This window comes from Lepidothrix coronata, unplaced genomic scaffold (assembly GCF_001604755.1).
Source record: "Lepidothrix coronata isolate B3197 unplaced genomic scaffold, Lepidothrix_coronata-1.0 Scaffold126, whole genome shotgun sequence".
NCBI classification, from domain to species: domain Eukaryota; kingdom Metazoa; phylum Chordata; class Aves; order Passeriformes; family Pipridae; genus Lepidothrix; species Lepidothrix coronata.
In genome coordinates, this window is record NW_016690306.1 from 1849471 (window position 1) to 1921559 (window position 72089).

General features: G+C 41.9%; 1 protein-coding gene across 1 annotated transcript; it reads right to left on the reverse strand.

The window, feature by feature from the left end:
- Positions 1–28829: 28829 nt before the first annotated feature.
- Positions 28830–47540, reverse strand: HAS2 (hyaluronan synthase 2). Its single transcript, XM_017826403.1, has 4 exons — positions 46960–47540; positions 37201–37827; positions 32589–32690; positions 28830–30402 (listed from the first exon to the last, which is right to left on the reverse strand). The coding sequence occupies exons 2-4, from the start codon at positions 37825–37827 to the stop codon at positions 29470–29472; spliced, it is 1662 nt and encodes a 553-aa protein (XP_017681892.1). The 5' UTR covers positions 46960–47540; the 3' UTR covers positions 28830–29469.
- Between the last annotated feature and the right edge of the window lie 24549 nt (positions 47541–72089).

Below are 72089 nucleotides of genomic sequence, written 5' to 3' on the forward strand. Positions count from 1 at the left end.
ATATTTGGAGAAATAGTCTTTTTTTTTTTTTTTTTGGCATTTGCACAGCAGGACATGCAGGAAATTTCAGGGGCACATTAACAGAATCAGTGTAAATGTTGGTCAGTATTTTCAACAAATACTGGTCTTTTTTCCTTGTTGGCTTTTGTATTGTTTTGTTTTGTTTATTGGCTCTTTTCGATACCCCAGGGGTCTACTGGAAAGGACAGAACTATAAAAGTCAGTCCCACAAAGTGCCAGGAGCCCTAGGCTGGCTTGGCAGTTGTGGAAATTGATGACACTCCACAGCACCCATGGGCAAGGTCTCTGCTGCCAGGCAGGATGAGTCCTGTTAACAGGTGTGTGAGTCTGTAAGCTACTGAGGCAGAGATTCAACTGTCATAGGTCCCATAAAGTAGTAGCTTTTGGCAGATCCTATTATTAATGATACTACGTTTGCCAACAACGTAAAACAATAACGCCTGTGAGTTAACCAAATTCAAATCATATGAAGATTTTCCTGCATTCTGTCCAAAAAGCTCTTGTAAGAGGCTGATTCATCCAATACCATTCCTATCCCAAGAGCAAGGGAAGATCACTTTCCCACTCTTTCACTGTGGGAAACAGAACCCAAATCAGCACAGATTTAGTCCACTTGGTGGCTGCAGACAGACACTACCTTTTTTCTAATAGAGTTTGTTTAAGTTATGCTTGTGGCTGCTTTCTAAAGAAGTGACTGTTCTTTTGCTGTAAGGTTGCTCATATGATAGAAATCCAGCTAATCAGGCAGATTTGAAAAACAGCAAAGATCTATTTTCCTAGCTGCCTCAGAGCCATGTGTCTGGCTTGCAGGTCCCAGTGGATTAATGCGTGAAATTCAAGCCCTGGCACTGTGGTCTTTATTTAGGGAGTTGCAAATACATGCAGAGCAAGCATTATGAGCTTCCCTCCAACCACTGCAAAATCTCAAAGCATTCACAAATTAATCCATTAACTCTTACAGCTGCCTCAGAGCTTTTCCATCCCTTATGTCATTGTCATGGTTTGAGAGCTTCAAAAATCTAATTCTCTAGTCAAAGCCCCCTCCCACATCTCAACTCAATGCGAGAAGGTTTTTTCCAGACAACTACACGAGACTTAAAATGGGGGAAAGGGAATATATTACAATGACTGTACACATAAATATTATAATACATTATACACACGATCTCCACTATCTCTACCATGACATAAGTATTTACAATGGATCAAATCTCTTCTCCCCTCCAAATAAAAGTCCAGGAAGGAAGAAGGAAAGATCCTTTCTAGTCTCAGAGCAGCAGTTTCTCTAGGGCAGCAGTCATCTATCCTCTTCTCATGCAGCAGCTGATAGCTGGATTTCTGCCAGCACACACGAGGGGGAAATCCAAGCCCCCTTGGCCACTCATCTTTCAAGCGAGGGTCTTCTTCCGTAGGCTGTGTTCACCAGGACAAGGGTCACTTCACTACGTCATATCACGAAGCTTAGGGGTCTTCGTGACAGTCCTTATCTTTAGGGGATTCAAGCCCCTTTGCAGAGCTCCTGTGCTCTGCCTCAAGCTGCCAGCTTGGTAGCAACGGCAAGCGGGGAGCCAAGGTCACCCCCTCTGCATTCTTCTCCGTCCTGGTCTAGCTTTCCAGGACGCTTTGAGCTTTTCAGCTCTTCTCTCTCTCTCTCTGGTGCTGCATGTTGCATTTTAGGACTTCCATCCAGCAGGAGTCCACCACCCCAACTTAAGAGGGGTCTCAAAAGCGGTTTGGGGGGTCTGGTTCAGTTCTTACCCCCAAAACTCTGTGTAGAGTTTAGTCCTGCTCTCTCTCTCTCTTCATTAGACATCTCTGTGTCTCTCCTACTTGGCTGTAATACCTCTGCCGCTTCTTATCTTTTCTGGCTCCCTGCCACCGTTTCTGGATGCTGCTTCTGCTGCTGCTCTGTCTCTGCTCACTCACGGTGGAAAACATCCCCCAGCTCATAGCTACAGACACATAGTCCAGCTTAACACTGTTCCAAGTCTCCGTAGCCCCCCTGCCAGGGGCTGGGGGGGGAGCCCAGAGGCCCCAAGGGGCTCCAAGCCCCTTTCCTCGTGGCATTCACAACATGGCTACCACTTCCACCACCAAACTACAACTAAGCTTCTCTTCCGTTTGCTTGTGGTATGTTTATATTTCGCAGAAGTGCTCATTGGATAAAACTTCTAAACTTCCAGGGTCACCACCCTCTGGGGTTTTACCATTTTATAATTGCAGGGGGGAAAACTGTTTCCCCCACTACAGTCATGAACATCTGATTAATATTCAGGAACTCTCAGGACTCGTTTTGTGGGTTTCTTCCTCTTTAGGAGGAAAGTTTGGTGTCATGAACAACGGTTTGCTGTCTTCTGGTTTACTTCCAATGAGAAGGCAGAAGTAAAGCTCTGCCTGTTCTTTTGGTCAGGCTACCCCCTGCAGCTGCTTCTCATGGCTCTGTGATCCCTGCAAACCCATACTCATACACTGCTGCTTTCTTGTAGGGAGGCAGAGTTAATAAACTGTGCATACGTTGATCCAGCTTTGGCACATTGGCCCACTTGCCTTGGGTAGTGACTTTAGTTGTTTCCAAGTTTTAACTCTACAGAAATTGCTTAATTACCTCTTTCATGAAAACCAAAAAAGCGCTCAGGCCACCTGAAATCTGATATTATTAATATTACAATTGCTTATGTTGTGTGAAGCTGTAGGAAGAAGGTGGTGTTACTCTACAGAAGGTTCTTGTTGCTGATCAATGATAAAGGGCCACACATGGGTTAAGCAAATTCAGGAGAGGGAAGGTCAAAGCCAAAAGCATTATTTCAGATCAGTGTTGCGATCAGTCTCCATTTCGACCAAATGGACTCCCTCATCTGAAACTGAAGTAAGGAACAAGAAGGCCCCCGCTCTTCTTGGGGTAACTTGTGCCAGTACTAAATCCCACGGTTGTGTCCTGCTGTCCATGAACTGGACCAAAGCAGGAGGAATTGCAGGACTTGCCTTCCAGGGTTCAACTCTCTGGAGGTGATGACCAGGTCCAGGACTCTCATACCGAGGTGACAAAATTCAGTTTGTCTACAGCACTCCAAAGACTGTGGGACATGATTTAAAGCTATTTTTATTCTTTCTTGACAGATCTACAGATGAAGGCAAGGGTGCAAACACGCTCCTTGGTAAGGGTATTTAAATCCTCCCACAAATCTTTTTGTTCCAGTTTGTGCACCACTGCAGATGATTCTGGTGAGTCCCCTCTTCCCATATCACTGCCCATTCCAGTGATAGCATACCACTGCCACATCACTGTGCTTTCTGCTGGTTTTCTTGTCCCATGAGCAATTTCCCTGAGCTATTCTGCAAAGCAGATACCTTCTCTTCATGAATACTTCTAAAATCTTTCAGTGAAGTCACTCTTTCTCTGTCCGGATTGGGAATGGGCTCTACTTTTCTATGGAGGAAAATAGGGGAAAACTCGGAATAAGAGATGGCCATCACTTAGTTATCACATTAGCAGTATAAAAATAACATTTGAAAACTAGCCAACAACTCTGTAAGCTCAGGATCCTTGAGAACAACCAACCAGGCAACAGCACGCCATGCCTTCCCAGTTAAGGCCCATGTGCCTTTGAGGGCCCATGAACAGTGAACAGTTTATTTGCATGCTGTATCTTGTTCCTCCATCTTGCCAATGTGGGTACTCCTGTAGTCCCTTCCCCTTCTCCTTCCCCTTCCTTTTTCTCTTCCCTTCCCCTTTCCTTCCCCTTCTTCTTCCCAAACCTTCCCTGTTCTCTTCCCTCTTCCGTTCCCTTTCCCTCTTCCCTTCCCTCACCCTTTTCCTCTTTCTTTTTCTCTTCCCTTTCCTTTCCCACAATGTACACAAGCTCTCAAAGTGGCAACATAATTAAAAAAAAAATACACTGAAATGACTAATGGGGCTTAGATTGATGCAGTAATGGACGTCACACCCAGACTGACCTCCATATGCTTCTTTTCCCTCTATTTTCCTCTCTGGAGAGTATTATTTAAGTTTTTATCAAATGCGTAGTTAAGATCTCCTAGTTTCAAGGAAAAGTTTAATTTGTAGCCTGATCTGCTATGATATTACTCAGTTTCTGAATATTGCACATTTTTCCACAGATTACCTATGACTTCCGTGTATAAATTATACTTTACAGATGTAAATTCAGATTATACATTTTTTAAGTATTAAATTTAAAAATAGTTTTTCAGGCTGGGTATTGTAGGACTAAAGACTGTAGTACTTGATATAAGTTTTATAAATTAGCTAACAGGATTTACAAACTTGTTTACGAAGATGTGGGTTTTACAAAATAGCTAACTAAATCCACACATATAGATGTATTTATATAATATGGAAGAATGATTTATAAACTTCCTCCTTCAAAGAATTCCAACTTGTATTAAGGTCCTTTGATATTTTGGACTCACTTTTTTCCTCATAAAGATCATTAGCACAAACACACTTCCTTCTGAAGTAAAAATATGTTATTTGTGAGAAAAATCACTGCTCTAATTGCTTCTGGATACAGAATGAGATTTCATAGAAAAGGCTATTCTTTTCCTTTAACTTCTTCTAGTGAAGTTAGCTATTAACTGAAACAGATGGGCGGAAAGTAGAAAAAGATTTCCAAAATTGCAAAGGTATCAACAAAGAAGAGTAACAAAGCTGGTGAAGAGTCTGGAGCACAAATCTTACGGGGAGCAGCTGAGGGAGCTGGAGGGGCTCAGCCTGGAGAAAAGGAGGCTCAGAGAGGACCTTACTGCTCTCAACAACTACCTCAAAGGGGATTGTAGCCGGTGGGGGTTGGTCTCTTCTCCCAGGTCACAAGTGATACAACAAGAAAAGGCCTCAAGTTGCACCAGGGGAGGTTTAGATTGGATCTTAGGAAAAGTTTCTTCATGGAAAAGGCTGTCAGACTCTGCAACAGGCTGCCCAGGGAAGTGGTGGAGTCACCATCCCCAGAACTATTTAAAAGATGTGTAGTTGTGGCACTTGGGGACATGGTTTAGTGGTGGATTAGTCAGTGCTGAGTTAATGGTTAGACTTGATGATCTTAAGGGTCTTTTCTAACTTAGTGATTCTGTGATACTATGAAATGAACTTTCTAAATAAGCTGAGCTGCCAAAAACTCCCAATACTCCTGAAAATCTTTGTACAGATGTGGCTTGGTTAATTTTAAAAGTCTGATAGGCTTTTACATAATTCTTTTATTGATTAAAAAAAATATGTAAATCAGAAACCTTGGTTTTTATAGAATCTTCACAACTGTCTGTCACTATTTCCTTACCTTTATGACACTGATATTTTAATGTCTTCCTCAGTCTTTTAGAGAAATAGGCAGGTTAAAACAGTCTTCCAACTCTACATGCAACATCAAAAGTATATTCAATTTACTTTAGAAAACACTGCAGACATCCTTTATATTAATACACCAAATTTTAATAACTAATCTCTTTCCATTGTTATATGAGGAAATTAATTTGCAAGTGCAATTAGTCATTTAGAAGCCATCAGCTGAAATACTCATGATGAAAAACAATTTGTGGATACACATTTATGCTTTCTCTTTTATATGAAGAAAATTAATTTTTTATCCTTCATATTGAAGAGTGGAACTAAGTCACTGCATTCTAAGATGTTCAGGTGCACTCTTTGTTTCAATAAATTTGGAACAAATAATGAAAGAATTAGCATGAATCTGAGTTTAAAGAAAAGAAAATGTTAGGTTACATGGTACTATTATTTTACTTTTTTGTCCTAGAACTCATGAGAAAATTTATTTCCAAGATTTTTTTTTTTTAATTTGCTAACTCAAATTCTAGCAGGTGTCCTTCAAACTGAGAAGTGCTTACCTGCAGTCTTCTGTCTAAAATGAATGGTGTTGATGAGTAGCTGAGACAACAAAAAGGCAGTAGTTAGGTGTTGGGGGTAACTTCCCTCACTGGGGTTCTAGTTTAAAATTATTAACATTCTTTGTGATCTTTAGTGTGCTGTAGAGCCTGAAGTCTGTGCTTCATAGGCACAAGGACAACATCACCCACTTGTGGCTTACTCTTTTCCTACCCCTTTGACTCTGGCTTTTTCAGCCACATCAGTTTTGACATATCGAGAGGAGGATGTTCCCTCCCAGTATTCCTCCGGGAGCTTGCACATCTGAGCTGGAACTGTCTTTGGCTGAGGAGGAGTGAAGCCTCGAGTTTCCTGCATAAGTGCTTTAAATCTCTAAATTTTTAGGTAAAAGCAACAGTTCTGCTTTCCTTCCAGATGCAGGATTTATCCAAGGGCCGGCTGAGCTTCATGCAGAAATGAGTGCTGCCAATACATATCCAACTTTTCCAGAAAACACCTGCTAGATTGCGCTTCCAGAGACATGGGTGGAGGAGTGTCCAGTTTGCAAGTCCCAAAGGACTGCAGTCATAGGAAAGGCACCGAAATGTTCAGCTCCAGAGGGATGGCAGCAAATCAGGTTGTCAAGCACTGGAAGCACCTGGTGAATTTTACTGGGGAAATTAACTCTGGTTGTGGCCCTTTTTATCTCCTGCAGGATGAGGTAGGCTTTTGTGGATTGCAGTTTTAGACTTAGGCGTCTCCATTCTGCCTCCTGCTCTCTTAAAGCACCTTAAAGCATCTGTTGGTGTGGTCCCCTTACATCTGAAGCATGCAGGCACATGCATGCAGGCATTGCCTTTACATGAAACTTCCTAAAACTGAGGCAAGAGGGGCTGGATCTCTTGCAAAAATTGTTTCAATGCGTAGGTTATTCCTTGGGAATTTTCTAAGCAGGCCATTTGTAAGTGTAAACATATTCTTGGCCAATTAATTGAGTCAAATGTTTTAGCAGCTCCATAAAAACCATTATGTGGCTAATTCTAGTCATTGGGAATTAACAAACAGAATTCTGCCAGAATCTGCAAAGAAAGGAAACTCTGTAAAACAGGATGAGGCAGAACTGAGATTTCTGCAAAACTGGGGTTGTTTCCAAAATTACTTACTAAAAAAATGGCTAATTTTTTTGTTCCAAACCAATACTAACTAAAATTTCCTCTCTATCTATGTGTCATACTGAAAAGAATTCACTAAAAACAAAAGATTCAAATGGAGATTTGTATTTTATGCTACATGCTCAGAATTTCTAATGGGAGGTGATAAACACTTCCCTTCTCCTGTAGATTTGTGAATCAAAGGAAGAAAAATACATTTTGTTGCCAGTGTGATCTGACTATTTCCTTATAAGTAACATCAAAATTAGCAGTTCCTTTTAAAGCCGTGTGTTTATTCTCTGTTTTTCAATGCAATTTCTCTTGTGGGAAAGAAAGGTAATGAGCTACACTATGTTTTCTGAAGCAATACTGAAACTATGCATACATTTACTAGCATCTGTGCACTTTGGCATGCTGTTTCTTCTGTGGATTTGGAATCTTGACTAATGGAGTCACCTTCTTTTTGCATTTGCAAAAGTAGGATGACTGCTGATGTGGACTGGACGCCTCAGGGAACAGCTGAAACCAAGAGAATGGCCCAGTGATTATGGAATACACACAAGAAAAGGTTCACTCTCTTGTACAAGGATGCAGCAATTCCATAGCAGGACAAAAATCTCAAGAAGTTGCTCTTTTCCCACATGGTTTTATTCTTCAGGGGCATGGAACAATTTTTTACAAAATTACGTCCAGGTGGCTAAAGTTATAAAGTATAAACATAAAAACTCTTTAGCTTTAGGTATGATGCAACCTTTTGATCATAAGAAAATGTTCCTTCAAAGCCTGTTATTCCTTTTAATTATCTAATATTTATTTTTCTAGTTCCTTGTAGTACCACAGGGAACAGGAGATAATACTTTTTCCCCAATAGTTTCCATTACTTTCCTCTCTGTGCATTTCTGGGAAAGAAGCTTAATATAAGAAAGCCATAGAACTGATGTATTACAGCTTTAAAACTTTGCATGTCTTGACTGTGACCTTGAGTGATCTTTTTGGCCTATGAGTAACTTAGACCATGCAATTCTAGAGACCAAGATAGTTTCAGGATAGCTTAGCTCTTCAGAACAGAGTAGTAGAAAACAAACTCACACTGATGGTGTTATTCAGATTCAAGAAGATCAGATGCCTTAGATTCTTGTGGTATTGTAAACACCCTAAAGCATGGAAAACCTGAATTACTACCTATAATTTGAAAAGGTGAACTAAGAAGAATTGTTGGAAATTGAACATATCAAGAGAATGAATAAAAAAGGGAATGAATAATAAGACTCCTACTGCTTTCCTGGAAATCAAGTGCATCTACACCACTAAGAGTTTTGAGCAACTCCACTGGTTTAGCTGTAGTAACCTGGGCTTCTCTCATGTAGTGAGAACAGAGTTAAGAGTATTAGTTTTTGACGAAAAATTCTCCATGTAGATAGCAGTCAGCTTGATCTTTCTAGTAACTACCAATCTTATTCTTAGCTTGCTGTGTTTCTTCTGGAAAACTTCACCTGAGTCTGACATGAACAGACAATACACTTCAAGAACAGCATAAGGTCATTGATTACCTCCCATCATCACCACCATGAGCATGAACCCTAAGGACACTGACTTGACAGGACACTTGGTTGCATCTTGGTTCATCACATGGCTTTTTAAGTTTGAGTCCTGGACTCTGCTCAAGAATGGAGATTTTCAGGTTTTTATATCCATGGCTATTTCTAGTGTCTTGGAGATAAAGGCAAAAGGAATTGTTATAAAGGGAATATAGCAGACTATTGAATGTAGGAGGAGAGCAAGGAAAATTTAAATTTATTGTATCATCTGTAAAAATTGTTTATGGAAGTTTAAAGTCAAATTGCTTGTGACTGACTCACATCCTCGGCCTAAGAGTGTTGCCGATGAATCAGTCCAATCTCTGCAAATCTTTGATGTATGCCCCTGGAGAAGAGGACACGTTCTTTATCTCTTACCATATGTAAAAGAGGTTTTGGAATAATCCCAGCAATGTACAGAGACAAATGATTAATGTTTCCTGTCCTGGATGCTCGATTAATTAATGTAACCTCAGACATCCTGAGGGAAGATGTTGCATGTGTGGACCATATTTCTAATAACCCCCTAAATCTAAAACCTTGAAATCAGTTAGGTACAGTCAGCTCTGCAATTACAAGTTCTGTAAGGTAGTGTCTTCATGGCAGGAATCAGAAGTAATCCAATTAACTAGGATGGCAACTGCATCTGGAAAATTAGGGGTAACTGGGAGAAGATAAGATGAAGCAAGAAGCATATAAATTTTATCAACCTTACAAGGAAAACACATAAATATCATAAAGCTGATTTTTAGTCTCTTATTTTGCAAAGTTAAACTAAATCAGTTCTATAAACTATCAGCATTAAGACGGATAATGCAAGAGACACATAATTTTAGCCTGAATGCTCTTAAGTGTATCCATTTCCTGAGACACATCTACTATCCTCTGTTTCAGTGTAGAAGACCCCACAAAATGCCTAAGACTATCTTCAGATCATAAGGTTTGCACCTGAAAAATAAGGTTCCTACAGCCCATGGATGGGTATTCCCACCACTTCCTTATTTAAGGCCTGGGGCCATATTTTGTATGGATGCACTAATTGTGTGTGGCATTGTGCTGTGTGCTAGTGTGGACATCCGGGAGTGCTCAAAAAGACCATGCAGCCTTCAACAAGAGGAAGACTCCTTCATCCCACTTAGTAAGAACCAGCATCCCCTGAAATGACAAAGAATGAAGTAATAGCATGAGATTCCAGTGCAACTATGCCTGGACAACACTTCCAGCCTTGATAACACTTTGTGATAAAGAGAGCATCAACATTTCTTTGGAGCTCCTAAACTCATCCCAGGGTTTGGGTTAATAAGGAAACCAACCATTCTTCACAGTTTTGTTTTGTTAGTATGCAGTGATACAATACAGCAGCAGTGGATTGCTCTTATTGTGTGAATTGCTTACTGCATGGGCATTTTGTTGGATATTGGAGAAAGTGAATGGCTTGTATCTAACTCACAGTGCTTTGGTGATTCCATCAATAGCACAAAGTCTCTGCTTATTCCTTTATCTTCTTATTCATTTTGCCTAAGATCTAGGCTGCCATGCTTTTTTGACATCATATTATAATAACATGGTCTTTGTAAACACTCGGAAAACTAATGTTCAAATAATTTGTATCTCTATCCAGAGTTAAACTAGTGTTTAGTGGCTCCGTATTTAGAGAGTAGCTATATTATCAGAGCCGTAGTCCACATCCAGATCATCCACTTAAATGCTGTCATCCTTCAAGGGGTAAAAGCTCATTTCAGAGTGTGGAGTTTTTCAGTCTGTTTGACCCTGTTCCTTCAGCAGCAAAGTAAGAGCAAGAGGTGATTCAATGCCAACTGGCTGCAGTAGGGTGGTCTGGATTTGTATGTTGAAGCATAGATGCAGCTCATCCTGTCTAAGTGGACAGGAATTAGTCTTCACTTCTCAGTCTGCTATTGTTATAAAGTCCTGACTGAAAGAGGACAACAAAAGTCACCTTATAAATTAAAAAGTCATATTACCATGAATTAATGGTGCAGAAATGTGAAACAAGCAAGGATAAAGCATTTTTTTTCCTGACTGCAAAACAAATATAATATTAAATTTAACTCTGGTGGAATCAAGACATAGATCAAGACTGGGAAATTAAGACTCAAAAATACGCCTAAGATTAGAAAATCTCCACATTCACCTTTTAAAAGACAAATGAATACAGTTTTCAAAGCATGTTTTCCATATGTAGCCAAATTGCAAAGCAATTTCTCACCATTTATCACCCTGATCCATCTGAATGGCTTGCAGTTCTGAAGGAAATAGAGCAACTCTGGATGCTCAGAAGGAAACCAACACAATACCAGGAACAGCTTTTGACACCCTGTCACAAAACCCCAGCCCTGCTGCAGCCCCGAAGTCTATCATGTTCTGTCTTAATATTTCACAAATATCATTGTCCAAGAAGGTGTCCTTCTCCTCGTGCCTGCCTCTTAGTTCGGTGAGTTATTTAAGCACACTCTGGCTAGGAGGCACACTCAGGTATGTGGTTTCCACAGGAAGGGCTGCATTGACAGGCTCCTGCAGACCAAAGGAGAAATCAGATTTAAGATTAAGTTGAAGATCTTGGCACTACTGAAACAGCAGTTTACAAATAGATTTCCTGGTTATTTTAGTTCCCCTACTCCATCCCTTGTCCCAGCTTCCCTCCCCACATCACCCACAGGTTTTGTGCATTAGTGCTCACTCAGGATCTCTCCCAGCATGAAGCAACTGGTTTTTCTTGAGACCTAAACCAGTTACAGTTCTTGGAGGGTTTGCTCCAGGGTCTGCTTCCCACTAACAGTGTGAGACAGCACTGCCTTCCCCACCAGCTGTCCCCCAGACCTATATCAGATGGCTTTGCACTCTGAAATCCTCACCATTTACAAACACATTCCACCTACACCAGTGTTGAAACCCAAACCCCTGAGGTTGTGAGGTGAAGATATAGCTCTGGGAATTGTGATGCAAACGACTGAGAGAACTTCTGCTGCAAAATGCACATATGCATAAAATGTGTTTTACTGCCTGTAGTGAAAATCACTCACACCACTAGGTCTTGGCCTGAGGCACCCCAGGATCCTGCTGGAAAAGAATCTACCTGTGTCTATGTGAAACCAGGCATGTATTTTTGAATGAATGAGTAGCTCACAGAAGATACAGAGAAGATACAGACTGGAGAAGGAGGATAGAGTGAAACCTAATTTTAAACAATTTTGGTAAGCTGAAAAAACTCCTACGCTCAGGATTTCTTCTTTGAATTACTTGTTAAGCAAAGACTGAGGTAGAAGTAACTGACATTTTTCTACATGAAAGGTGATATTACAATAATATTTGCTAACCATGCAGTGATCTAATATTTTATGTGTGCATAATTGAAGAAAAGTTTGAAATACCTGTAATTTGCAGATGTAGTGGTCTTGGTACAAAAACATCTTGGGACATGAGAGCTTGTTTACTCTTCCCTCTCTTTCAAATATCTTGATATAAAAGTAGATTTTTACCAGAATATAAAATACTGGCTAGCGTCACAGTCCCATGCCTAGTTGCTAAACAAATGTAGTGGCATTACTGACAGAGAAGGAATGAAAATTGTCTGTGTGGTGGTTTTTTATGATTCGCTTGTAAACAACACAGCAAGATTGAATGCCAGCTGGCAGAACGGATCCAACCTGCTCACCTTCACCTGAGGAGTGGTAGTTTGCTGTCCACAATTTCAACCCCCTACTTTGCGAGGTGTTAAAAAAAAAAAGAAAAGAGTTCAAAAATGCCTTCAGAGGTGAGGGGGCCACAAGGGGAAGTGCAATTCTCACTCACTTTCTCAGCACAGCACAATAAATAGTCTAATGACATCATAAAAACCGTGACAAAATCCATTTACAGTGGTGTGCCCGCAAATTTTCATTCAGCCTTCCTGTAAGTTCAGTAGGCAAACATTGACATGTTATTTTAGGAGAGGAGGTTTAAAAATACTGACAGGCGGCTGTTAGTGAGGGCTGTTGCTTTCCTGGGCCAGGAGACACGCTCATTGGAGCCAAGGACTCAGACAGCACAAGAGCTTTATTGTATCAGTGCATCATACCACACTGCTCATAAACAGACGTATTATTCATGAGCAAAAACTTTTATTTAATTTTAAGAGTGAAGACTTACATATCTTTAGCTGGAAACGCAGTTGGTAGCAGTTTAAATTTCTTAACTAAGCGATAAAACTGTTAGTGTTCTGGAGAGGAGCAAGATGACAGAACCGCCTGTTTCTCTCTGGTGTTTACTCACTCAGGACAGGGAAGGGTCTAAAGAAACATCTGGTGTCAGCTTTTTTCCACTGAAGAAAAAAAAAAATAAAGCCAGTAAGTTTTTTAAACTGAAAAGTAAGTTCATGAGTCATGAAAATTCAGCTGGAAATCACAGAAAGTTAGAGATGGTGAAGACCAGCCATGCTTTGTTTCTATATAATCCATAAAGGAGAATGGGACATTCTTACTCAGGCTGGTTTCCTTGTTTGTTTGTTTAATTTCCAGCTGAGAAGAAGATTGTGAGAAATTTAGGTGCAGAGGCCAGAGGGCAGAGAAGGGTGGGAGCTTGGCTGGCCACAACTGGGAGTTTACAGTGAGCAGAGACTAATGAGGTGGGAGGGAAATTTTTTTCCCTCTGGCCTCCCTCTCCACCTTCTCTTTTTTTTTTTTCTTTTTAATTTCAGTTTGAAAGAGGACAAGAGTTTCAGAAAGGCTAAAGGGTGCTTTCATTCCCCTCTCTCTGCCCCCTTCCCCTCTATTCTCACTCAAGTCTTCCCACGGGTCACCCCATGTTTCCTGCATCTCTGTGGGAGCTGCAAGAGAGCAGCATTGAAAGCCCCAGGGCAAAGCCCCCTTGTAACTTGCAGTTGGACACAAAAAGCAGGGGAGGACTAGTCCAAAACCTACGACTACACCCTGTGCGTGGGGCACCCGTGACCTTCCATTAAGGCCTCGGGTTGGTGTGGCGCAAAACTCCTTGAAGCAGACTCCCCATGTAATTTTTTGTCAGGAGAATGGAGTGGTTGATATGAAAAACCACCTTGTGCTAAAATTTCCTCCCCCTCAATAACAAAACAGCATTGGCTAGGAAATCCTGTAATCTAAGTACAAGCTTAGCACCATCCATCAAAGGGAGGATGTGAGCAGCACTTGTAAAAAGTTAATAACCTCCATGGTGGGACAGGGCAACGTGAAGGGAAAGTGCTGAGTAATGGCCAGGAGGACCCTTTCATCTCTCAGTGAGCTCAGTGACTGCAAATGTGAAGTTCACTTCAGTTAATAGCAGTTTTTAAGTGTCTTTCAAAATTACCATGGATAAAAAAAAACAAACAGATTCAAATCCAATTTTTCTGACTTGTAGATTTTTGGGCTGTTTTGGGCAGCTTGATAGTCTCAAACTCATCCAAACAAAGTGAAGCTCAATTTTCAAGCAAACAATAAGCAACCAAGGTAAATATCCATCTTTTTTTGACAGAAACAAATGCCTGAAAATACAATGTTAAAGCATATCTCAGTAAGTGGGGAGTAAAAAAAATAAGCCCTGCATTGTTTCTTCTGTATATTTAATCCTCTTCATTACTGAGAAAACTCTAAGTCCTTATATGCATTTCAGGTCTTCTGAATTCTTGAAAATTGCATCTCCTTTAAAAACTGAGCACAAATGCCTACGTGCACACTTGCACCTAAACTATACACAAATGGACCTAATTTATTTTGGTGCCAAACAATGCCGTGAAATACTTTGACTTAATTTTAAAGAAAAGCAAACAATGACCAGTGCTTGTGATGACACAAGCTGTGTCATAAAACGCACCCAACAAACCATTTACATTGCAAAAAGTTGCCCCAACTGTTGTTTATATTGGAAGTAAGATTAGCACATTCATATCCTCTGGCTAGCAGATACTATCAGCTGCAATCACTTGCTGCCCATCAGTGACACTGAAGAAGGGAACAGGACATTCTCAAAGCTGAGTTTTGCAGAAGAATTTATATTCTTTTAAAAGGCGAGCTCAAGCCCATTTTGGTTTGCTGGAAAAAAGTATTGTTAAAATATAGTAAAACGTGAGTTTGTGTGAGTGTTGTATAGAATGCAATCCAAAACTCAATATGTGTTTAATTGGTGTAAGTCAACATAAATCTGCCAAATAAAACCAATTTATACAAACTTAGGATCTAGCTTTTGATGTGTCTTATTTAATGCTTCATTGCATTCATTGACAAAATAACATCTGGGGTTGGTGAATAGTCCCAGTACACCTGGTAGGTAGGCTGTTCCTAATGGCACTCAAAAATATTTCTGCTCTCAGATATTTTGGTCTACTTCACATGCCCAAGGTTAGACTTACCACTAAATCCAGTGCTAGAAGGAATATGTCCTAAGGGACGATGGCGGATAGGAGGCATTTTATTTTTATGTATTGGTACTCAACTTCTAAAGAACATCTTGTGCTTTTAACCAAACTAATATAAGACACTAATGATGCCTTTTTATTTTCCTTTCTTTCCAGGGGAATTATTTTATAGTTGAGGTGGATTGATTGATCTGTCAAAGCCACCTGCACTACACAGACTTAATTATGATGGTGGACTAGGCTTAATAATCCAAGTGGGTTTCTTCAGTTGCATGTTTCCTGGTGTAATATACCATAACAAAACCCCCTAGCTCTTCACCTAAAACCCTCGTGCATAGAATGGATCAGCCCTAAATCACACATTGTGAATAGTCTTTTGAATGTGTTACTGTGTTGCCCACGTGCAAGCTTGCAGCTGGGGAAGAATAGGAGTGGATTTAGTATGTGAAACTTTAAAAATAATACAACATTTCCGATTTTCCTTATGCAATTTGATTTTTTATTCCTCAGGACAAAAATGTAGATGTGAAAACAGAAGTTATTTTCTAAAAAACTATGACCATTTTTGTCTTCAACACTTCTCATTTCTGCAAAATTTTTGCTCACAGAGCCTCATAAAAAAGAAAAATAATTTCATAAATTCTTATTCGCTCAAAGTGGAAAGTGGAGGAGATGTGCATGGGAAGGATGGCACAAAAGAGGAAGTAAAGGGAGTCACAAACCAATGACCCATGGAGGCTTCGGGTTGAAGTGACACATTGAAGTGATCTTAAAGACCATTTAGAAATTGGGAAATTTAGAAATATTTTCAGATTTCACAATTGACTTCTGTTTTGTCACAAGACCAGATGAGTCCTCACAACGAAACACTTTCAAACTTTCAGATTCCAGCTCAGACCCTCTGGCCTGTGGTTGTTTCTCAGCAAAATAGAAACATTCATTAAGCACCAAGTGCCCCACTTCCAGCCTGGAATATGCATCCAAGTTTCCCATTGAAGTGTCGGTTCCCACAGTAGGACAGAGCCCTTTGGGGAGGTGTTGGTTGTCAGTAGTCAGTTGTCAGGATAATTCATTGCCTCTGGGGAAATCTGAGTTGAGAAGCAACAGTCTTCTCCAGTTCAGAGGAGGTCAGCCACATCAAAGCAGAGATGTGCAGTGGCCTCCGAGCGGGGAGGAGTGGCCGCTGCTCTTGAAGTTGCCAGCTTTCCTTTTTCTGTGGAGGCTAGGGAGTGTAAGGGGATGTGTTTGAAGATCTGGGGAAAATCTGGGATCATTCAAGCTGGAGATGAAGAACAAAAGAGAGGCTCCAGCTCAGTGAGGCTTGATGGTTAGATTTTGCTCAAACGGTTTGGAAATCAGAGGGAAAGAATATGTGAGGCATTGCTGCTTCACTTTGCTTTTGCACTGACACAGTGCAATTCACTTCAACTTCTCTTTCTCAGTGGAGTAGATAAGGAAGAGTAGATCCATCTTGGTGAGTGCTAAAAGCTATTCCAGGGGTCCAGGCCTCGTCCCTCAGGATGTGTGGTTTTACTAAGAACATATGTCTTTCCCACTCCTTGCATTCAGGAAATTTGGGAGTGAAAACAGCTTACTAAACATTTTTTTCCCTTCTCTTTTTAAAATCTAAGCAGAAATTTGCCAGGTGTGTGAAAAAAACACGAGTTTTACTAAAGCGTCTGTGTGGTGAGAGAAGAAATGGACAGGTCTGAAGCTGTCAGGGGAGAGAACACAGAGATGGGAAAGAGCAGAGATCATTTGGTTGGAAGAGATAGAACATGACCAGAAAAACTGAAACTTGCATAATTTAGTTCATTTCAAATTTTAAAAACTGTTGAGTTTGTTGTTAAAAGTTCATTATTGACTTATGGCTGGAAAAGTGATATTTATTCTTCCTCTTACATTCAAATATATATACAAACTATGCAAAAATATGTATATTAACATATATATGTACTTATGTATTTTAAACCTCACCAACGTTTTCTGCCTTCAAGTTCCCTGCTTTTAAACTGTCTATCATCAAGGAAGGAGTTATATGAAAATGTTTCACTGCTACTGAGTAAACAACAGAAGATGTCCCTGTGTCTGGGAGACTGCTCTGGCAAGGCAGGAAAAGAGTCCAAAGTGAATATGGAATGGAAAAGGATAAAAAAAAGGGGGGAAATACAGTTCAGAGCATTAAAATGGATTTTGCACTTGATTTACATAGCAATCATGATTCATTTTAAGCTATGTTGTTGTACAGTCTTTGGAATATATTTGTCAGCCCATTATGTCTGCAGGCAGTTTTACAAGACCAGCTGTAGCATTGAATGGGCTGTAAATATAATGTGCTTTACTGTATAATACTTTTTCTGCTGCACAGCTGAGTGCAGCCCATCGAGAGGTGAACACTCTGCCTGGGTCATGTCACTGGAAAAGGCTGCTGGATGTTCCTGCTTGTGTTCCTCTTTGCTGGAGCTTCCTAGGATTCCCCATTCTTCCTCACCTCTGCGATGCTTTTTGAGTCCTACCAAGTCTGTTTGAAACATATTCCCCTGGGACAGGCAGCTTAAGATGGGTTTGCCTGGCTCTGCAGTGGCTAAAATGTGCCCAGGACATAATTGCTCTGTAAGCAGGCAACATAAGAAGGGTACATGTGCTCAGTTCAAGGTTTTGATCTGGAACATACTGTAAAAAGGACATAGTGTGATGACATTTATCAGCACTGGGCATCTAGTTAACAACCCTTTGAAATTAACAGGGCAAATAACACCTCAAGCCTATTGTTTTAAGTGAAGTTGAAACAAATATATAAACCTGTCCCACTTGCTCTGTGTCTTTACTTCAAGATTTCCATAGTTGGGAGATTTTTACTGAAATCTGATTATCTAACTGACAAGTTAGCCCCCCAGAATACCTACAGGTGGATAATATGGCACTGCCCAACTGTGAAAAGGTCTTGCCCATTTTACCAGCTGTGAAAGCATAAAAGCATAGATAGGGTTCCGCAGTGAGTTGAATTGTGTAAGGAAGCCAGGTGGTATGTTACACCTTCTCCTGAAGCTCCTATGTCAAAAAGCTACCTGTGAGTATCCTTGCTGAAAGACAACAGGGAATACCCCAAGTGAATGTCTGTGAGAGCAAAATTGATTACCGAGATCTTCTGAGTAGGTCAAAGGTGAAGAAAACTGGTGTTATGGATATGTTATGCAAGTCGGGATTTCTGGCTGTACCTGTTGTTGCTGTTAGTCTATGGGACTGTCATTCCCACAAATTTCACACATATTAAGCTTGATTAAAAACAACCAAAGGAGTATTTAACACTCAAAGAATCCTTTCATTATGGAGAACACTGAGATGCTTGTTACTCTTAAACTTAATGAAGTGCATAAAAGACAGTTGCTAAAATATGCTGCACTCTGGTGTGTGGCTCAGCTAACACAATTTGTGGGGTTTTACAAAACCTGGTCTCAACACCAAACCTAAAAAAAGCAACCTTTCTGAGAGTACTGATCATATCTTGACTAAAAGTATAAGAGGACCAAGTAAGCTACAAATAGCCAAGTAGGTAGAAAAAGCCCCTGTAAAACTTCTGTATACCTTGGCAAAAATTCTGTCAACTGTCTGATCTCTTCCAGCAGAGAAGTGGAAGTTTCCACCCTGAACTCAAATGTTAGTACAAGAAGGTAAAAGAGCAAATGAAGGAATGAATTGCTCATAGTAAGCCATTCACTAGAAAATAGTAAACAGATAAGATAGAAATATCACAAAGCAGTACATTCTGCATATACCAACGAGTGGCAGCAGAAGAATAATTAGCACTTCAAAGAATTTTTATTAAGACAAGTGAAATGAAAAATAATAGTCTTCCCTCAGGCAAAATACACACTGAATTTAGACCTGTAGATGCAGGCAGAGTTCACTGCCTTCTCTGCTAGATCTATGGGCTTAGTACCTCACAAGACTAGACTCATAGCTATGTAATGCTGGACCAGAAACTTGTAGTAGTTTTACATTGTGAAAAGCCTGCTTCTGAACATGGTACTAGTCAATTTGAGACTGGATTTTATGAAGTGGGGGGGTGGTATGTGTCAATTAGGTAATTCCCATTATCCTAGTGTCCCTGCTCACTTTGAACATACTCATCTTGAATTCATTAAGCTTGTGTTGGTCTAGGAAAGAAAACAAAGGGAATCATCTTTTGTCTTACAGATAGAACTGATTCAAGGTTTAACAGCAGCACAGACTCAATTTCTCACTGCTGAATAGTACATTCAGAGAGAGGATGTAAAGTGCTCTGAACCACCCTAAACAGTGTTGCAGCAACTACCTTCTTTCAGCTCTGGTAGCTTGAACCGTTGAAATCAAATAGTCTTGTCAGGGAGAAGAGGTGAAATTAAAGATTCAATTCCACAATAAATGTAGAAGGAAAGGTTAAGTTTGGTTGGCGTTTGAGAGAATAGGTGGAGAAAGCTTCAAACTCATCATTCAACTCCATATTTTTGGTGTTGTGTTTGCCTGAATATGGAGAGTAACTCTGGACTATAGCTTGGGAACTAGTTAAAGCTCAGGGGAAGGAGCAGAGGGCACAGTTGATAGGAACTGAGGTACTCCAGCCCATGTGCCTCCTGTGGACTCCTGCCCAATGTCTATAGTCAGACCTAAAAGGAAAGACTGTGCTGGAAAAGCTACGTATGCAAGTGAGCATGGCTTTGAGCATTCACTGAGTTAACAGAAAGCTTTTTTTGGACCAGTAGGGACTCTCTAGGACATGGGAGCCTTCAGTGGATTGGAGGCTGACATCATGAAAAGGAAGGCAAGGAGAAAAGCAAGGAAAATAGAAAACGGTAAGTTATAAAATTATCTAATCTGTCTTTTCTGAGAACAAATACTTTGGAAGAAATCTGATTTCACTGAGCATTTATATGCACAGAATCTTTATTTGTAGAATTAACAAGCATACTCAGATCTTTAAGTGGAAAACAATTTCTGAGGAGTCTTATTTTTATCAGAGACGTGTTAAATGGGAATGCATTTCACAGCGCTTCAGAGTTCCTTAAATGGATAATTTCTTACCTTTCTGCTAAATACTGAAGCATCATTAGGGTTGAATTTAACAAGAAGGAATTCACCAGTGACTTATTTCGTAGTCATTAGAGATGGGAAAAAACCCTCTTCAGTTCTCCTAAACCTTCATTTAGCTCATGGGTGGAAGTTACAAACAAAACCGCTGAAGTTACAAGTTCGGCTCTGCCTGCTGGTCTTGTTTTTTGACTTATTTCCTCTGAAAACAACCAGTTTTTGAGGGCTCTCAGAGTTGTGGGTTGGAACCTGCTTTTCTAGAGTATTCTGCTCCTATATAAGTAATATAAGACTGCTCCTTCTAGCACTTCAGTGCTTTTATGTTCCTGTTTGAAATGAGTTGTGGCTTGTCTGAATTTTACTATTTGTATGAACATGGTAATAATATAGGACAATCCATGCGGGAGGCCTTTTCTACTCTTGAACAGACTTAATGTGGTGTAAGAATGACTTTTTTGGCTTTGATTCTGAATAATACAGGCTTAAAAGAAAAAAAAAAACAAAACAGGTGTGCCTGAGTAAACTCTCAAGAGTTTCATTGATCTATTTGATTAAAATAAATGACTTAACATATACTAAATAAACTGACATGTGCAGACAAGGCTTTAAAAAATGCAGCCCCTCCCTCTCAGAAGTTTGGCAGCAGCAGCACAGGATGATGCCAGCTGGATTACAGTCTACATGTATCAGGGCAAAGACAGACAGTGCCTTCTGATGTAGCTGTAATTCTTGAAGAAGTAAATAACCCTGGCTGTTGGCTGCTGTCATTGCCTCCACAGCTGGGGTCATAGAAGGGACTGAGAGTGATATTTGCCTGAACATCCTTATTCAAACATTTAATCTGAAGTTAGCATAGATAAGTATGGTTTGCATTAGCCTGGCTGACCTGGTGCTAAAGCAGGTGAGGGTGCAAAACATAAAATATCCTATGGCAGCAGGTATAAAGGTTTGAGTATCTTGCATGCCTCAGCTATTTCTAAATCAATATGAAGTATTTATCATCAGTCTACATACAAGTCTTCTAAAGCACAATATTGTCCTGGGCAAGTTATTTTAGTAGTTTACCTCATAGAAGCAGGTAAAAGCTGCTTTGCTAAGATACTGTACTATGTATGCTTTGCAGCCTAGATGAATCTAAGGAATGATCCATTATCTGTTTTTCTGAATTTCTTAGAAAAACACGTGTCTCTGCATCCCGATGACTTGTTTCGCCTGTGGACAAGAAGACAAATCAGGACCAAATTATTTAATATGAGTTAAACTCCAGATAATTGCAAGATCTTTTTAAACTTCTGTTAATGCCAGTGGATTAAATGTAGCTGAACCAAAAATATTTTTCCAGATATTTTAGATGTGGAAGTACTTGATAAATGTACAGAACAGAGGCGTGCTTTACCATCACTCAAAACGTGGGCTTGTCTCCCTTGGGAAGCATCTGTTTGTTGTTATGCAGCCATGTTTTGGGAAAAACAACCATCAGAGCAGAGGAATACCAGTTACATTCAAACTCCAGGAGCAATTCAATTAAAACAAGTGTTAACTACTGGAATTTATGGAGTGCTTCCTGCCTAATCTTATGAAAAATAATGTGTAATTGCTGTGGGTGGTTAAGACTTTAGTTTTATACCTGCCTGGCTGTGCTGATTTAAACAGAGAAGTAACAAATTAGATTTGAGGAAGTGGCTGGAAAACAAAAGGATGCAGGTGTCCTGTGCAGTGATGCCGAGTTTCCCAAGGCTTTACTTCTTAGCTCATAGTGTATCACCCAAAAGTCACAGGCAGAAAACAGCAAAGATAATAAGCTTTTTGTTTTATTTCAACAGCAGGTTGATCAGAAAACTTCATACAGTTCTTGGCAAGCTGAAGTCAATGCCAGATATATTTCCAAGTGACTCCTTCGCTGGTTAGGTGTTTAAAAAAACCCAAACAAAGGGTATGGAGTGATCAATCGTGTGTGTAGAACACACTCTGTCAGACCAGCACTCTCCGCAACATTTACCAACATGCTGCAGCAATGTATTACTGGGGAGTGCAGTTCTGCTGACAGATTCTTTCCACCACAATTACAGAGAGAATAATGGCTGAGAAACAACACCCATATGTCCCTATTAACTTCTCAATCTGTCTAATCTGTGTACTTACAAAGCCCTCATCACATCTCAGATATTATAGTGATAACAGGAGAGATTAGACAGACTTCAAAGCTGAAAGGGAAATATGAACGTTGATTCCCAGCCATGATTAATTTGGCCAGAACCTCACACTCCTTTAATTTAATTAAGAACATAAGGAGCAATCAGAGCAATGACAAAGCACAAGAGGGGCCAAGCTGGCAGCTGTGGGCAACATGGGCTCCCCAACAGGTACAGATATTCACGTGAGATCTGTCAGGATACCTGGGGAGTACACTGTGCTGGGGGCATGACTTATTCTCCATGGAACAAATCCAACTGATTACAGCATGTGCTTTAGAACTGGAACTGTGTTAAGCCAAATGACCATCAAATAATTAATTACTAGAATTAAAGGCTAATAGTTATAAAAATTGAAATTAATGGATCTGGCAGCTACCTGTGAGCGTGATATCATGCTGCAGTATGTGTAAAGCAGCTGCTCTGTCAGCAAAAGAGTGAACTGCGTCCAGTGGGCCAAGAGGGAAGACCATGTGCTCTGCCAACTGCACCCAGCATAAGGTACTATAGACTCGATCTCTTTTTCCCCTGGGGTAACACGGTGATATGCCAATGCCTCCAGGCAGAGCTGCCACAGCAACGCTCATCTGCCACAAAGGGAGGTGCTGTGCAGTCAGATAGCTTATTTACAGCTTATTTATGCTTCTTATAATGATGAAACCCCTCTTCTCTCTCCTCTGCTGCCAGGAATAGATGTCTCAGTTGCACACCCGTCTCCTGTGATTCCTAGCTAATATGGGTTTGCTGGATGTACAGCATGGTCTGTTTTACCACTTGGATGCATCATATGTGCAACCTATGCACCTATCACGCACTGGAGTTGCTTCAGAGGGGAATATGCAGTCATTCAGCCAACAGCCTGTTTCTTGTTCATCTAGGAACATCCTGAGCACAGTGGATGCTGGCAGCGTGAGGCAGGTATTTTAGTTCTGGCCTGTGCAAAGTCCTGTACAGAGACAGTGCATGTTCAGAGGCACACCTGCAACTACCTCAGCTTAATGTGCTCTGCAGTAGGGGGTATGTGCTCAGTATCTTCCTCCAGTGCCTGTAGGAGGGCACCTCCATATAGTACCCCTGTGATCATGTGAGCACATCTTGGTCAGACTTCTAGTGCACAAGAAATAAGCTGTATTAAAGTCCTACCCAAAAAAAAAAAAAAATGGAGGGGGGAGTATCATACCTGGTTTACATTAAACTTCTGGGGTGTATCCATGTTCGGAGTTACATGGATATCCCTTTTTGGTGGTTTTATTTGAATTTTCTCTTGGCTAGAGTCAAGCACCATAGATTTTACACCTGAACATTTAATCTCTTTACCTGACATGCTCAGCCAGATGGCAGGTCACAGCATTAACCATCCACTTTCCCTCCTCTTTCTATCTCCAGGAAGAGCTGCCAGCAAGTCTTCTTGGTGTTCATTTAAAAAAAACCTCCCCAGACCTCCACTCCCTCCACCTCCCATTCCCCCTAAAAAAACCCCCACCCAAAACCCCCTCTCCAAAAAGGTATGTTGCTCTACTGTGTAACACAAAATAGACATTTTGTGTACTGTGCAATGCTGGAGTTTTATTTCTGTTATCAAATGGTTCCTCTTTTTTTTGGAGGAGCCCTCTCCCATGATCTTCACAGACTTTATTTTTGATACTGAAATGTCTTCTAAGACATTTATAAGTACTGTCATGGTTTTCCAGATATCATAGATGCTGGCAGAATCCAGGTCAGGACCAACCCATGCTGAAAAGATGCTGTGCAATTTTTGTGGAAGGCCATGAATAATGAGGGCAGATGGAAATCACTGGTGGTCTGCAGCATCAACTCACTAGATAGGTGCAGCCTATAAGATACATTCATTAAAAAGAATCAGTATGGAAAGCTAAAGAGCAATTTTGAAGAGCATACACAGGCCACAATCTCGTAATTAATTTGGAGCAAGCTACCCATTTAAAGTATTTTTAGTCACATTCATCTCAGTTCTTCATGGCTCTGGTGTTCTATGTGTCCCCAAAGTGCTGTAGGGTCAAGGCATAGTAAAAAGTGCTGATTTCACTCATAAAGAATATGAAATAGATAATTATATGGGCAGAGAAACTACCAAAATCTAATTTCCTGTGACTCATTTGCTAGCTGTCACTCTTGCACATGCTTTTTCTGTGGGTTCCTTAATAATGTGAGTGATAATGTTAAATTCCAGATGTCACCCTCTTCCGTTATATAAAACGGCACTGATCACGGGCAAGCTCTTAATGCTTTCTGTTCTCACTGACACTTGTAAGAAGCAGCCAAAAAAAGTTCTGTCATAACCATTTCATTTCTACAGGGTGTGTCCCACCTGGAGCAAATTGAAGTACCAGGAGAAAGTCAGCCCAGCAGGGAAGCCATGGAAGCCATGTAAAAGAAGTGATGGAAGTATTAATTCAGTGGGTCCTACACCCTGGGTAGTGTTTTTTTTTGCTTCCTGCTCGTGACCAAAGGGATTAGAAAATGCATGAAGGAAAGGAAAGGAAAGGAAAGGAAAGGAAAGGAAAGGAAAGGAAAGGAAAGGAAAGGAAAGGAAAGGAAAGGAAAGGAAAGGAAAGGAAAAAAGAAAGGTGTTTTCAAGAGCTGCAGAACTAAACACATCTGTAGACGTCCTGAGAGAATAAGCATTGTCCTCCTTGGTGGGGTATTGATATTACACACAATCCAGTGAAAAAAAAAGCCAGGGATATTGTCAATCTTGAGAACAACTGATGACAGGGATCACACCTAAGCTCTACGGTCTCCCAAACCAGGCTGATTCCTGCTCCATATATCAATCCACACTGTGTCCAGCACTTTCTGGGGCAGGACTTTCTGGCCCATGGCAAAAACATGCCATGGATTATATTTACACTTGAACGGTACAGAGCATTATCATGTACCAAAGCTCAGAAACTTGGCCTGGGTCTCTCATTTATCTATTTTAAATGTAACTACAAGGTTATTTTCCTGTATGCAGTCATGGTAACTTATAGAAATCTTGGTGTTATTCTAGGAGAGTAAGTGGGATTTATTTGACAGAGACAGAATACTATATTATATAAAGTATAATATGTTTCTTCCATAGCTGGAAGAAGCAGCAACAATTTGTGGCACCCATCCATCCATCCATCCATCAGATACAAAACTGAAACAGCAAACTTAGGCCAAATAAAATTTAGGGGAAAACTGTACTATATTTAAGATAATCATTTTAACTTCAAAGAAGTAATACCAACTTCAATGTCAGTAATACCAAACCACATCAACAGCTTTCAGTGCTTTTGTCTCCTTTTCACCATCATATCTCTTGCTAAGAATAAAATTCAGACCAAATATTTTAACAGACAGATTCTCAACAGCTTGTGCATCAGGACATATTTGGCAGTATGTGTCTGACAGGAATTTTTCTGCCTCCTAGAAAATTTCTGCTACATATTCATGCATTTCCCATTGAAAGAAACCTGATTCTTGGCCAAAATGAAGCTTGTTAGCAGACAGAACAGGAGGGGTCCTTCTCCCTGCTGCACCTCTGATTATCATAGGTTTTGACTCACACCTGACCTCTGCAAACAGATGCTCTCAGATCCAAATTACTCTACTATGGAAATGCTTTATAACTTGAAGTATTGCCAATTCATTGCATTTTTTAAAAGATTCTTTTTAGACTTTTATATAGCATTCATAGTTTGTGGGAATTTTTTCAGCACCATCTGTCTATCAGAGATGAAAAAAAAAATCAGTGTTTTTAAAAAAGTCCGAAATGAATTTGATAAGATCAAATTTTTCTTTTAACATGTTTTCTTCTTTTGACAGAGATCTCACAAATATATTTGCTATTAATGAAAAAGAGGAATCAAGAACTGTTTTCTAGTCTAGTTTTCTGCTGAAACCTTTTTTTAAACAGCCACAAACACAGTGAAGAGAGTGACATAGTCACAGGACAGGCTCGGATTTTTTGGGTACTCAGTACCAGCTGCTGCTGAGTTGTTTGTATCTGGGGTCAGTGCAGGGAACAGAGATGAGAATGAACTTCCGTGTGGGTGGGAGCTGTCAGCACCTGCTTCAGAAAGGATAACAGGAGAAGTAGTGTAGGACTCTAGCTGAACCTCTTGCTTAAAGCAGGGGCAGCTCTGAGGTCAGATCAGGCACCTCAGTGTTATTTAGTCTAGTCTTGAAACATTCTCAGGACGGAGGCTGCATTGTCCTGGCAACCTGCTTAGATGTCTGACTGTGTTCAGGGGGAAGAAGTCCCTGTTCATACCCAGGCTGAACCTCAAACCTCAGCCCTTTCCACTCAAACTTGTTTTCTTTCATCTTCACACCAAGCAGCACTGTGAAGATCTAGAACTATACCCTTGAAAACCTCCCTACAGGTACTGGGGAGGCTTAGGGTCCTCCTGCCAAAGCCATCCCTTCTCCAGCCTAATTAGCCCTGCTCTCTCAGACCCTTCAGCTCAAACTATCACGCTGTCCCTGGACCAAACTTGCCCCAATTTATCAATGATGTCCCTGTACTGGGGAAGTCAATACTGGGCACAGTATGTAGACATGGAGTAACAAGCACTGAGGGCTGAGAAGCTGTCTCTTACGTAATTGAACTGTGATGAGCCTGTTGTGGTCTGAGAGATGCATGAGGTATCACTTTGTTCCCTCTGTCCCTGTGTCAGTGGCTGCTGCCCATAACTCTCAGTGACAGAAAATATACACATGCACTTCAGCTGTGTCAGGGCAAAGGGGGCTTGACAAACAGCAGTAATGAGGAGCAGAAGGCCACATACTTGTCCTCCTCTGCTTCCCCAACTATGGAGGGTGGTAACATTCAGTGGGCAGGAGGGTTGGAAAACATCACCTCTCATGTAAAGTACTTTGGCCATAAACTTCGAAGTGCTTTCCCAAAAGGATTGCTTGGGATTGCAAGTTGGATTGCTATTCCTGTTTTACAAATCAGGAAGCTGAGGAAAAAGGGAAGGAAGTGTTTTGACCGAATTGATTTAGCAGCTGCTGGCAGAGGTGGGCAGAGACTCTGAGTGCTCCCCATGTACTGTGCTGCCTCTCAGAGCAGGGACCAGCCCTGGTTTCCTCAGGCACACATTCCATGAGTGCTCGATGGCTTGGTACAATGGCAAATTCCCACTTGGTGACATGACAACAACAGCCTTCAAACTGTGCAGATTTGTGGCTTCAAAGCGCGAGTGCTGATGAGAAATACCATGAATTAGTCATGATCTTATCAAAAATATTTTATTTATGAAAGTAGCAATTATAATATACAACCTATACTGGAAGGACATTGAATAATTGCTAGAATAAATACAGGCAATTTATTCAATCTTTTTATAGAATGAGAAGATTTATTTGATGTCTGAATGTTAACCCAAGCTTTAACTTACATCATAAATAGTTAAAAGGCATAGCCAAGTTTTTTTTTATTTTTACCTTTTCTTTTGCTTTTTTTAATACTGTTCTATTTTGTAATTAACATGAATCAAATCTCCAATCATTAACATAATATGCCTTTCAAGCAATCATGTACCTCAAGATAATCAGACAAATAAGGTAGTGTTGTGCAGTTCATTCTACAGCAGAATCTATCCATGTCTGCATAAAATAGAGAAGCTGAAAACGCTTCTAAGTTCTTTAAGCATCATATGCTGATTTCTGCTTTACCACAGTGCTTTTAATACCAGAATCTAAAAAGGGCAGCTGGCTTTCTGTTGCTCTTTATAGAGTATATTAAGGCTCAATGCCACATTCCTTTGGCTGGTGAAGGATTGCAGAATTTAGTCCTGAATATTATTTCTCAAAACCATGGTCCAAAATAAATGTCCAAGACTGATTATTAGGCACCAAGGAAGTGATGAATTTGCTAAGTCTCAGTGTTTTCTGATTAAAAAATTGGCTTCCTTTCTAGTAGATATGCTCTAGTCAAACACAAATGATTGGGCTCAGTACTGGGGTCTGTATTACACTGGATGTCAGAGAAGCTGATGTTTGTATTTTCTGTAAACTATATGAAGGGCACTGCAGAAATTTTATAGTACACCACACACATTTTGAAAGTGTTGATAAGTTTTTCCTTCCGTGTATTTTTTTTAAATAAAAAATCTGAACTATCTGCTTGGTACTAGCAGATTATTAACAACTACAACCATCAGTGAAATCAACAGCACTTTTGGGTGCCCAATATTATTCCAGATCAGAAGTTTTTGACTCCTCAAGTCCTATATAAAATCAGTGGGAGTCTTCCTGTAGCAATGTCTTTTCCAGTGGCAGAGAGGCCTTCCTTGCCTTATGGTTTATTGTGCATGTCAGGGATATTAAGCTCTCAGCAGAGAAGCAAATTTCCCTTTTACAATGTTATCTAAACAAAAACCCCAAATTGCACATATCTACCCCTTTGGCCTTTTTTATGCACAAATATGCTTGTATGCAAAACCTGACAATGTTGGGCCTTTCCTAATAAATGTCTTAAAAGAGCACATTTAAATGCTTTTTCACAGAAATAACCATTCATTAGTTGCAAAAATGCAGAGAGACTTTTTAGTTGCAAAAATGCAGAGACTTTTTATTTTTTCTGTTGTGAACAATATCATTTCAGCAGAAATTTGAGGTGAGAAAGTATGATTTTTTTTCCCTAAATATATTTAAAAAGGCTAAAGAACAAAATGTTGGGGAGGCAGCTTTTTTTGGCAGATAGTAAAATATAAAATATGTGATTTAAAAAAAAAGTTGGCTTAAAAATACACACACACAAATAATACAATAATATAAAAATACAGCTCAGCCAATGGCCTCTTAAAATTTACCTTTGGCATTACATTTGGCAGCCTAAAACAAAAGACCCTTCCTATAAACAGAACTATAAAAAAAGAGAAGTTCATAAATTAGGTTGCAAGGGGTTGTAAGGTCCTTTTCCAAATTCTCCAAAATCCTTTCCTGTCTGTCCACACACATAAGCATGACCAGTGAGGTATATAGAACGTAACACTGTCAGGCGTATGCACAATAAAAAAGTGCATAAACATAGAAGTTCTCCCATTTTCTTGCGAACAGGTCGAAACTGTGTGGTTTGTGTCTTCCCCCCCCTTGGAAAAAAAAAATTGTTTTTTTTTTTCTTACTTTGGCAGGATGAAAATGAACCCAGAGGAATATGTGTCCTATTCCCAGCAGCAGTGATCCATTTCCCTTGGCAACATATGTCTGATGCCACAGATACTACAAGGTCGTTGGGTTGCTTTACAACTCTGGGTAACTTCCCACGGAAACATCATACGTCTAGCACCATGTCGTAGTGTTGTTGCTCTTTCTTCCGCCTGCCACATTTGTTGATAAGAACCATGTACAAAGTCAAAAGCATAACCCAGTAACATGCATAGAGTATTGTGCCAATGATGAGAACTGTCTGTTTTGACTCAGTAAATGGCTTTTTTGATTCCTTGTAAATCGTGAAAATTACGCCACCTAGGAGGATTGTAAACCAAATGGAGACTGGAATGAGTCCTATAAAATTAACTACAATGGTTTTCCTTCCTGATGTGCCCCACCCTGCTTTGTTTATCGTGGCAATTGCAAACATCTTTGCTGGCAGTAAACTTGACATGTACAACACTGAGTAGAGTGACATGAAAACCATGACAATGTTGCCCCTAAGGAAGCTGGCAAAGGAAGACTTTATCAGGCCAACTAACTGAACTGTCAACAGGAAGAGGAGGATGTTCCAGATTTTTCCCCTGTAGAAGAGCTGAATGACTGTGGCGATAAGAAAGAAAGGAAAGAATCCAGTGATTACAGCTTCATAGGTCATCCACAAATGGTGCTTGTGGAACCACATTGCATTATAAAGCCACTCTCTAAAGTAGGATTTACTCCAGCGCGTCTGCTGATTCAGCCACCTGAGATACTCTATCGGTGTTTCGGTAAGGCACTTGGATCTAGCGGTGTATTTTGTTGCATAGCCCAGACTTAGCACTCTGTTAGTTAGATGCCTGTCATCTCCAAAGCTGCACTGGGAGCCCATAAATTCTTGATTGTACCAATCTTCCACAAATTCATGGAGTAAAGAGTTTCTGTACATTCCCAGAGGTCCGCTGATGCACTGTACACAGCCAAAGTAGGACTGACAGGCTCTTTCTATGTTAAATGCCATCCAGTATCGCACGCTGCTCAGAAAGGAGATCCAGGAATCGTATTTGTTCAAAATCTGCAAAATAAAAAGTTTTCATTTTAGATGAGCTCTTGAGACAGAAAATATGCAAATTGGATTGATAAGAAATGTGCAGAGACTAGAGAACCATTGGACCAAAGGTGGTGGGAACCTCACTCCTGAGTCCAGCTCATGGCAAACCCAGGAGTTACACAAACAGCTCAGCCAGGACATTGACAGGAAGGGTGAGATGAAGCCTTCAAAAGTATGTTCCACCAAGATATTTTCTTTTTCTTCACACACTTTCCTTTCTCCACCAAGAAACTTCCTTCTTTCCTGTCTCATTCTTCCCTCCCCTTTGTTCCCACTTAAAGACCTGCTGGACTCAGACATTTCTAAGAGCTGGTGGAGTCCCAGACATGGCCTCCTGCTGCTCTCCTCCCCACACCCATCTTTGGGACTCACAGAAGTTCTTCCAACCTTCCTAAAGCTCTCGCACAGGAGCATGAGAAAAGCTGAGCACATGGTCTTTGCCTTAGATTTTTGGTATTGTAAGGCCCCAGAGGCTTGACCCTGGACTGTGTCCCCATATCCAACAGTAGGCCCTCTGAGGAACAACCTGTTCTGCCTCTGCAGTACCAATCCTGTTACTTTGTCCCAAGACATAAGGTGATATTCCAGTAGAGTCTGTAGTCCTTTGGCCTCCATAAAGCTTTCAGTCTTTCTCTTCTGCACACCCCAAAGCTCACTTGAAGCTGAGACCTACACTTAAAATACGACATAAGCACAGTCTAGGAGTCTGAACACTCAGTGGAGGTATGAGTGCCTGGAGATGTACAAGTCCGTGGCTTTGCACCCAGGTTCTCAGCACACAGCTTGTGCCAGAGGATGCAGCAAGGAAGTGTGTGGCAGGGCAGCTGTGCCAGCTTTGAACCTATGTCTTCTCAGTGTGGGGATTTTCAGGGGGACCTGTGGCCTTCTACAACTAGAAAGCATTGCCCTGTAACTAAAAAAGAGTAGTCTTTGTTCTGATGACCCTAATTTCTGTCAGGTGTGAAGGCCGTGGGCCAATCTTGTCTCTGTTTCAGTTTAATTCCAGAATATTTTAGAAGCAGCAGGGCTTGGAGATAGATACAAACCTGGCTCAAATGCATTTGGTGTACGCTGGAAAATGAACTGGGAAAAAAAAAAAAGCCCAGAGCCTTCATTGTGTCACCTTTCCTCCCAGAGGACACACGTCCTTCCCACCTCTCTCTGCAGATGCTTATGAATGTTCACTGTCACAGCTGAACCTGTGCTGCCTCCCTCCACTTGTACTCACACATGCCTGGCATCTCACATGCATAGGGTGAGTGTGACACCTGGTTTGTAGCCAGTCTAGAGCTCCAAAGTTATTCAGGTTTCTGTGTGAATCCTAATTTCTGGAGTTGAGACCCACATGCCTGAAATACTTCTGACTACTGGGGCATTCATTAGTAAGTGCTTGCCCATATAGATGGCCTTTCTTCTCTGTGTCACATAAAAAGCCCAACTGAGCACGGGGACTGATCCTAAGGCCTATTGAAATATTCATACACATTTTTCTTTATAAAGTGCAGCAGAAGGAGTTGTGTCAAAAGGAACCAACAGTCTTCTGCTGTAGCTGTCAGCCAAACTTGGCAATGCTGGAAATCCTAACAGATGTGGAGCTGGTCTGACGTAGGAGTTTTCCATTGCCCTGCCTGCCAGAGATGCAGGGGAAACCCAGCAACACACAGAGTGCACAGTGCACAGCATTTCAAAATGTCTTTTATTTCTAACAATCTTGGATGACAGTAGTAATACAATAGAAGTACTTGAGATGCTGAACATGGTTTTGAGAGACCTGTTCTCAGTTCCCTGCTCCCCTATAGCTTTACTTTTGGTACCTTGGGCAAGCAGTTATACCCAGAGACTCAAAGATGCCACAACAGTCCTGACAATGCCAGTGCCCTTCTTTTTACATATATGAGGCAGAATAATATTTGTTTGCTTGCTATGGGTGTTAAAACCACACAGTGCTCACGTACAAGAATAAGAGTTTCCATTCAATCGAAAGAAAGATCAAGGTATGATAAGAGCCTCTATAATGGTATCACATATTATATATACACATATAGTATATAGACATCTAGTATATTCAGTGCTATTCCAGGCAGGGAAGTCAGTTGCAATGCAAATAATTGCTGAAACCCCTCTGTTAATCTGAAAATTGTTGTACTCACCTGCACATCACCTCCAACTCCTCCAACCATTGGATCCTCTTCTAAAACCTTTACCATCTCCACTGATGAGGCTGGATCAAGCATTGTATCTGAATCACAGACCTACAAGTAAGACAAAATGAGAACAAAAATGGGTTAAAGAAGAAAACAAAAATCATGCAAGTGGTTAAAATGACTCTAAATGCATACTCTCCTGAATGTAATTAAATCTGACTTTGGAGACTGCATTGATATTTCTGTTAAAGGCCATTTGTACCAGGCAGCAAAGAGTGTTGCTGAATGAAGCAGAGACCTTGTTAAGGTTGTGCCCTCCAACAATCCTCTCTTCTGTATCAGCTCTGTCTTTTTACTAACACAGTGGGCTGGCTTCATTGAGTAAGATATGGGGCACCACAGAGTGAGACAATGTTTGTGGGTGTGCAGCAGATTCCTGTTGAGCCCTAGCATAGGGTTTCCCTGCATCAGCTGCACAGTTGGAGCACCCTGGTCAAATGTTTCCCACTGCCATATGAGGGAAGGAGTGAGGAGGTAAATTCCAGACACTTGTTATAAAAAAAGAAAGAAAAAAGTCAAGTAGGAGTCTGGTAAGAAACCTAATAGTTCTTTCACTGGCAGAAGACTTTAGCAATTCATGTAAGATATGTATCTTGGATTCCAGCACAAATTCATTTTTAATTTTAGATGTACGGTGTGTTATTAGTAGTGCCGTGATTTGAGATTTGATATATAGAAATTATTTGCTATTTTTCTCTGGCATTCTTATAAAAAATATGTAAGGCCAGAAGGAATGAGTCTCGAAGTTCAGTACTCCATGAGATCAGGGCAGAAATAGATGACACACACAAGGCATTTCAGCTACACAAACACTCCTAGTCAACTAAATTCTGTGTACATTAGGAAATTGGCTTTCCCCTGGAGAGTAGGAGGAGAGCTCAGACAGGCTGGCCGGTCTGCAAGGCAGCTGGCATTGCTTTCATTTGCTCTGAGGAGAACAGCACGGGCTGCAGCCTGTTTAAAAAAAGTGGGTGTTTCCTTGTCGCAGTTGCTTGTGCTGAAAGCACTGCCCACATAGTGTGTGAACTCACTTCACAGACGCCCAGGAACTGGAGCAGAGACTGTCCCAGAAATCCCCCTCTGACTGGCTGAATCCTGACCTACAAATTCTCATACTGCTTCCAGTTTGTCCCCACACTGATTCCTGTGATTTCGATGGGGTCGGTAGGTGCTAAAGTCAGTAGCTCTGCATGAACAACATATTAAGACAGATTCTGCTGAGACTTTGTATCAGATATCTTAATTTTGGTGTTCTTCTGTGCTAACTTTCAATTCAACCCAAGCCCTCTCACTCCAGGGGAGCAGTAACCTTCATGTCTGGTCTATAAAGGGGGAGGAGAGCATTTTGAAGCTCTGCTATAGATCAGGCTCAAGAGGAGAGGTTACCCAGAATAGTTGGGCTGCATAGCTTGGGATGCAGCTGGGAGTCTGCCAGCATGCTCCCCTCCATGCTCACTCAGAGGGGTTCAAGAGGATAAAGGTGATGAAAGCTCTCATATTTCCATCAGAAGAAAAGCCACAAGCATCTCCAGCTTGCTCTAACTTGATGCATCCATCTCTTCTCCTCAAAGGACTTATCCCAAGGAGCACTTTTGTAACCTGGCCAAGGTGTGCCTCCAGCTTTAGTGGAAAGCTGTCATCAGTGGCAGTGCTTGGTGATAGAAAGGGAGCAAAACAATTCTACTGAAGAGGAGAAAGGATGCTTGTATTTCACCAGGGGCTTCCTGGAAAGACCTGTTGCCGAGTGTTTTGCACAGGTAATCTGTAGTTAGCTCAGGCAGCTTTAGGCATCCCATTTCTTGTGACCATGAGTGGTGGGCTGGGATCAGCTCCCCCCCCAGCCCCTCTGCTTTCCCTCTAGAACCTGTCCCTTGAGCAGCCACCACCCCCATCAGATGCATTTCTTTATAGCAGAAAGGCCTGCCCATGAGAACCCTCACTAATATGAAATGAGGAAAACACTGGATTTATTTACAAGTTACCATTACATGTCCTGGGCATGCCAGCACAGTGGACATGTCTGGGGTTCTGGGACAAACCTAACAAGCCATTATTTTTCATCTGGATGAGGTTTTTGCATGTGAAGAGAGGACACTCCCAAATACGGACACTTAGGAACCCAAATAAAACACACTGAGGTCTGCCCAGCCAGGGTGGCCCAGGACAGCCTAAGAGGCAGTTTGCCATCTTTCCACATAAAGGCTGAGTGACCTAAAAATTACTGCCTTGGGTCACAGAGTTGCATGAAAGGGACGGTTGACCTTAAGCGAGCTGTTCAGATACTTTTTGTAGCCAGTGACAGCTTATCCAAGCTGCTTTGAGAAGTTCAGACTGTGCTGGACTGTCCGCACAGGTACCTCCATCAAGCCAAGATGAATTGTACCCTGGCTGCCGCAACCAGCTCTGCACCAATGACACCTGCCAATTTAACTCCTCCACCTGATTACTTGCACACTGCTAACCTCCTCCAGGATGGAAATAAGCCTACACAGCAGTTTCAGGTACTTAATGAGACACAACTAATGGCAACAGCTTGTTATCTGCACTGGTCTGACAGCTTATGGTTGCCTGTCCCTAACCCCAAGGTGGGGTTTTAAAAATTGTACAATTTCAAGGCCTACAATTTCAGGGAGGGCAGTGGTGCTGAATGGTCCACTTTTTTAAGTGCTTTATCATTGATGCAGATTGCTTAGCCTTTAATATGTTGGGCCTGTTTAAAGTAATTTACCCTGGGTCCCCGCAAAGAACCATTTAAAATATCTCAACCTTCATTCATTCATAAAACAATGCCACATTTTAGCTACATTCCTTCATGACTGTGTAGTCTCCAGGGCCACCAAGGTGCTGCATTTCTATTACAGATGTAACTGTAGATGTGACTGTGGCATTAGTCATTACTGCAAACTTTGCTCAGAGCAGTATTACAGTCCCTGACTAATTCATTAGGACTTCTGAGCCCAGTCAGGAGTGTTAACTGACCAGAAATACCTCTTCCATTTTCTCAGTTTATGCTATGACTGTTGAAATAGAAATATTTTTTCCAGGTTCCCTGAAAAATGCAAGACCTGGACTAAGGGAGGAAACTTGCAATGAATCAGCTTCCTCTCTGCCTTCTTTCTCTGCAATCTGGTATTTCTGTGTGAAGTGATTATAAACCCATGCTAATAGAGAAAATCAGCATTTTTATCCCCATCATAGTTCCTTACAGCACAGAATCAAAGTGCAGACAATGAAGAACTTAAGGCCACTCTTTTCAGAGAATAAATTAGTTTCAGTCTGAGAAGTGGTAGGGAACGGGTTTTAAATCTTCGCCTTACTCTCTCAGCTCCAATAACAGAGTGGTTCCTGGCATTCTTCAGTTCCTGCCCCTCCTGTGCATGGAAGACTCACTGGTCTCAGCCCAGCTACTGGCAGGCTCTCCACATCCCTTGGACACTGTGCACGTGGATGCTGTGCTGTGCAGAGCATGCACACACCCACACAAGGCTGGGCACAGACCCCAGAAACACATATGGCTCAGCCATGCAGCCGCCCTGAGCCAGTAGAGAGCATCTCACGGGGAGCTGCTGCTCCACCGGAGGAGACTGCTGGATGCTCTGAGTTTGGGAGAAGGCGGGAAGAACTGAGGGTAGTTCATTAGGAAGATCATCTCATATTCAGTGGTATTAGTCAAATGAGCCTTGTTGGCCTTGAATGATAAGGAAAGGGCCTTAGTGTCCAGCTAGAGATCCTGATCCCACCCACCTTCCTTATACATGACCTCTTCCCCTTCCCACAATCAGCAGAGCTGTTTGCAGGAGTGAGAAGTGCTCCCATGTAAGTAAGACAAAAGCACAGACAATCTTTCAGGGGATCCAAGGCAGCTGGAAAGAAATGTGCCTCTGCTGCTTTGAAAACAGGGAGAGAGGACCCAGCCTAACTCATTTTTAAGTGAATAGTGTCGTAAGAGCTTTAAAGGCCAAGTCGCGGTGAGTGAGGTAATGCAGCTGTAAATGATGAAGCAAAAGCTCCTTCAGGCTTTAGCTGGAGAAATCTTTCTTTCAAATCTGCACATTGACCCTTTTATTGAATACTCCACATAGCCTTTGATGCCTTTAAAATATCCTCATTTTTTTACAGATTCCACCATTGCTCTGAGATATTCCCTAGTGCCATCAAATATCTGTCTGTCTGCTCACATGGGGCCACTAACAACCTCACAAAATAAAGCCTTACCCAAGATCTTAACCTACAGGAGCATAGACGGGGTTTTCAGGAGGCCACTGTCTTTGTGTGAAGCAAAACCATTTAGATGAGGGGGCAGTACTGAAGGCTGGGAGAGGATTTCAGATTTCTCCAGTAGCTGGTGCACAGATTTAACATAGTCACAGATAGACAGGCCATTTTAAAAGCTAGCAAAATACCCTTTTAACGGTCAAGCTGTTTCCAAACAGACTGAAAGGAGCACTGTGTTCATCAGGGACTAGGATAGCCTCTAACATGCTGCACAAAATATACAAAAGCTGCTTTCTTTCAAAGTGTGTTTGAATTGGCACTGACCTGATGCTCTAATACCTACCTGTACATAATCCACGCTTCTCCCCAGTGCTTTGAATGCTGTGTACATTACTTCTCTTTTTCCACCCCATTTCTGCATGATGCAAACACTTTTGTTGGACAGGACCAGCTGAGATACGTGTTGCATGCTTTCTCTGTGAGACTCTTCTGTCTCACCTGGACCTTTGTCGTGGAAGTTATTACTCCAGACATAAGTGGCACATGTGTCCCTACCCATGATTTCAGTGAAAATGTCCATCATGTAAACGTCATCTTCTGAGTTCCCATCAATGACCATAACAACTTTAATTCCAGGGTAGGTCAGTCTTTTCACAGAAAGTAAACATTTTCTTAAGTAGTCAGGATCCTCTTGATAGGCAGCAATACAAAGGGCAACTGTTTTGTTCAGCTTGATTGGAGTCTCTAGCGACCGTTTCATTTTCCTGTGCTCTAGGTAGGCAAACAGGCTTTGGATGATGAGATGTGATGCCAAGATAGCACCATAGAGTCCAAAGGAGAAGTAGTAGTTGTCTGTTTGGATGAACTGGTAGCCTACAATGTAAGCAGCGGTGATTCCCAGCAGGAGGGACACCCCGAAGAGTGTGGTTCCAAGTATTCTCAGGATACATATAAACCTCTCACAATACATCTGCAAAGAAGTAGGGAAACCGTTAGCAGAGCCACCACTTGCTGGTGTAAGATCTCATAAGCGGTTCACGTGGCTACAACACAGATCTCAGCAGCAACAGATACACCCTGAGCTTCTGGTTCACAGACTTACGGCATCACCTTGCTCAACATAACATCTCTTTGCAGTATTTTCTGCATGTAAAGCATGACCCAAATACACTTAGTGTAGCAGAGATGTTTGCTATTTGTAATGTCCTCACAGAATTTGCTGTCTGTGTCAGGATCTTATTTTGGCAGCCTGGGCTTGCTGGATGAGATGCTCTGTCATATTTCCCTGAGGAGGTTGGAGAAGGGTTCTTGGGCCATCACTCGCTTCATACAGTCACAGGCGAGTGGAACAGCTGAATGTCTGGGCAGCCCCTCCTCATCCCCCAGCCATGTCATGACCGCATCCCACCCTGAATTGTTTCGGTCACTTAGTTATGTTTGCAAAAATATTGGAAAGACATTCTTAAAACAGATGTCTGAATGTATTTATAATTTTTTAAACAGATGTCTGACTATATTTATAATTTATATTTATATAATCAGACATCTGCTTTAAAAGGTCTCAATACCATTGCAAAAATGTATTATTTATACATTTGTGTGCATAGATATATGCACACGTGAGCATGTGTGTATAGGGGCTAAAGCCTGACTTAGATTAAGTCTGTGGCAAAAATACTCATAAATTTAACAGAGCCAAGACTCCACCCTGGACTCAGAAATTCCTTAGGACATCAGTTAATTCTGACCACTTCTACATACTTAGGTTACCTGCCTATAAAATCTTCTAACCTAAGCTCTGGGCTGTGGCTGGCATGGAGGGTGCTCTGGTATTCTCGAGACAAACAGCGTAGACAGGCAGACAGGCAGACTATATTGCTACCTAACTGCTTTCTCTTGACAATCACATTAACAATTTTATGCTTTCTCAGAATTACAGGAAGTTAATGACAATGTTTTCTGTCACTGGATGCATTTAATGTGAAGGACATAAAACGGATAATGTCTGTTTAAGGCTAACCCAGCAAGTGTGTTGCAAGTCAATAAAGCTCATGCTTGAATATTTTGCTGAAGTAGATCCTCTCAGAGTAATGGACTTAATATTTGTGTTTTCTTGCTATTATTCATGTTTTCCCTGCTGCTATCATCTTGCTCATTTGCTGATCATATTTGTTTCACCATCTGTTGGCCAAAGCTGAAGTTGGAACAGGACTTCTTCACCTCATATATGTTTTTAACTCTTCATTGAAAAATTACTACCAAGCTACAGCAACATAGCTGTCATCAATTATATATGTCTGACAAGTTATAGGCTTGGAAAAAAAAAGTCAACACGGAATCACTTACCAAATCAAAATAAAACTAGATGAGCATGAAGTCGGAGGTTACAAAGACTTTGCTTTTTTTAAACTGGCTATTTAGGGTCTTAAATTTCAAGACAGAAGGAAGCCTCTTAAATGTATATTTGGAGGCACTGTTAAAGAAATCGGACCCCATCTTTATGACTTCCTTGAATACTTATGGCTGGGCTCTGACAGGTGCTGTAATCATCCACCATCCCTGCTCTGGCCTGTCTGAAAATTTTTCACAGTGGGGGTGATAAAGAAGCCTAATAAAAGATATGCTTACCTCCACTGGTATATATGAATTAAAACCCAGTGCCCAAATTAGACTTGCTTTAGAAAAGAGATTAAGTAACGGATCCCCTTCTAGATTACCTTAAAGTCAAATAGCTTGTGTGTTTACTAATTCCTCAAGCATGCAAAATGTCACAAACATCAAGGTAAATGTCTCATTAATGGTGCAGCTGTACTCTGCTTTCCCTTTTGGGGTTTATCACTTCTTTTCTCTTGCCAGAAATAGAACATTTGTATTAGTGAGTAGGGGCCAGAGTCTGCTTACATTAACAATTATATGGCTGAAACAAATGGACCGCTTCGATGGGTAGGAGTCACAGGATTTAGATTAAGATCTGGAGTGGTTACATCTGACTGCCTATATAGTGTACTAGGCATCTTTTATACTAATTTGTTATTGCTTTTCTGTACCTGTGAAGTGCTTCTGCAAAAAAAGGAAAAAAAAAAAGAATAATTCTCTGATCTTGTCATTACAGCCCAGTTTCGCTCTGTTGCAAACCCCCAGTCTTTTAAAATCAAGAAATGGACTTCTGGTGCTAATAAAATAGCATTTTTTTCTATCCTTTCACTGTCATCCTTAGGAAAATAAATGGGTTTTCGATCTAAATTCCTGGCTTTCATCAAAGAAACTTTGCTCTTTGTATGTGCAATTGAGGTTTTTATGTATAGTGTTTTAACTGACTGAATCTCAAGGAACTCTGGAAAAAGTTGCTCAATATTCTCAAGCTTTAACACGTGAGCTATTGATAGCTTGCCCAGCAGAAATGATCTTTATCAACTTGAACATGCCCAAACAATGGCAAAGAAGCCAAAAACTCTCCACCCTTCTCCAGTAATTGAGCCAAAAGTGAAAGGAAATGATGCTTGTACAAGTCTGGGACCAAAAATGAACTACTGAGTCAAATACTAACACCAAGGGTAGGGAGCAGCTGCATTAGAGATTTTTAGGTCAGACAGTGCTGTTATGAGCATCTAGCCTGGCCTAACACAGTGAAATATAATAATTCTATTTTGCAATTTGGGCACCTAAATCCTTTACACACATCTTCCCCTAACCCCACGGTGCTGAGCCCAGTAGAGCTTTATGCAGCCTCCAGCAAACAGACTCCAGGTTCGTGTAAACAAGATGAGTGTACGTAAAGAGGCTTCAAAGTCTGCTATTGAGCAATTTGTTGTCATTATATTGCAGCTGTTTACTTTCGTGGATGGAGCTGAGCAGTGCTCACCAGCACATCTAGTAGAAATTAAATGTGAAAGTCATATGCTAAATCCTAATGCTGTGTAGGCTGTTGCTGATTCACTCACACATTTTGATTCACTAAGAGGTCCCAAGGATATATGTGCCTTGTAGTGACTGTACAGGAGGAGGCAATGTGCCTTTCTTTGGATGCTCTTATGGAAAAGCATGGCCAAGAAATGAACTCTTGCATGTACTCAGCACCAGAGTCCACCTAGAGAACTCTTTGGCATTGTGTCTCTTTTGGCACCCTGATAAAGCCACAAGAAATAGGATCTTTTTGTCCAACCTATGACAAAGGAGAACTTACTCTACATTAATATCAAGAACCGGCATGACTAAAAGTTGTAGTCTTCTAACATCATTTTCAGAAAAAAAATCAGGTTAACAAATGAGTGATATACCTACCCTCTACATATAATGATGGAGGTATTAACTGCAGCACTAGAGATCACACTCCTTTCTCAGACTGAATAATGCCTTAGATCTCAAATTAGAAGAACATAGCAAAATATGGTTCAGTTCTCTCTATTCTGAAAAATATTTAGGCTAGCAGTTAACTGTAGTTATTGTACATAGACCTAACTTTAATAAAGATCTAGACACTTGATTGAAATTCAGCGGGTTCATATGTCTTGCTTTGGGCTGGGTCTTTGGTCTTTCCTCAGCAAAGAATGCTGGTGACTTCTGCGGTAAAACACCACTCCAAAATCATGTAGCAGGGTCTGTCCATATGGTTATTAATCAGCTTTCATGGATCCCTGGCAGTAACAGGAACTGAAGACAGCAGAAGTCAGGAGGCACAGAGAAAAAAAGAAAAGTGTATTTTTTTACTAATACATCAAGAAGGTAACAAACAGATAGGGTCAAATACATATCCAGAAAATGTATGTGCATTGGTGTCTGAAGACATCAATATTATTTGCAGTCTCTTCACTTATTTTAAAGGAAGAAACCAGGTGGTACCTGGCATCTGCTGATACAGGACATGGAACCAGTGACTGATGGGGGATCAAACTGAAGTTAGGTCTGCTTGTAACAAATGGGGATGCAGCTCACTGCATCATCTCTGTCAGAAATTGTCTTTCATGCACAACACTCAAACATTGCCCTGTAGTACTTCTGGATAGTTTTCCCCAGAATATTAAAAAGCAAAAGGGGGAGACAGAAAGTTTGTACATCATGTGTAATGATTTGGAAGGTTGTTTGAAAGAATTAGGACTTATTAATTCCAAACATTTGAAGACATTTTAAAAAATCACAGCCATAAGCTGCAAAAGTCAATATCTATCCAGGAGACAACAGTAAAAGTTCAATCACAAACGTGCTCATTTTTTGCCTGTATTGGATTTGGCTGAGATGAAGTTAATTTTTCCCATAGCAGTCCTCATAGTGCTATTTATAGCTAGGAAGGTGTTGAGAACACAGCAGTGTTTTGGCTACTGCTGAGCATCTCACAGCATCCAGGCTGTCTCTCCAATGTTTCCCCTACACCAGTTTACTAGGGGTGGGCAACATCCTGGGAGGTGACATAACCAGGAAAGCTGACCCAAACTGACCAAAGGTTATTCCACACCACATGACATCTGCTCAGATATAAAAGCTAAAAGGAGGAGGAGGGGGAGGAATGAATTATGACATTTTTTTTCCAGAGCAACTGCTACCTGTACTGAAGCCCTAATTCCAGGGAAGTGGCTGAACATCACCTGCTGACGAGAAGTAGAGAATAAATGTCTTGTTTTCCTTTACTTTCTACACAGCCTTTGCTTTATTAAGCTGCCTTGATCTCAACCTACTTGGTGATCTTCCATCTTATTTTCTCTACCCACATCCTGCTGAGGAGAGGAGAGATAGAGCAGCTGGGAGGGCACTATGCAGCCAGCTAAGGTCCACCCACCACATAAAGGTTCAAAAGATCTGTGCCTCTCTCTAGACATCTAGGGCTATGGTCACATCAGCAAATAGTCTAATACTACAGAAACAGATCTGCAACGAGGAAGAATTGGTGCTAAGGGCCCAACTCCATCCTCCATACATTTTCATGTTTTACTCTGAACTAAGTATAGTCAGACTCCATGGATTAAAAACATGAAAAGTGTCCCCCAGGGGTGTAGCTTGCAATTAGGTCATTCAAGAGGAATCCAGTTTGAGTGCCGAGTGATTGCTTTGCAATAGAAACTCAAGCAATTTAGTTGGTGGTAGTGCACTTGTAGCATTGACTTCAGTAGGACACTCTCGATTCAAACTAAATTGATAATACAAATCAACTTTTCACAGAAGATCCACAGGTCAGATTTGTCTGCAACCATTGTTGAAACCAGAAGTGCTGAGCACAAACAACCTTTGAAAATGTCTCATTTTTATGTGCCTGTATCAAAGGCGAACTCTTGAATATGTACTGGACCTTAATGCTGAGGCGTTGGATTCAGCAAAACACATAAGCATGCCATTAAAGATAAGTGTGCACTTAGGTATTTTTGCAGAGGAGGGATATCAGTGGATAATATATCTTGCAGTTCTGTAATAAAGGTGTAAAAAAAAAAAATCTTTCTCTGTGAAGATGCTATTTCCGGGACACTCAAGATAAAAATGTATCTATATGTTTGAGAAATTTATTATACAGATTAACCTCCCTTATGAAGGTTGTTAGATGGGTCAGTGTTAACCACTGCATTTCTTATGTTAGAGAATCTAAGAGTTGATCAGGACTCAGATAATTTTGATTTGGTTCCTAGTGTTGTTATTCACGTGCGGGATAACCTTAGGTAAGTGAATTCACCTCTCTGTTTCAGCTTCCTCACCTGTAAAATGGGAATCATGATCATGAAGGAAGTTTTTGGAGGTCTACAAAACCCTTCTTAAGGCTTAGGTTACTGATATTTTTGCAATGTAACTCTTTCTGGGGTGATATGGGATCCACCAGTTCTCTAGTTACCCAACACACCACTTCCTATTTTCCTTGCCTATATTAACCTGAAAGTATACTCAGTAGGGATTTGTCTGCAACAAAAATACAACTCTCATTCAGTAGGATGCCTAAGATCAGTGAGGTTGACACTATAAAGGCCAACACACATGGCTATAAGTGCATACAGCTACCAAGGGCTATTTTGCTCACAATCGAAGAATGCCATCTTTATAAGCCTTAACCCTCCCCTCCTTACATATCAGAATAATAGCATTGACTTCATCAGAGCAACTGCTTCAATTACACAAGTGTGTGTGTGTGTGCATCTGTGTGCGCATGCACATGCTGTATCTGGCCCTACACACACACACTCAGTGTGTGTACATGGTGTTGGAGGCTTACAGTTTTTCAGCCAATATTTAGATTCATTATTAGCCTCATTTTGATGGCAAATTAAATCATTTATCCTTGGAGTACAAATTATTCCAAGTACACATTAATTACAAGCACAAAGTAGCTGTCCAGACTCCCTCTTCTATTCTACAGTCTGCAGAGAGGAAACTGAAGAGTTATGCTCCATCTGTACATGTTTATTACAGCACACTTACCATATCTGGTACTTTTGGTTATTTATCACTTCCAGATTTTGTTATGCTATTGATCTTCTGGAAAGGGCTCACATTAGACTAAAATTAACTCTGGGGTTAAGTTTAAAGTAAAGAACAGGATTACTAATGATGGCAAAGTGTATCTGTATTCACAGGCTTTGGTCAGCAAATCAAGAATCCCCTATCTGATTAACGTATGTTTCCCACTAAACTGCCTAAATTTAGTCTCTTACAGGTTTGAGTAACCAACATGGAATGAATTTTACAGCTGCTGGTTGGATTTGAGTGTAATGTAGACAGTGATACACTAATTGTTAAATTAGCAAAAAGAAAAGAAAAGTAAACCAACAACAACTCCCCCCAGACGAATGCTATAAGAAATAAATAAAGGAGTAAATCATACTGGTACTCAGATATTTTGGACTGTGGTTAAACAAAAATATAGTTCAGAAATACTTTCTAGTTGCCAGTTATGAAGTCCCTGGATGCACAGACTTGACTATTTCATTACTTAATCCAGCAAATAAATATTTATTTGGTGTATACAGCTTATTATCTTGCAATTAGGTTATAAAGCACAGGTCATACCTTGTTTGACTTAGTCAAGTCCCACTACACTGAATGGAGGACTACTTTACTGCTTTATACACTAATCTTAAATAGCAACACCTTGAAGCAAATGTCCTTTCATGCCACAAATAGTTTTTTGCTAGTGAACTTGCATGGAAAACTCCACTGAAACCAGTAGAGTTGCTCTTCCTACTGGGAAAATCTTTCCTCAGGTTTTTCTCTGCTTGCATGAGGGGTAAGAAAGATTTACTACCCTGAAATGAAATCCTGGCTTTATTGACACCAGAGACAAAACTCCTCTAGCCTAGGAGTTGCTGAATTTTGCAAAGTTTTTCAGGGGAAAAGAAAATATTTCACTGCCATCACCCTCAGGTGAAGTAACCTAACCAATCCCCAAAAGAACCACCGAGGTATCCATGTTACACGCAACGTGTGCTTTTGAAAAAATGCATGGGTGCCGATGGAAAAATGATCCTTGAGGAAGGAGACTATGAAGCCAAGTGAAACAAGAGGAGCAGCTGAGCCCTGGGAGATGTGGGATCACTGCAGCCCTGAAGAATCACAGAACTGTTGGGGTTGGAAGGGAGCTCTGGCAATCATCCAGTCCAACCCCCCTGCCAAGGCAGGATCACCCAGTGCAGGTGACACAGGAACACATCCAGGTGGGTTTTGAACGTCTCCAGAGAGAGACATTTCACAACCTCCCTGGGCAGCCTGTTCCAGTGCCCTGCCACTCTCAATGGAAATAAGTTATTCCTCATGTTGAGGTGAAGCTTCTTGTGTTTTAGTTTATGGCCATTGCTCCTCATCCTTTCACTGGGCACCACCGACAATAGTCTTGCACCATCCTCTTGCCACTCACCTTGGAGATATTTATGTGCACTGATGAGATCCCCCCTCAGTTTTCCCTCCTCTAGACTAAGACAACGCCCATCAGGAGTGTTGTACTACATTGGGGTCCTGTCGGGGGAAGGGAAATGGGGTAAATTCTCTCTCTAGGTCCATTTCACCCTTCTGCCAGCATTACTAAGGAGTGTGGCGAGGTGAGTCGCGGCCGTGTCCGAGAGGCACGAACGGACGCTCGGACAGGTGCCGAGCAGGGCTGTCCGGGACAGAGGGACGCGGTTTTCAGGCGGGAGGGGCCCGGGGGCCGCGCAGTTCCCTCAGGCGGTGCCGTGCGCTCGGCGGGGCCGCTCTGAGGGGGATCCCCGGCCCCGCCGCCCGCGGGGGCGGTGCTGCTGCGTCACAGAGGGGGCGGGGCCGGGGATCCCCCGCGCCGCCACGTCACGGGGGGCGGCCCCGCTCCGCCCGGGATGGGGGGCTGTGCCCGGGTGGCGGGACCCGCGCCGTGCGGGGCCGTGCGGGACCCGACGGGGCCGGCCCAGGTTGCGCTGGCGCTGCCTTCGCCCCCCGCGAAGTACGACCCTCCCTCGGCCGGCCCCGCCGCCAGCGCGGGTCTGGCCGGCGGGCGCCCCGCCGGGTGGGGCCGGGGCGGGCGTGCGGCGCTGGAAGCCCGCGGGCAGCCCCCGCCCCCCCGCATCCCGCCTCCCCCGAACCTCCTGAGCTCGGGAAACCGCCCTCCGCGCTCGGCGCGGCGCCCCAGCGGCTCAGGAGCGCTGGTTTCCCCGCTCCGGGGCGGGACGCCCGCCCCACTCCAGCCCCACGCCCGCCGCCTCGCCTCCCTCCCTCAGTCCTATCCCTCCCGCCGCTCCTGTCGCGTCCCCCGCCTGGCCCTGGATGCACAGCCGGGGAACGGCCGGAGAGAACCCCACCTGGGCTCTCAGCTGGTCTCGCCTTCCCCTCTGGGCTCAGCGGAGCAGCTGCCTAACCTGCTCTAGATTTTAATTTTAGGATCTTTTGAGAGGTTTTGTTTTTGGTGGCTTCCCCCCCCCCACGATCTTGGCGCTCAGCAATGTCTTAAACGGATTACACGGAGGAGGGGTTGAACCTGAAAACCTCATTCATCCTCACGACGGTCCTATTCATTGCTGAAATAGGTGTAGCGTAAGAGCCGGTAAGATCCTCCCCCATCCCCACTCGTATTCTGGGGATCTGTTTCAGCTTTCCTCCCTTGAATAGTGGGGATGGGAGGAGGGGGTCTTCTGCTCTTGAGCTCACAGAAGCGTAATCATAAATCACCTACCTTGTTTGTCCTTCTGTCCTTTGGTCATAGAGGGGCTCCAGCCAACTGTGTGGTCTCACGTACCGTTGCTCCCGCTGAATAGTTTCCAAGTTTGAGGTAAAAAAATCAAATCGCACTTTTCACGGACTTATTGAGACGCTCAGAAATAAAAAATAATTAAAAATGAAAATAATAAAAAAAGTCGCTTAAGGCTAGTCAGTCCTATTCATTTTCTCCCACGTGTTTTCACAATTACCACGTATTTGTCTTTCTCTGCTTCAGTTTCTAGCTCAAAGTTGTGGGATTTTTTTCCTCAAATAATAGTAATAATAATAATAATAATAATAATAATAATAATAAAAAAGTTAGAAATAATAAATTAGGAGTTAGTTTCTCGTGGTCGAAGCTGAAGATCTTATTTCAAACCCCGCTAGCCAGGAGCCTGGAGAAGTTGCAAGGCAGCGTCTGAAAGTTTGAGATGTACAGCATCAGATAAAGTCTCTTTGGTGATACCTTGCTGCCCGAGTAACAGTTTCAATGAGGTTCCTCAGCAGCAGCAGCAGCAAACGGGTAATATTTTCCAGACGTCTTTTCCTTTCCTGCTGCTGCTGCTGCTTTTCTGCCTCTTCCACGTTATGGGGTCTTTTAACAAGTGAGACTTGAGTTGTTTTAATAGGCGGAGGATGGGAAGAAGGAGGGGAGGGAACTCCTGTAAGGAGAAAAAAAAAAGCAACCAACCCTGCCCATTGAAATGATCTCAGCCAAGGATTCAGCGTCAGAAATTTAATTAGCTACTTGCAAATTTTACAGAGAAATGCAATACACATATGTTGCCACCAACTGGTTCCTCTTCATGCCCCGCAGTGGGGGCAAGCCCCCAATTTCCCCACTCCCTGCATCCCTGGGCTTGGGGTATGGGACTCGTCCCTCCCACAGCCACTATTCGGCTGGGACAGTTATTGCTGCTGCTGGTTTTTATTAATTAGGGAATTTCCTCTATGAATGGATGAACTTTTCAGTTTTCAATCCTGCTTTATCCATTCACTCACGGGAACATTTGTTGTAGCAAAGACCCAAGGAAGCTCCCACTGACCTTCATACCCCCGCATCTCACGTTAAAACAAGCCGGGAAACACGTTAGGCCATTTAAAAACTGGAGAACTGTGGCGTGGGTTTTGATTTGGGGTTTTGTTTGGGGGGGTTTTCACTTGTTTTGTTTTAAATCAGAAATGTCCGCTCTTTTCTGTCGATGGTTCGCGGTAGCCGGGGGCACCCGCAGCTCACAGCACACCCCACTGCTGCTCGCCAGTTGCTTTCACTCGCTCCTTGTGACTCCGTTCTGCCTTAAAGGCGGATTTCCCCGCTTTCGAGCCCTCGTTTCCACTTGAAATGATACAAAAGAGGCACTGGGTGGCACTGTTGAGGCGAGTGGAGCAGCGCGGGGTCCGGGATCCCCCAGCGCCGGGCGCGGGGCCGGAGCGGGGCCGCGCTGGCGCTGCCGCGTCTCGCCGTGCCCTGGCGGGTTCCCGCGGGGGAGGATGGCGGGGATCAGCTTCCCATTCCGCCGTGCTGCTTTCTCAAGGACCACAAAGGTCGCTGCTTTGAGGCGTCGCGCCCACAAAGGGAGCCGTGTCCAGACACCGTTGGGAAATCCGGAGGTGACTCTTCGCCGAGTTATCGCCTGTCGTTACCTTACCGTGTGGGAAAACTTCGGAGCCCTCTGGGGGCTTCTCATGTGCAAATAAATGGTTTAAAGTCGGTGGTTACCTAGACTGCAGATTTTTTGGGAATCTGTCTTGTGGAAGTTGTTAGAGCACAGGTGTGCTCCAAGGGGAGAGTGGCTTTAGGATGTTGTATCAAAGCCGAGATCCTTGAACGATCCATCTGTCTCAAATAACAAGTCTGATGGTAGTTTAAGTCAGTATTGTGAGCAGTTTTAACCTGGATGTGGCAGGGAACGATCCATCTGTCTCAAATAACAAGTCTGATGGTAGTTTAAGTCAGTATTGTGAGCAGTTTTAACCTGGATGTGGCAGGGAAAGCAGCTGTTTCACCCTTGCCCTCACTGTCCCTTTTCCTACATCAGGAGAACTAACCTAGGTCAGAAATTGGTTACCTGGGGAGAGGGAACGGCAAAAGTTAAGTACCTTTGGCAAGGTGAAGGCAAAACAACTGCTTTTAGCAACAATCTGATTTTTGATGGTTTAGAGTGCCCCTGAAAGTACATCATGACTTAGCAAGCATGGAGTCTGTCGGGGCTTTCAGGCATTCCTCCTTTTCAGACCTTCCTCCCTAGGCAGCCCCATTCCCATACTCCAACCACCTCCAAATGATCTGTGTCACACCATCTTTTGTTACAGAGCCTCTCTCATCAGGCAAGGGACATATTGCAGTGTCTGCACCTAACAGGGCCAGAGGGTCAGAAGGGTGTCAAGAAGGCTACTTGACCCCCTCTCCACAGCAGCCTTCCTACTAGCCAAATATGTAGTGTAAGCCAGGCTTAACATGACCATAGAATCATAGAATGTTAAGGGGTTGAAATGGACCTTAAAGATAATTTAGTCTCACCTCCCCATTGCCATGGGCACCTTCCACTAGACCAGGTTGTTCAAGGCCTTATTCAACCTGGCTTTCAACACTGTCAGGGTTGGGACACCCAGAACCTCTCTGGGAAACCTGTTCCAGTGTCTAACCACCCTCACAGTTAAAAATTTCTTTCTAATACTTAACTTAAATTTCCCCTCTTTCAATTTGTACCCATTGCTCCTTGTCCTATCACTGCAGTTCATGAAGAATGATAAATGTTCATCATTTATCCAGGCAAGGAGGTACCTCAAGCTCTGCTACCATCATACACATAAACAAGTCCTTGATGTCTGCATGAGTCCTAAAGCGTCATTTCCTGATATCAGAATTTCTCTGGCACTGTCAGAGGCAAGAGAGAATTAAGTGGTAACATGGGTGTCCCTAGTCCGTCCTCCAGCATGGCTACCCTCAACACTGTGCCTTGAGGAGCTGTTGCTGCCAGCACCTCTGGGTTCCTCGGACACTTGGCTGCCTTGTCTTGATTCAGGGACACGTATGTCCTGCATAGGGGACTTCATTTCTAGGATAATTTCTGAAATGAGGTTTCAGGGGGAGACTGGGCTTGTTTGGTTTAGTTTGGTTAATAAGCAAATGTTACAAATTAATTTTTTCAAATGAGCATTTTTTACAAATGAACTAGCTTTTTTTTTTATTCCCCCTTTTAGTAATTTATATTTGTAGACTGCACGCCTCCTCTACTGATGACTGTATATTACTCTGGAAATACACAATGTCCCATTGGCTTAATCCCATGCTCTTTAGGTTTGAACAGGGATCAAGGGACAGAGCCTGGTGAGGCACAAATCTTTGTACAGCAATAGCAGCACTTAAATCACACCAAAATTTTGCTTTAGAAAATGACATAATGGGAATGGTGAGTCTCTCATGTCCACAGCCATTTCCTTCTCAGCCATACCTCATGTTGTGTGATCACACTGTCAGGGCAAGTGGGATAATGTAGGTCGGTAAGTTAGGTTTGCCTACCAGGAAGGAATTAAAATTAGGAGGATATGATTAATGCCAATCCACGCAATGCTGTAGAAACCAGATGTAGATGTATTTCATTAGAACTATATCACATCAACATTTATATGTTATGTTACATCTACATGGTTACCATTATCAAACAATCCTTCTTTCTAATTGTGATTTATAATCACACGTAGTGAGGAAAAGGGAGTTCTTGGCTGTCACTGTCCACAGGCATAGATTATCACCAGCTGTAGGGAAATAATCTTAATTAACTAACCTAACTTAATTTTCTATTGAAACGATGGGTGTGTTTGACAGAGGCCAGACAAAATATATTTTTGGGGGAGTTTGACATAGGCTATGGTTGAATAAATTGGTTACTGAAGATCAAATCAGTGGATGAATTGATGGCATGTAAGCCACTCTTTAGCAACCATTGAGTACTCACTTTTAGCCTGAGGGAATGGCTCCATGTGCTTTTTCCCACCTCTTCTTTCCTATCATCCTCAAAAGTATGTGAATTCTTGCCTCCAACATACACCACACACACATATGTCAATCTACTCCCTCCCTTGGACCAGCAGAGTTTGCAGTGCTTCACTGATCCCTTCAGTGATCAGTGTTGAAGGCAGTCGCCGAGCCATTTCTACCTGTGAACTGGCTGTACAGGGGACAGGGCTGCTCTTGGGTGGAAACCAGCAGCCAGTGGTAGCTGACAGCAGGATTACCCTAAACAGCCTCTTCAGTAGCTGCCAGGAAAACAGGAGCAGAGGTGATCCCTCAGTGAAGGTGAGGGCTCTTATCTCACATCATCCCTCAGGTAAGGATTTATACAGGCTCTTTTACTGCAGATCAGCTACTGTGTAGAGCTTATCAATAAGAAAAGCATGAAGCAAACACTTTGCAATGCATAGTTACCTTCACAGTAAGAAAATGAGAGAAAATAAGGTTCTTTGTCATGTAACAGTGAAAAGCTAAAAGAGGAAGGTAGATATATTCATGCTAGACAGAAGGCATAGTTTAGTAGCAAGCTTTCTTTACACAGTTATCTGAATGATGAAGGAGAGTGGTGTATTCCTGTGTTTTGAAATCCTCTGGAGGCTTTTTTGGAAGCTACATTTTAGTTCAGTGCAATTTATTTGACCCAGTACAAGAATAACTGAATGGATTTCCATAGCAGGAATATCAGACAAAGTGATCTAGCAGTTCCTTCTACCCCTAGACTCCATGGAACTATCAACAACCCCGCTGACATGTCAGGTATGTTCCACACCTGTTTCCACATGTAGCAGATTCTGCTGGAAGTGAGAGTGTAAGTGAAAGCAGGATCATGCCCTAAATTATGATTTTATGGCAACTGAGAATCCACTCACAGATTTTAATATAAATGTCATGGGCAGTTTAAGGCTCATGAAGACTGGGTGCAGACAGACCTAACACTGTGGTTGTTTTCACCATATGTAGAACCATTTTAGAGGGTTCTAGTGTTCTGCTTATTTAAATCCAAGGTTATTTATCTGCAAGGCTCTACAGGGTCCAGAGAAAACTATTGGTCTTTAAAAGGAAATCACTCTTGCAAAATTGAAACTTTCCAACAATTGCTCTTTAATATAGCAGAGAAAGTCATAACTCGAAGCAACACTTAGAAGTTAAACAGAGGCAGGTTCAGACTAGAAACAAGTCATGCACATTTGGATGTGTACAGAACTCTTAGCTAGAATGGACTGTGACTATCAGCACAAATGTCTGTCAGGATGGTTTGAAATAATGAGTTTTAATGTGCAACCAGTATGGAGCAGAAGGAAAAGCGGGTCAGTTAGAGGTTTCTTTTGTGAAGTCTAATTTAAGAGAAATTACTTAATCACATGCCTATAGCCTGATGTGACAGTAGTGAGAGTCCAGTTTAAATGTCTCAATGTTAATTTTAAGTAGAAGCATTATATTCTGTGTAGGATTCATAGATAACACCACATGAAACAAAAAGCACGTGCAATTAAAGGTAGGTCTATAAACAATGACTCTACTAGTGAACTAGACTGACCAGAGCCAGGCAGCTCAAGGCTGGCACATGTTAATCCACGCTATTTCACTGCTGCCAAGCTCCTGGTGGGGCTGATCCTGACCAGTCTGGAGAGTCTGACTATCCCCAAAGGGACCAGGTCCCCACCTGGAAGGATGCCTTGGCTCTCACCTCCAATGGGCTGCTCACAGGATGGGGACATACTCCTGTACATTCTTAGACACCTTCAGATGGAGAAATTGGACAGAATAATGGTTTTTACACACACCATCATAGTGTCTTTTAGAAGCCTCCATGACTGGTTGGAGGTAGTTGCCTTTATTAATCTCCCTGCTGCTTGGGCAAAGCACTGAAGTGATGCAGCCAGTCACAGCCTGCTTGTAGCATTGCCCTGGCCTCTGACAGCCTGGTGGTTGGAGTTGTCCTCCCAATAGTGATGCTAACAGAACCAGTGCAGTCATCCTCAGCCGCCACATGGGAACAAAGACACAGGCACCCTATAAGGTGCTTATTTATAATAATAATTTAAAAAATCATCGAAATGAAATATAAATTTTCATTGCATTCAATTTTCTTTGAAACAAAATTTTCATTAACTGAAATAGAAGGAATGAGTGAGACTTTCCTAGGGTGTATGAAATTCAGGCAGGAGCACAGGACACCCCTTATATTCATTTTTAGGGTGCTCTTTTGTCTGTTGTTGGTATTTACCAAATAGTTCAGCCAAAGTTACCACTTTACCTAATTAATTACATGGTCTCTTGCTCACTTCCCAAAAACACGATTTGTGTTGCAGATCAGTGGTAGGATGGTGAATACTACTAAATTGACAGCCCCTCCCTACCATCACCAGCTCGGTTAGAGATGGGTTACCACCATGCAGGCTTCCGAGTACAGCTGCCCCAGGAGACATCATGGGATGCAGCTGCACTCACACAGCTTAGAGGCCCATTTTCTGCCCATGTTGTATGAAAATTTGCCAGAAATCGGAGGGCACACGTGTCTCCTGCTCAATTCTCTGGAAATCCCACATCAGAGCAGCAGCTCTGAGTTACTGACACATTTTCCACCAAAAGTAGCTAGAAGTCAGAAGTGGACCTAACACCTGTGTGGTGTTGCGCACCTCCCAGCTGGCTGCCAAGCAGTGTGGCTGTGTGGTAGTGTGGCTGACCTTACCAAGGAAGAGTGCATCTCAAGATGGGGACCCAGCACATGTGTGCACAGCATCACCTTATGTGACAACACTAACAATCAATTCCTGCCCCAGGAGTACCATATTTTCTATTGCCTGTTATACACTGTCAGGCTGTGGGAAGGGTGCAGGTCCCACTTTTTGGAGCTCCCTGGCCTTCATGGATTTTTTTGGCAGATGATCTGGGTTGAAGGCTGGGTTGCAGCATACAACAGCTGAGCTGTTTGGGTTATTAGTTGGTCAGGCGGTCACTTAGTTACCAAAGATTTTTGCCCTCTGTTACACAATGCATCCAGAGTGTGTGAAAATATCTGACAATGTTGCATTGTGGAGCAGGAAATGAACCTGAAGAGAGCAGGGCTGCTTACAAATAAGGAGTATCAGAGAGTACTAATGATCCCCAGCAGCTTGCACTCAAAGCAGGCAGAGGTCTCATCACAGGCAAACACTTTCTTGCTTTCCCCCATGATTTACACGGGATGGGGAATTGCGGGGGATGGGGGGGGTGGGGGGGTGGGCTGCCACAACCCTTTTGCAAACATGCATTTGAATGTATGTGCTGATAACAAAGCAAATGCAAGCAGCGACAGGCTGTAGAGCCTGCTAATTCAACTGGCTCTCCTAATCTTTCACTAAAAGTGCTGGCTTTGGTTCTGGTTATGAAGGCAGATTTCAAAGACACCCCTCTTTCATGCCTGTTGTCAGACTGAAGCCTTGACAATGAGGTTTTTTTTCCCTGACCAGAGCCACAGGTGACATATCAGAGCTATCAGTGAATCAACAGAGATTTGGCAGTGACAACATACCCTGATGTAGAGTTCGGCTTTTCCTGCTGCTGCTCACTGCACTCCAAAGTGACATTGACTGTCCAGCCTATGATGGGTAAAAGTCTTTCCACTGCCAGGAAGGTGAAATTCTCCAGGTGGATATCATCATGGAAATAATGCCAAGAGAAGATGTGTGAACTTCCATGTTCCTCTGTCAGGGAGAGCTGTGAGCCTTGCTACCCACTGTCCCCACTGCAGGCTACAGGCAGCCACTGTGTCTCTGACCCCCCGAAGCTGGAAACAGTTCCCCTGGGCAGGAGAGGAGTTTGTGTGAGGGCTGTATGGTTTTTCCAAGATCTTTCCAGATAGTCAGGGACAGCAGCTTCCTACAGTAATTCAGAGCTGATGTGTTATGATTTGGACTGCCTCTTTGAGGAGCACCCTGGCTAAAGAAATGTAACCCCCCATTCCATCTTCCTGTGTTTCAGTGAGTGATTCATCCCCCATTGTGGCTGGAGGATGCACAGTAATCTGCCTAATAAAATACCTTTGGTGCTTCTGTCATGTACCTATTTCTAGATGTTAAGCATAGCTTACACTACTGATTTTTTTAACCTTTTGTAGTAATCCACTGCATCTCACACAAGGGGCTGTGCAAGCAAACACACAATTTAGCATAACCATAGAATAGAATAGCCTCTGGTGGTCTAGTGGTTAGGGTGCAGGACTCTCACCGCTTCGACCCGGGTTCGATTCCCGGCCCCCCAGGCAGATGGAGCTCATCAGCCTTGTAAGGCAATCCATCTAAGAGAAGGTCACTCTAAACAAACCTACGTCCTGGGGACCTCACTACCACTGTCCAAGTTTGCTCGGCCCCGGCAGATGAACCTCAGGATTAAAGGGTGGGCTCAGTTCAGCGCACGCTGTGTCTCACCTAAAAAATCCACTGCGCAGGCTCAAAGGGTTAATGACCTTTCCCAAATCTTCGCTCGCGAAGACTGGCCATTATTAGAATAGAAACATTTAGGTTGGAAAAGACCTCTAGTCCAGCTGTTAACCCAGCACTTCCAAGTCTACCACTAAACCATTATTTAAACAGTGATTTTGCAAACACTCACGTTCTGTGACAAGTGATGAAAAATGCCACCCTCCCTCTGCCATCTGTCTGGAACTCAGGGTCCTGTTGGACTTGACACTTAAAAAGTCCCTTGTCTTCAAGTACTTTCTAGAGAGAGCTATGTCCTCCCATGACATTTAATGTCACTTGCCGGGGTCTCAGCTTTGTGAGATCAAGCAAGATTTTTTTTATCTTTTGAATATGCACATTTGGCAGCAGGACAGGCTGTGCCTACTGTCCCAAACCAGGCAGGATGAGCTGCAGGCTCCAGTATGGTCATAAGAACACAAGTGATAACACGACTCTTCAGGACCAGTGGACAGACTCTAATTAATTTCTTTTACTAGAATAAACACAGACATGATAACATTTTAGGCATATGATTGCTGGGAATTGTGTTTCAGATTTTGCAACCCATCACTCGACCCAATCAAATGCACTCATTCAGACCATGCTAATCTATATTTTTGTGCAAATCCCTTAGCAATTTTTTTTTGCAATGGATTTGAGCTTATCATATGCCATGACTCATCTCAGGTGTGGTGGCTGGGTGCCATGTACAATCCTACATGCATCCGGAAAATATTTGGCAATTTCCAGATTACAGCAGACAGAAGCCCCTTTAACGTAGATGCATTAAGGGCCTCGGTCCCTCTGCTATTTCTGCAAGATTCACCAAGCCCCAACAGGCACTCTGCTCTCTAATCCACAGTACTGATGAATTCATCCTGCATATTGCAAGGAATGTTAAGTACATCCATGACTTCAAGACCAAGATCAAGGGTATGGATATACGAAGGAGGACAGATGAAATCTCTTCACAAAAATTTGAGGATTTTGTGGCATTCCTTGGTACTTCAGGTTGCTATCTCCTGCTGATTGCCTTTCATTAAAACATCTTGACAGCAAAGTGCCAGCAAAAAGATCTATGCCACTTCCTATTGTGGTGGTTCGAGACCCCCAAAATCCAATTTCTGAGTCCAAGCCCCTCTCCCACAACTCACCCCAGTATGAGAGGGGTTTTCCAAACACAACACAAGACTCAATATGAGGGGAAGGGAATTATATTACAATCACTACACGAATAAATATTATAATACATTATATATACAATTCTAATTATCTTTCCTATGATAAAGCAGTATTTACAATGGATCAAATCTCTTCTCCCTCCAATAAAAGTTCAGAAGGGAAGAAGGAAAGATCCTTTCCATGTTTAGGGCAGCAGCCTCTCTTCTTCCATGCAGATGGTTGGGTAAGTCTGTGATGATGGGAAACCAGTGTCTTGATTTCTGATGTGAGTATATCAGAGATCGAAGCAACAGCAGCAGCATAAATCTCTAACTGCTGTCTAAGACTCCAAGTCCATTCACTCTGAGTAGACCCATTTCACTGCCTGGCTTTTGGCCAAATCTGTCATGGGGAAGAATCATGTTGTAATGCAATAGCATCCTGGCTCTGCAGGATACTGTTTGATCTTGCCTGTATAGATGGGGTTAAGTCTTGCTATGATGGCATTATGGCAATGTGCTGCAGCCCTTTGAAGATCAGGGGTTTTCTTCATCTGTGTAGTTGTACTCTTTGCTGGAAGGAGATGCATCCTGAGTGGAGACAGAGAAATCATGGGAAAAGCAGAACTAAATTAGTGGACAGCTTCTCATAAATCTCTGTTCTTGAAAGAACAAGAGAAAATTTTGCCAATACCCTTTACATTCTGCTCCAAGTGAAGTGACAGATAACAGACACTTCTTTCCCCATTTCCTTTCCAGACACATCTGCGGGGTCCTTTGAACCTGCAGCCTGCTTCCTCCTGGTGCTCCGGAACAGCAGCTGATGGAGTACCAAGGCTTTCCCTCTCCTAGCACTCAGGACAGCAGGAATTGGTATCCATCATTTAGTTACAGTTCCTCATAACAATGGAAAAAATAGGTATGTTATTTGTTTCTTATATTCAAGAAATGTGGGTGAAAGTATTGAGGTGATTTGTGAAGGCAGGCAAACACCAGTCAGTACAGAGACCTATAGCATTTTTACTGCTTCCTTGGGAAGTAGAGCCACTCCTGAGGGACTTACCGTGCTTGAGCTCAAGTCCAGGCCCCAGCTAGTGATACTTCCATAGCATCTGTGCACCAACACTCGCAGTCCGTAACAACAGGGTGCCCACCTCACCCTTCCTGAGGTTTGATTGTTATTTTTAGAATGGAGCAATGGAAAAACAAAACTTCAGATCCTTCTCCTCAAAGCTGCCTTTATCTTGTATCCTGCCTTTGAGTTTGCTTAGCTGCTCTAGACCCTCTCTTATGGAGGAAGTAAAGGGCCATGTGTTTCAATGAACTGGCAGCGTTTGCTTTGCAAGAGGTGAATTTACACCCCTTTACCCAATTCCAGACAGTGTAAGCTTAAGGCAAGCTTAAAGATTCAGGAGGCAGTATTATATGTTCTGCATAGGAGGTACTACAGATATCAGAACCCTCTACCAGCATGTTCAAAGGGATTTTACTGGTGCACACGAGAACTGAGGAAGCTAAGAGTGATGTTAACTCATGTATGGGTGTCTGTGACCTCAAAGGTTACAGCCCTTTGCCCATCAGCTTTTTGTCCATCACCAAACCCAACACTGCAAATGGTTTTCCATGTGCTGGTGCTTTGGCAGCCCTGTACAGCTCAAAAGCAGGGTGGTCTTTCAGATGAGAGCTGCTGGGAACACCTGAATTTGGAGTATGGGGTGTATAAGCAGCCTGGTAGTGCCTACCATCATACTGTCCCTGTCAGGCTAAAGACTTGATCCTTGTCTCCATGGTCTCCATTTATAGCTGAACAGATTGGCAGCCTGAATGCCAGTCTTGTTTTGCACAGATATTTCAAGGTCTCATGTTGCTTAAAAAATGGTGTGCTGTACAAAGCAATGAAAGGCTAAGATGCTACATTAGATTTACCTGTGAAAAAGACCCTGAAAAGGTCACAAAAAAGTGAAAAAGAAAGTTCTATAAATATAATTTCAAATATAACATCAAAGCAAGTGATGCTGGGACCATCAAAATTTGCTTCCTGTCAAGTGTTTCTTCTGTGATATTTACTAAGGATTGTGCCCATGTTGATCTCCATGAGGGAATAGATTTTGGTCATCTTTTGGACACTTTTTCACCCAGTGCTTGAAATACATTAATATTTTTCAAATTTCTCTATTGCTCTGATTGATTTCATGGAATCTGACATGGGAGTTAAAAAACACTGACAAATTAAAAAAAAGAAAAGAAAGTTAATATAGAGGGAGTGACAACATCTCGTTAGTTGCTAATTAAACAGACATAGTAAAAACCACTTTTGAAAAAATACTCTTAAAAGTGAATGAAAAATACCTGTTGGAGTTAATCCCCTTTTCACAACCCAATGTCTTAGTTGTTTTTTTGCCTGTGTAATAGAATACATTTTTAAATGCCAATGAAGTTTAACAACACTTAGTCACAGGGAGTTGCAGGGGATTAATAACCGTTCTGGCATAGTGAAAACTTCCTCTTACAAGTATTTTCACTTTTTTTCCATCATTAATCTTGCATGATCTGTCCATGTCTCTTTCTTTATCTTTTCTAGGAACCAGTCTTCCCCAAAGCAGTTCAGCAGTTGTATGGGCTGCTTGAGCTGGCCGCAGCAGGGAGGGCAGGGCTGCAAAATGCTCTAAATCCTTATCGTGTGTCTGCTACTGGGAACTTCCATCTCCTCTGCTGTCATTTGTTTCGTCATCTTCGGTGTGTCTGATCAAACCCCTCAACTGGGCATTGTTTCGGTAAATGCAAGTCAGCAATCAAATCCCCCGAGGTGTGGAGGTGGGTAGAGCTAGTTCATAGTGATGTGTTATACTGCCTCATCTCCATTTTTTTCCCCAGAAACAGAGAGGAATCTTTCATTGAAGTAAAATCTAGAAGGGTTTTCTTAATATCTTTTTTCACTTTGTGTATTCCTCTCTTCCCACAGAAGCAGCAGCCCCACTGAATATTTTTCACTTCCTTCTCACCCTCTTGCTAGGGATAATCACCCAAACAGCACCTTGTATGGTGCAGGATTAGGCTTGTCTTGTTGTACATGGCACAAAAGGGGCTCACAGGCCACCCCTACAGAATATAAATAGCCCTGAGACCACACTTAAGTGTCAGTTCTCTTTCTGCCCATGTTTCTGGACTTTTTGAATACCTTTCGGGCTGCCTCTGACTTGGCCTTTGTAGTTCTCTGGGTAAGTCTTGGGGGCTTGGGGGAGCACTGGCCCACAGTGTAGATGAGCTCCAGTACTCTGTGGAGCACTAGCCAAAAGCTTCTATGACCCTGTGCTGAGTCTTTCATATGACCTCTGCTCAGCAGGCAGAGCTTCCAGAGCACTTTTCTAGGACATGCCATTGCTGTTTAGCACAGGAGAAGGGAAGATGTCAAAACCTGAGCTCAGACCGAGGTTCTGAGAGTGTTCTTCACACTTTAGGCTTCTTCTACTCGGTACTGCAGACACCAGGCGTGCTATGATCTTTTCCTCCTAGTCCCAGGTGTCCTTAGGTGACCTTGGGTTGGGTGGACCCAATCAAGTGCACTCTGACAGTCTGCTCTGCTGCCTCTCACCTCCATCCAAGAAAGAGGCTGGAGGACAGCAAACGAAGCCTTTCTGTCACAGTGGGTGTCCCATTGACACCTGGCACGAACAGGGATAGTTAGTCAGAAACCACTGGAAGTGGAGCAACCTGGGAGGAATCTACTTCCTCACGCAGCTGCTATTGCCTAACGTGAGCTTTGCACAACACAGTAATTGGTTCCAACTGACTCACAGCAGAGTCCTGGAGAGGGAAAGTTCACGTCAGGACACGTCATTGCAGAGGTCCTCAGCTGGCAAAGGAGCTGGGCAGAGAACAGCAAGAGGTGATTCTCCACCAAGTATCACAGAGAAAGCTTGGAGCCATTTGAGTCAGGAAACACAGCCAGACCCCTTTCTCTGCAATATATGTGGAGAGCTTACTTCTCTGTCCAGAGAGGGCACTCTTATTGCAGATATTTTAAGAGGTCTGCAGAGACAAGTGATAGCATGACTGATTGTAAACTATGAATGATATTAACTAAGAGCATTTCCTATCTCACCTCTAAGCTGTGAATATTATATGAGCTCAAATCAACTGTATTTTGAAAATATTTGAAATCTGTAAAAACCAGACTCACACTTCTCTCTTTGCTCTGTGTTATTGGCCAATAATATTAGAAGTGCTTAATATTACATCCATTAAAAAGGAGATAAGTGACAACATAAATGTAAAGGCAAGATAAATTCAGTCTTTATTTACACAGGGGAACATTAGGATTTACTTATTCTTGGTCCGGATCTGCTGTAGCTCTATTTAAGCTGACTTAGCCAGAGTGAAAACAGGTTTGAAACAGCTCTGCTCAGTATATACCAGAGTTCACATATAGCTATAATGTAACACCTCTGCACGAGATGAGTTTTGAGCCACAGGATTATTTTGCACAAGACTTGTGATTTCTGACACTACCTTGTCAGAAATTTACAATATTAGTGGGATAGTGCTTTCTTTCTTTTCTTTTTCTTTTCTTTCCTTTTTCTTTTTTTTTAAACTGGTTTTTGTATGAATGAGGCAGTGCCCTTTTCTTTTCTTTTCTTGTCCTTTTTGCTACAGCTCACTGGCTGCTTCCCTTTTTTCCCAGACTTGTAGTATTTCCACCCTTCTCTCCCTTCCCCCAGTCAGCCAGAGTGTCAGTGAGAAACAAAACTGCTGAAACCTGAGCTTTCTGGCTAGAGAAGATGAAGAATGAGAGGAGGAGGTGGTAATTAAACCCTCCCCCATATTATTCATGCAAAGGAATTGTCTTTGAACACCACTTCGTCCTGGGAGCCTCTGTGAGTTCAAAGAGAAATTTGAGTTGTTGTCATTCTGGGGCCATAATCTAATCACAGTGTCCCCCTTTGATTTAAAAATCTTCTTAGGAGGTGGCAAATATCTCTCCCCATCTACCTTTTATATTTTATTTTTAAAATTTAGTCCAAAGAATGTAGTGCTTGTTGTCTTGGTGTTTTTCTTGTAGTGCAGAGTTTTATCACCGAAGTTAGGCTGGTTCCTGTCACTGGCTGTGGTTCAAGACGTCCAAGCCTTTAATGGTGTCAAGAACAGAAAAACACTGCTCTCTGTAATTACAGACAATTCTCTGTATACATGATAAGACCAAAAGGCTCTCCAGGAGTCAACATCTTTCAAGGTATTTCCAGATTCATGCTTTAAGAAGCAGTTTTGATGTAAATGATGCTTCCTGGGTCAGGCATTTACCATCTACTCTGGTAGATCTACCATTTTTAATAACTTGGTAACTAAACAGCCCTGAATGTGTTTCTTCATCCTCTTCTAGCCCCTTTCCTAGGAGGAAGCCCAGAAAAACACCTCTAAACACTAGTCCAGTTCCACACACATAGGTATATGCCCACATACGTACAGTTGGACCCAATGATTTTAGAGGTCTTTTCCAAGCGTATTAGTTATATGATTCTCTGATTCTCTGATACACACATTTAATCTGTTTTGTATTCTTCCTTGTGGGGGCTGTTCTGTATCATTGGCTGGAAGCAGACAAATATCATCCATTCTGATTCCTGAAATTTTCAAGTAAAATCTCTGGTGTTACTCAAGAGGTTGGGTGAGATAGGGCCTATTCCCACTTCCACTAACTGCCTTCCAGGTAATGTCTACCCTTGCTGTCAGCATTTATTAGGCCTGTTCAGGGCACACTTACTTGTTCAAAGTACTCCTGTAGACTCTTGCAGAGTTTAGAGTCTGCAGATGAACATAAGAAAAATTAAGATATGGTCATTGCCAGCTGGGGTATTTCTGAGCAGATGCGAATGAGTTATTTGGTGAATCTTTGTTCCTTGACAGTGTAATGATGCTGGGGAATTGCCTGTCCAACTGTAAACATGAACACCTGGGCTGGAGTGCTTGACTCTGTATGTCCCACCTAAGGCAACGTTTCAGGACATCTTAATCCTGAGCTTTGATTCTAACATAAAAAAAGGCAACAAATTGGATCTTCTTGTTGTTGACTTATGTGACAGTAAAAAAACCTTTAGGCAAAAATTAATAATAACAATAGTAATGGCATAAAATAAAGTTTTCTGTCAGTTTAAAACTTTCAACACATAGCTTCATTTCAAGAACACCAAAAGCTAGTAGCTCCCCTTGAGCCCATATGGCTCTGCTCAGTAGACACACTTAAAATCCTTACCAGTTCTTCAGATATCTAAATATATACCCTCACACCTATTTTTAACATCTTGTCTTAGATTTTTGGCTCTAACACTTTTTAGATACAGATTTACAGCAGAGTGATAGCTTTTTTAATCTGTATCTGGGCAAAGCTCTTTATACTACTTGTACAATCACAATTTCAAAAGCTGTGAAGTAATTTTGGCATATCCTTCTCATTCTCGAGTTCATCCCTCCTAACTTTTAGATATCTAAGTATTAAATGTTGAGCTCAAGACAGTCAATTAAATTCTCTCTCACTTTTCAACAGAGAAGTGTAGACACTGACGATGATTGTTCATCCCTTCCAGAGGTTGTTTGGATGAGTGTTTCATGAGGAGTCTTGGGTGATCATTTAAAGAAAGTGCCTAATACTTAGGTAGCTAAGTGAGAAAAAGCTTATACTTCATACCCTCAGCCTTGGCTTTCACAGTAGTCCAAATCTGCTTCAATAAGAGTGACCACTATAGCTAAAATGCTGCATAATTATTATATCAAATCTGTTGTATTCATAAATGCCAGTGGGGCACACCTGAAAAGTCTCTGATTTGTTTCCTGCTTCCCATGTGAAAATGGCCAGGCTGAACATTGGCTGGTTCCAAGTTAGAGCAATGGGAACGGAAGAGAAGATCAGCTGAAAGATGCATCCCTCTGTAAATATGTATTCAAATACACAAGGAGATGATATGAAGGAGAACACATTTTGCAGCAGCCTAGTTAGGGGTTAATGGTTTTCAGTTTTAATTTTTCAGATAAATCCTTTCGTATACCTGAATAGCTCTTTTCTTGTAAAAACAGATAGAGCTTGTCTTTTTGTGTGAAATACACCATAACTTGCACAATATGGTGAAACTTTAATGAACAAACAACTTGAAAGAAAGTAATTGTCTGTTGATAAACAGATGTGGGTTTAATTTCAGATATCAACAATAAAAAAATAAAATGCCTGACATCAGGGAAATAAATAACTGAATAATAACATATAATTAATAATTTTCTGTAAATTAAGCCAGACTGCTAGAATCACAGCTTCTGTATTTAGTAAAAGATATTGCAATTCTGTAGAAGCTGTCTGTCCTTCTCTTAGGAGATATTTATCTGCATAAAATACCATGGAAAGATAACAAAGTGTGGTCTTGAATCTCTCTAATTTTATGTTGGTCAGCTTACAGACAAATTCAGGATGCCCTGACCCAATCTGAATGTCCTCAGGCTATATAAAATCACATAAATATTCACAGTAGAAAAAGTTGTATTTTGTTCAGAATAAAAACATCAAACCACCTCACTGTAACCCATACCCCAGATCTCTGGTTTTCATTCATAAAAGCCAAATGAATGACTAGGCAAGGTTATTAAGGTGGCTTCCTGAGCTACACTTCCAGCGTAAAGTGACAAAGGCTGAATTTGTGTTTAGATTTGGCTGATTCAGTGACTTCAAATCAAAGTTGTGGGTCTGTTTCCTTAAAATGACCAACATAATTATGATCAGCAATTTCATCGACATTTGAAAAATTTTTAATGTTTAACGTGGCTTACATCTGTGGCCAGAAGGTGGGGAAAACTATTTCTTTTTTTAATGTAACCAATGCTTTTCTTTTTTAAGAGGAAAAAGTAGTGTAAAGCCTTATACAAAAAAGGCTGCAACACAAGCCACTTACCTTTTCAATTTTGTTTATTTGTTTCAAAAAGGAATACTTACGAAATGGTTAAATCTTGCTATTATTTTTGCTGGCATACATTGGGTATGTTCCTTTTCTACTCTACCATTTGTGATTGACACCGCCATAAAAAGACAAAGTCATGATTACTACTACTGTAATTGGAGAAGAAAATATCCCCTGACTGAAATAAGGAGTAAGTTTCACAATACACTACAGCAATTAATTATGTAGCTTGGGGTGAGCAGCTCTAAGTTTGAGTAGTGGGTTATGGGGCTCTTAATTGAGTTATTCATCAATATTTGTCATCTACAAATATTGAGTTTACTGTCTTTGAAGTTTTTAGACACTTGTAGATTTTTGTGGTGAAAGCATCATTATGGTATTGGTCATTTTATTAGTCAGTGATGTATTGGGAAGTCAATGGTATGTCACATCCCCATCTGCTTTCATTACTGGCATTTGTGATGATTTTTCCTTTCATGGTCTGAGGTCAGCCTTGGTGACTTGCATCTCTGATGCCCACCCTTCCTCTCACATTCCCCAAACGCTGCTGTCACCTTCCTTCTGATGCTTTTAATTTGCATTTGCGTTTTTCTGCTCGCTGACCTTTAGTGAAATGCGTTCTTCACTGGACCTCGCCTGTGCTGGTAACAGAGGGCTGCTGGGTATTTTAGAGTGTGTCCCAATTTACACAAACAGCCATATTTTGCATTTCTATTAATGTCAGAAAAAAATCACCCCAAATTTCAGTGTTTACTGGCAACACATGGAAATTCAGTTTGATGTTTTGGCCAATGTGAGTGTCCATACCATCCCAGTGATAAGACTTCCTTACTTATCTCCAAGGATTCATGGTCTTGTAGGCAAGATGTGGAAATTTTAGTCATTTCAGTTCAACAGTTTTGGTTCTCATGTAGTCAGAGCCCAAGGGTATTGCTTTGAATACTTAACTGGAAGTGAGAGCCAGATAAATACAGAACAGAAGGCCAATGAAATCCTACTGTAAATCTAAAGCGAACACAAAGCCCGCCATGACCATCAGCCTGGTTCCAAAAATGTGATTAATAGAAGATTCATGTGCCAAAGGACTTCTGTTACTCGATCGTGGGTAGCTGGGATATTACTGAATCTGTGTCTTTCTCTGTATTTCTAGCTATGTGACTGGAGCTCATGTCCTGCCCTGCACTGTCCCAGCAGCTTTAGAAACCAATGAAAATATAATTGAACACGTGAGATTCACTTGATTAAGTTATTCAAAACATTCACTATCTTCCAAAACACCCTCCAGACAAGCAACTCTTGGCCACAGCTAAGCAATGTTCTTGAATCCGCTTGTGAGGTCAGCAGCTCTGATACAATTGAAAGAGTTTGATAGCTGCAAGCCTTGGTAAGCAGATTCCATACGATGTTCTGGTGTAGGAGACATTCATAAATGCTGCTGCTGAGAGTGCTGCTGGCTGCTGCTGCTGGGAGGAAGCCCATCCAGGCTTATTCTTAAAAGTCACAGATACGCACTGGAAAATCCTTGATATTTATTTTTGGATACAGGGCTAAACCCTGGCTTTGTAGAGGTGAAGAGAGTTTCCATTGATTAGATTAGAGCCCAGACTTCTTTTTCCAGCTTGATTTCTAGATGAGCCCTGTCTCAAGCTGCTTCCTGAAGGAACAGTAAGGAGAGTTGCTTTTTATGTTCACCAAGGACAGGGTCTGAGGCTGGGAACCAGAGTTAGCCACCGCTGTTGCACTAACTGAGTGATTAGCAGGAGTTTGATAATGACACACTCTTAATGGAGGCAGTATAGATTTTAGTTCCGAGTAGCTGCAGATTACTAATCTCTGCAGCTGCTGAGGAGAAATTTTCTGCTAATAGCAAACAAATTCTTCTGAGAGCTCAGCTTCCCCACCAGAAGTAAACACATTTACTCAAATGGATTAAGTTTCTCCTTTTATTTTTAACTTCTTGCCTTATTACTAGATGCAAAATAATACCCAGCTCATCTCACCTTTTTTGTTTGTAGATTTTCATCCTTCTCCAAGGAAGGTCAGGCTTACTACCCCCATTGCAGATGGGGAAATTGAGTCATAGGGAGAGGTGACTGAGGTCATCAAGAGACAAATGGAAAAAACTGTGTAGACTGGTCTCTGGAGTCCCTGCCCAGTTGCTAGCTCCCCTAAATGTCAGTCCCACAGGGTTTAAGCTAAAGCTAATGGTGATAAATAAGAAAGTCCCCATTGACTTAGATGGTCTTTGAAATCAACATATATGCCTACATATATGTACACACGCACATATATATACACACACATATACACACACACACATATATATGTGTGTATATATATATGTTCTCCCACAACCTCAAATGATGTTATCGCCATAGTATCTTGACCTCATCTACAAAGTGTTAGATTGACACAGCAATTACAGTTCCTGTGGTCAGACGAGTATAACATTATCACCACTGCTGCACGATGACTGAGGGCCTGATCAAACACAACTAGAGGAGGGTTTGCCCAGTGAAAGAGGCAGAGTCTCACTGCTATGGATCTGGGTGTCAAGTAGACTTGACAGACCTAGAGGTCTGCCTGCACCAAAGTTTCCCTCTGGCTGGATGATGCTGTGTGTGTGCTCATGGGATGGGTCCAGCTCTGTGGTGTACCTGAACCCCACCATGCTACCAGAGACCAAAGGAGACAGCCCTGGCCCTCTCTGGTAGAGAGGCAACATTTTCCAGGAGGATGGAGAGCCCCCAGAGTTACCTGCCAAGCCCAGCACTGGATCTTTTTTTTCCTCACACCTCTCAAATTTCTGCTCTCTCAGATGACAAGGTCTCCTCTGCCTGACTATGGGACATCTATACAGCCTGTGATGAGATCAGGGCTGGTTGACATGCAGGCAGCTCTCCCTCCAAAGAGGGTTCAGTACTCTGGGTTCAGTATGGCACTCCATCCTACTCCCAACTCCCACATCCTGACCAACATGCACTGTGCAACTGCTCGGTGTGTCCCAGATGGATCTAACCAGCTGAAGGTCCCAGGGAAGCCAGGAGGCCAAAATGCTGGAAATGTACTACTTTGAGTCTGAGCTGGTAGCCATTTGTCTGGTTTTCCCCTCCCTTTGAGTGAAGTATCACCTAAATCATGTCTCTTTGAACTGCCTGGATGGCTGAGGTATCACCAAATATCTGGTTTTCTGCAGGTGTTGTGCTTTAGCTGGCATTCACTATGTGAGTGACCATTGTCATCACTGAGCTTTCTGATTCTGACATCCAGGAAAGTGCCTAGGGTCCCAGCGAGGCTCCAGAGGTGAGGCAAAGAGCTCCAAGGTGGATCCTCCATGCATGGGATGCAAGCCAGAGCTGGAAATGCTTTGGGCTTCTCCCTGGGTCTGCTCACACTGCTTCCTCTGCCCATCTTCGCCAAGTGCTCCTCTAAGTATTTTCTAAAGAAAAGGGAGCACTATCATCTTCAGAAAGCTCTACACCTTTTGCTAAACTATTTTTAAAGTTTTTATTTCCTAAATGTAAGAGTTCAAGCCTTCCAAGTCACATGAGTGCTACTAATCAGCATTTTCCTGCCCAGCCTGTTAAAACTTCCACTAACTCGAGTCCCCCATTTAAAGATATGATAGCATTTTTTATCCAATTTCCCCTATAATTAGATTGTACAAACACTGTTAGTCTTGCTGAGAATGAGACTATCAGTAACAAAACACTCCATCAACTTCCAGCACTTTGACAAGACCCCCTTTTATTTTATCAGTCCTACGTGAATCCCTCTGATCAGGTGTTAACAAGCCAGGCTATTTTCCCTTGATAATCCTCTAGCACTATAAATATATATTCACTCCTCAGACATCGAATAACATGTACCGTAAAGGTTTGTCAGTTTCCCATTCACTACTTTATTTTTATAATTTTTTGTTGTTTAAAATCTCCCATGTTAATTGTCCATAACAGCAGCATTAGTATTACATCTGGGAAGGAGAAAATAAGGACAGGAAAAGCCCTTATTTGTGTTGTTATATGTTGTAAGAAATTTGTTTGATTTATGTTAGATTACTCATAAATTTTTATTAATTTTATCAGGGATCACATCTGTCAAGTACATCTCATTTTTGCATGATGGGTAAAGTATCTTCAGTGGATCACAACCTTACAACAGAAGAGAGCTGAATTCTCTTTAGTCCTTGGAAAAGACACATCAACTTTCTGCACTTATTGCTACACCTGGAATAGGTGCAGTCTTTTTGAGTATGTCAGTGTCTCTTTTTGCCCTTCAAAAATGCTTCAGATTCTCCCTTCTAGGAAATTCCAAAACAGAAAGACATCTGATAACTGAAAAGCTCTGAGAAGAATACAAAAAAAAATTGTATAAGTAGACAAAATATTTTTCTTCAAATTTATATAAGAATAGCATTAACTCCTGCCTCATTATGCAGTTTCTTGTATAATGTTAAGGATTGCCTTATCTCCTGAGGAGAAAAGGCAAATAATGACATTGGCAGGAATTGCGGTCTGGAACTGCACAGATTTTCAGTCAAAATCTCTTAGCAAAGTTTCTAACATTGTCTCTACTATTCTTTTTTCTATAACTTTGTAAAAAGCTGTAAATAATTTTAATGGTGATTTTTTAAATAGAATTCTCTAAATCAAGGCCATAATACTTGAAATCCAACAGCATTATTTAACTTTTTAAAATTAATTTAAATATTTAATATTCAAATTATATTAACATAAATTAATCAAAATAAATACTGAATGCTGCACAGGAGAAGTCTACATCAATATTTACACCTTTCTGGATTCATATTACATCAAACTTTTTATTTTCCTGGGGGAACATCACCGCTGCTCAGGAGCTCAATACATGACGAATGGAGCACCTCTCCTGCAAAGACAAGCTGAGGGAGCTGTGGTTGTTCAGCCTGGAGAGGAGAAGGCTTCAGGGAGATCTCATTGCAGCTTTCCAGTACCTCAAGGGGCTTATAAAAAGCAGGAAGAGGAACTTTTTATGTGAGCAGATAGTGACAGGATAAGGGGCAATGGTTTTAAACTAAAAGAGGGTAGATTTATACCAAGTATTAGGAAGAAATTCTTTACTCAGAGAGTGGTGAAGCACTGGAACAGGTTGCCCAGAGAAGCAGTGTGGATGTCCCATACCTGGAAGTGTTTAAGGTGAGGCTGAATGTGGCCCTGATCTACTGGTTGGCATCCCTGCCCATGGCAGGGGGGCTGGTATGAATTGGTCTTTGGAAAAAAAATCGTCCTTTGTGTACGGCTTAAAAATCATCTAAACATAGATCTAAAAGTCTGAATCACATTAAAAACAATGGTTCAATTTATACCAAAAATAGAACAGCTAATGAATGAGGGAACTTTCTCCAGCAAAAGAGTAATACAACGTACTTCTCCTATGACGCATAATTCTCCTGCCTTTTCTGTGAAAAACTTTGTCCCCTGACTGCAGTATTACTAGTTTCCTTACTATTAGACTATCTTGGACAAAAAGTGATTTTGGTGTTTAGCATCCTCTGTAAAGATTAATATACAGATTCTGGCAACTCTTTTTTTCTCCTCTGTCACTTCTAAAAGAGTTTTTTTATTTTTCTGGTGTTTCAGTTTTAAATTTAACCTAGGAAACTTCCACTGCCAGGCAAAATAAAGGTAAAGCAGGGACAGGATCAATCAATAAAAATTACAGAATACGTTAATGCCAATAAACTTGTATGTTGGGTTTGCTGGCCAGGTTTTGGTAGCAGGGGGGCTACAGGAGTGAATTCTGTGACAAGCTGCCAGAAGGTTCCTCTGTGTCCAATAAAGTCAACGTCAGCTACCTCCACGATGGACCCACCGCTGGCCAAGGCCGAGCCTGTCAGAAATGGCGGTAACACCTCTGGAATAACAGATTCAAGAAGGAAAAAAAAGTTACTGTGCAGAAGTAATTGCAGCCAGAGAAGAGCAGAGTGAGCATGTGTGAGAGAAACAACGCTGCACATACCAAGGTCACTGCAGAAGGAGGGGCAGAAGGTGCTCCAGGCGCTGGACCTGAGACTCCCCTGGAGCCCATGGGGAGGCAGCTGTGCCCCTGCAGCCACAGAGGTCAACAGGAGTGCAGAGATCCACCTGCAGTCTGTGGAGGAGATCCATGCCAGAGCAGGTGGATGCCCAAAAGAGGGCTGTGAACCTGTGGAAAACCTGTGGTGGAGCAGAGTCCTGTCAGGGATCTGTGGATCTGTGGAGAGAGGAGCCTATACCAGTGAAGTTTCTTGATAGGAGTTGTGTCCACATAGGGAAACCACACTGGAGCAGGCTGATCCTGAAGGACCGGAGCCTGTGGAAAGGGACCCATGATGGAGCAGTTTGTGAAGAACTGTAATCCATGGGAAAGACTCACACAGGAGAAGTTCATGGAGAACTCTCTTGTGGAAGAGACTCCTGACTGGAGCAGAGGAAGGATTCCTCTTTCCAAACAGTAGCAGAAACAACATTTTGCTCACGACAATATTCAGTGAGCAATCTTTCTTCGTCCTTATCTCAACTCATGAACCTTTGTTATATTTAGTCTCCCCTGTTCACTTGTGGAGGGAAGTGATAGAGTGGCTTTGGTGGGCACCTGGCATCCAAGTCAGGGCCAGCCCACCACAACATGATTTTGGGGAAAAAAGTTTCGTGCTATTTTGGTTTTTGAGGTGATCACATATAGGTTAATAGTTCAGATTTAGCATGGGTATATTCCTACAAAGTCATTCGGTTTAGCACCACAGCAGCTAAAATGTCAGATAGCACACATTAAATGGATTAAAAGTTGGCCAGCTGGCAGATTTCAAGAAGTATTTGTTGATGGGGAAATGTTACCAAATGGATGTCTTTCTCATGGAAATTCCCCAGTGGGCTGTTCCATGTCTAACACTGTTCAACATTTTTGTCAACTCCTTATTTGAACATGTTGTAATAAGCTTTGATTTTTCTTGATACGCCTGACAGATTAGTTAGCAATAGTGATGTACATGTTTTCTGCATACTGTTAGCCTCTTATCAGACAGAGTTCTGCTGTAACTCATTCTGTTGCCTTTTGTGGTCTGGACACAAAGTTTAGCTTTTTAAGGTCAATTGTGAAATTTCATGTAAAATTCTCTCTTTTTCTATCTCTTTCACAGATAAAAGAAGACACTCCCATTACAAGTTCTGGTGCTCAGCTGAAGCAACTGGACAGTCCACTCTCTAGTGACTTGTACCTTGGAAAGGAAGAAAGGTTTGTATCTTTATTCCATGAATGGTTTAGTTATAGATGGGAAGCCTCTATTTCTGAATCTGGAAAAGAAGTTTAGCTCCCACTTAGAAGAATCTCTTCAACTGTTGTCTGAACAAGAGATGTATAATTCTAGTAACATTTTGCACACGTATAATGCTCTTTATTTAAGGACATTGCTCTGCTGAAAAATATTACCTCATTAGGAAAACAGCGTAACAATACAAAAATACTAATCAAAGCTACGAAAAGCGATGCTAGCAATGATACTTACAGTGTAAGTCCGCTGACTTGAATGGCTGAAG

Coding starts and splice junctions, on each gene's coding strand:
- HAS2 (XM_017826403.1), bottom strand. CDS start 37,827: ATGTATTGTGAGAGGTTTATATGTATCCTGAGAATACTTGGAACCACA. Junction 32,691..37,200: donor GAAGCGTGGATTATGTACAG/GTAGGTATTAGA, acceptor TCTTACTTGTAG/GTCTGTGATTCAGATACAAT. Junction 30,403..32,588: donor GAGTTGGAGGTGATGTGCAG/GTGAGTACAACA, acceptor TTTATTTTGCAG/ATTTTGAACAAATACGATTC.